General features: G+C 37.3%; 1 long non-coding RNA gene across 1 annotated transcript; it reads right to left on the bottom strand.

Moving 5' to 3' along the window:
- Positions 1-12,684: 12,684 nt before the first annotated feature.
- Positions 12,685-68,257, bottom strand: LOC144616530 (uncharacterized). Its single transcript, XR_013555892.2, has 4 exons — positions 68,106-68,257; positions 54,933-55,050; positions 14,589-14,718; positions 12,685-13,637 (listed from the first exon to the last, which is right to left on the bottom strand). It is a non-coding gene; the product is annotated as an uncharacterized LOC144616530 (long non-coding RNA).
- Between the last annotated feature and the right edge of the window lie 3,832 nt (positions 68,258-72,089).

Raw genomic sequence — 72,089 nt, 5'->3', positions numbered from 1 at the left:
CCTCACTGGTAAAATCAAGATAATAATAGCACCAACTTCATTGGTTTGTGAGTTAGTGGTTAGTGTTGTGTGGTTGTGGTTAGTGTTAACCACAGAGCCTAGAACATAGAAAATACCCAATGTTACCTGTAGCTAATACTATTAATAGTAGCATTAGGGAGTGAATTGGCTAAGGGCACACATAGAAGAGGCTGAGTTCAAACCCAACTTGACTCCAGAGCCTGAGTTGTTAATAACCACACTGTTGTTTCATGCCCAGTGCATGCTTTGTATGCTTCTGCTGGGGAACCAGCTGCCATCTAGAACAGTGGTTTGCAGTTATGTGTTCGTTGGGTATGTGGGAAGCTTAATGTGAGATGGGGAACAAGATACCCTTATTCCTTGAGGAGACTTATTCTAAGTATACATACCTGGGACTCCTTCTGAGGAAGTTTGATAAACATTTCAGGGTGGGCTGTGGCATGGCTGTGTATTTTGAATTAGTTCCTCTGGGTATCGGATGCCCCCTCTGGCTGAGAAAACTGATTTGGAAGAAGTTGCTACATTTTGCCAAAGTGGAATGAATCTACTATCAGAACTCCTAGGAAATCATCTAAGAAGGAAGTCAAATGAAGAGGAAGAAAAATGTTCTTAGGCCCAGCAGGCCCTGTAGAAACATTCATAACAATCAACACTTTCTTTTTTGTGTATTTTCACGGCTATGACTCATATTTCTACATGCAAAACATACTCTAGCAGCCACATTACTCTTTTTTTTTTGTTCAGCCAGGTCCTATTCAGCTAGTTTCTTCCTTTGATAAGAGCTTTAGTTAACTCTTATAATACCAAATCTATACATAATCCCTAAAATGCTCACTGTTATAAATTACCTTCAGATACTTAATCCAGTGGCAACTAACATAAATTAAAAGAAAGATCAGTAAGGATTTACTGGTGCTTCAGCAAGATATTGTCACGTTGCTCTTTTACCTGAAACTAAAATCACTAAGCCAATGTTCTATATTTAATATATAGATTTTAAACAAAATTCTTTTATTATAACGTAAAGAGTTAAGATGCAAATAGCTTAAAGCATAATAGAAGTAAAAAAGGTGAATGAATAGCAAATATGTAATACTAACATAGGACTTACTGTGTATTGGGGACTAGGTATTTATAAAATGTAATTTTAATTTATTATTTTAATGTTTTTAAATGTTTATTTATTTTTGAGAGACAGAGTGCAAGTGGGGGAGGGGCAGAGAGAGAGGGAGACACAGAATTTGGAGCAGGTTCCAGGTTCTGAGCTGTCAGCACAGAGCCCGACATGGGGCTCAAACCCATGAACTGTGAGATCATGACCAGAGCCGAAGTCTGATTCTTAACCAACTGAGCTACCCAGGTGCTCTGTAACTGTCATTTATATATGAACTTAAGCTACAGCAACCCTGTGAAAGAGGTCCAGTTATTATAGGCCTGCTTTTGTAGACAAGCAAGTGGAAAGGGGCCAACATGCCCAAGGTGCATACCTAACAAAATGAGGGAGCTGGGCTTTGAAGTCTGAAGTGTCTGGTTCCAGAACATGCAAGCTTAACCTTATTGCCTCTCCCTGAACCAAAGGGGAGGAGAATAGAAAAAGAAGCTTGTGACAAACACCTAAAAGATACCATGGGATGAGCATAAAATACTTTTTTCCTATTATTTTTAATAGGCTTTTGTTTTTCAGATGGTGATGGCTGTGTAAATTTCAGGTCTCCAAGTTAATTGTTTTCATATAGGACACCACAGCTCTCTACTCTGACACATCATCATGTCGTCTGGGGCATCTCTTTCTCCCTGCCCTTTCTCTCCCCCAAGAACTATAAGGCTATGCAGTACTGTGCATGTGCTTATGAGACTTGTGTTCTCTTATGCTAACCCAATGGTTCTTAAATTTTAGTTTAATTCAGAATCTCTTGGTGGACTTACCAAAGCTCAAAATGCAGAGTTTCTGTTTTAACAGCCTGGAGTTGGTCTGGAGATTTTGCATTCTCCACCCTTTTTTATTGAGATATGAGATTGACAAAATTGTCATATATTTAAAGTGTGCAATATGATGGTTTGATATGTATATATACTGTGAAAAGATTCTCACAGTCAAGTTAATTAACACATCCATCACCTCCCATAGTAACTTTTTTTGTTGTTGTGAGAGCAAATTTCAAGCAAAATTCAATACAGTATTATTAACTAATGTTATCATGCTGTACATTAGATACTGAGAATTTTTTTGTCTTTTAACTGAAAGTTTGTACTTTTTGACCAGCTTATCCTCATTTTCCCCAGCCTCTAGTATCCATGTAGCCACTATTCTATTCTTTGTTTCTAGGAGTTCAGTTAATTTTTTTTTTAAAGATTACATCAATAATTGGTACCATACAATATTTGTCTTTCTCTATCTGGCTTATTTCACTTAGCGTAATGCCCTCCTATTTTCTCCATGTTGTCACAAATGGCAAGATTTCTTTTTTTGATTATTGGCTGAAAAATATTCTGTCGTATATATATCATGTTTTCTTTATCCATTCATCCATTGATGGACACTTAGATTGTTTCCCTTTTGTGGTAATAGTGAATAATGCTGCAATCAATGTGGGAGTTCAGATATTTTTTTTGAGATAGTGGTTTTGTCTCCTTTGGATATATACCCAGAAGTGGGATTGCTAGATCATATGATGGTTCTATTCTAGTTTTTTGAGGAACCTCAAAAACTGTTTTCCATATGGCTACACCAACTTACATTCTGAGTATACATGGGTTCCCTTTCCTCCACATTCTTGCCACCACTCGTTATCATTTTACTTTTTGATAATAGCCATTGTAACAGATATGAGGTGATAGCTCATTGTGGTTTTGATTTGCATTTCCCTAGTGATTAGTGATGTTGAGCATCTTTTAATATATCTGTTGGCCAGCTATATGTCTTTTTTTTTTTTAAATATAGATGATTTACCTGAAAACATGTATGTGCAATACTTGCTGTTACCAGCATTTGTATTTCTTTTTTTGGGGAAATATCTATTCAGGTCCTTTGCTTATTTTAAAATTGGGATATTGATTTTTTTTGCTATTGAGTTGTAAGAATTCTTTATATTTTTGAACACTGACCTATTAGATATATGGTTTGCAAATACGTTTTCCTATTCTGTAGGTTGCCTTTTCATTTTGTTGATGGTTTTCTTTGCTGTGCAGAAGAAACTTTTTAGTTTGATGCAGTTCAACTTATTTATTTGATTTTGTTGCCTTGTCTTTTGAATTTTGTCTTTTTCTAAGTCTTGCTAAAAGTTTGTGTATTTTATCTTTAAAAAGAACAGCTTAGTTTGGGGGGCACCTGGATGGCTCAGTCGGTTAAGTATCTGACTTCAGCTCAGGTCATGATCTTGTGGGCCATGGGTTTGAGCCCTGCATCATGTTCTGTGCTGACAGCTCAGAGCCTGGAGCCTGTTTTGGTTTCTGCCTCTCCCTCTCTGCACCTCTCTCACTTGTACTCTGTCTCTCTCTCTCTCACAAATAAGTGAACATTAAAAAAAAAAAAAAAAACCAGCTTAGTTTTGTTTATTTTTTCTATTGTCTTTCTAGTCTCTATTTCATTTATTTCTGATCTGATCTTTATTATTTTTTCCTTCTGGTAGCTTTGGGCTTGGTTTATTCTTCTTTTTCTGTTTCCTTAAGTTATGTTTTTTATTTGTGATCTTTCTTTTTTTCTTAATATAGGCATTTATTGTTATGTTGCCCTCTTATAACTGCTTTTGCTGTAACCCATGTATTTTGGTATGCTGTGTTCCCATTTTCATTTGTTTCAAGATATGTTTTTATTTCACTTTTGATATCTTTTCTGACCCATTAATTGTCCAGGAGTGTGTTCTTTAATTTCTACATATTTGTTAATTTTCCAGTTTTCTCCCTGTTATTGATTCTGTGTTTTGTACTATTGTGATTAGAAAAAATACTTGATTTGATTTCAGTCTTAAATTTGCTAAGACCTGTTTTGTGGCTTAACATATGATCTATCCTGGAGAAAGTTATATGTGTACTTGAGAAGAATGTGTATTCTTCTGCTGTTTTATGGAATGTTCTTTATATATCTGTTAAGTCTATTTGGTCTAATGTTTAGTGCAAGTCCAATATTTCTTTACTTTCTGTCTGGATAATCTATCCATTGTTGAAAGTGGGGTGTTAAAGTTCCCTACTATTATTGAATTGTTTCCTATTTCTCCCTTCAGATCTGTTAATATTTGCTTTATATATTTAGAACCTCTAGAAGTTTGCATTTTTAATAAGTTTCTAGGTAATGGTGATACATCCCAGGACCATACTTTGAGAACCAAACCCATGGAAACAAGAAAAACAGTATATTAGTATCTAATTTCTAAGATGAGGGCAGTAAGCATTTGCAAACAGTCAGTATACTTAAAGATCTGCATATTTTGAGCCTATCCATAAAATAATTTATCTGCAATTGATTTGTCAATAATTTTGGCCATAATTGTTCATTTCTCTTTCCTTCCCTATTCATCAAACATCATTCCATTCTTGCTCATCCCTTTGCTTATTTCCTGCCCTGATTTCCCTTCAGTTAACAAGATTTCACTAGGTAAGTTTGGGTAACTGTTCCATGGACATGGGGCTACATGTCTTGGCAACCATCAGAGCTCAGAACCTGGGAATCTGAAAATATAGTATATAGTTGGAGTCTAATTTGTCATTAGTGGCATGAGGTAACATAGGATTTAAGCACACAATCTTACCTCCTTCTTGGGACTGGTGTCCTTATAAGAAGAGGTAATTAGGACACAGTGTGATGTTCATGTGAGAGGGTGACCATCTGCAAGCCAAGAAGAGAGGCTTAAAAAGAAACAAACCTGGGGCGCCTGGGTGGCGCAGTCGGTTAAGCGTCCGACTTCAGCCAGGTCACGATCTCGCGGTCCGTGAGTTCGAGCCCCGCGTCAGGCTCTGGGCTGATGGCTCGGAGCCTGGAGCCTGTTTCCGATTCTGTGTCTCCCTCTCTCTCTGCCCCTCCCCCGTTCATGCTCTGTCTCTCTCTGTCCCAAAAATAAATACAAAACGTTGAAAAAAAAAAAATTAAAAAAAAAAAAAAAAGAAACAAACCTGATGACTCCTTGATCTTGGACTTCTAGCATCCAGTATTGCGAGAAAATAAATTTCTGTTGTTTAAACCACCCACTCTGTGGCATTTTGCAGTCCTAGCAAACTAATATAATCAAGAGTGAAGAGATCATAAATGCTTTCATAACCAAAAACAAAACAGGTCACCCACAAAAAGAATGAAAATCAGACTGGCCTTGGACTTATCATCAGCAATACTGGATACTAGAAGATAGTGGAACAGTATCTTCAAAGTTCTGAAGAAAAATAATCCCTAATCTAGAATTCTGCACTCAGACTAAGTATCAGTCAAATGTGATGGCAGAATAAAGATACTATCAAACATGTAAGAGCTCAGAATGTAAGAACCTCTCACACATCATTACTTATGGAAGTTGTTTGAAGATAAATTTCATCAAAGAAAGATATAATTACAAAGTAGAAGAAGAGGTCAGCTTTAGGCAAAATAGGCCAACATAGTAAAGGCTGAAAGGAAGGCTCCAGTGGAGGTGTGAATGGGGTCAAAGTTCAGCTGGTAGTGTACAGATGCCTGAGTACTGATTCTGCAGTGCAGGATCAAAACCCTCAGTTCCACTGATCTAGAGTGGCCAGTTTTGGAAAAGAAAAATATGTCCCATTAAATAATTGGGACATACTTTCACTAAAAAAATTACTCATTTACCTGAAATTCAAATTTAACTGGGAGTTCTGTATTCTATTTGACAACTCTATACTAGTTGGAAGTCACTAGTTTTTGGGTTTCTTAGCGCCTTGCACAATACCTGGCCCATAAGAGGCACTCATTAAGTGGTTAGTGAAATGCCATCCAGAAAGTTTCTGCAATATAAGAATGATGAAGAATTAGGGGGAAAAAAACCCAAGAAACTATATAGAACTCTTCATGGGCTCAGAATTTCTAGCTATTTCATTGCTTCTGTGTAATTTCAGAGACAGAGAGTGTGACAGACATATCTCATAAAGTTCACCTTTGTTTATTCATGAATCTTTACTTCATCAGCAAATCCTTTAGCACAACCTGAGTCCATAATGTATTGTATTCATTATTTGCTCTAAATCTAACATTTAACTTTGTAGCATATACATTTATTTCTGGAATTTCCGCTTAATATAATTTTTTTTTATTGATTAGTTATCTCAAAATAATTTAAAAGCAGTTTGTGCTCTGATACATGGAAGTTCTGCAAAAAATTCTCTTCAGCTGAAAAAAATCATAGAAACAGAATCTATTGATCAGCAGGGGCTAATTTTGGTGGAATATTTGAAATAATTACATTCCTACATTTTAAAGATATGTATTGCAAAAGAAACCTTATTGTGTTTATCTTTCTGAAATAAATTTCTTGGCTTTTTTTCTTGTTTTGAAGATGTGGTAAAGTGATAAATTAAAATTCACAGCTTATCAGTGTGACAGAAGATTAAAAATAGAGGAATTTCAAAACAAACCTTTATATTTCTAAAAATATGAGAAGTGCTTCTTTATGAATTTTCCACAGTTTGTTTTTTCTTTGGGGAAAAAAACCCCACATTTGATCTTCATTTGATTGATTGCAAGACAAAAGTCAAGTTGTTCTAATTTAAAGTGACTTGCTCTTATCATACAATGTCATATCTTATTTTCGGCAGAGAGAGAAGAAATTGAGTGAGAAAATTGAAAAATCATTTTAATGCTCCCCAAAGAAATTGTAACATGAGCTGGAACATATGGGTAATTTGTGAAGTAAAGTCAGCTATGGAGTCTAATCATTTTCAATGTAATTTCTGTGGCTGAAGTATTCTAAACCAAGAAAAGCTTTCTTTTTTTGGAGATAAAACTCTGATCAGGCCTCTTCAAACTTTCTGTTTCATTTGTAACTGGGGTATTGAGCAAGCATGACTCATGAGATATGATAAAAATTCAACTCTACTTTTGCCCCCTACTGCTCCTTTAAAATTTATTTAGTGGAATAATCTCTTGTTCCCTTTGGATGGAGGGTTTGTTCTATTACTTTTGGCTCACGTTTAGGTAACAGACTGAATACTAAAGTCATTTTAAGTCAACACCAGTCATTTTAGGTCAGTGCCAAACACTAGAATGTCTACTTCCCAACAATGATCAAAACATTAATCATAAACTTTTCTCCTCTTCCCCAGCAGGGACCAATTGTACTGGAATGGGAAAGATCTTTTCCTTCCACCCCATTAATATTTCTCCTCCTTTCTTACCTTCAGCTTGCTAACTGTGTTTTGATCCTCCATTGTTAGGCCCCATGAGAGAGGGAGTTAGTTGAAGGAAAAGGGTAGTTTTAAGTGATTGGTGCAGTCAGAACCAGCTACAATTTTCAGGGCCCAATGCAAAAGAAAATGCAGGGTCTCTTGTTTAAAAAGCAGGGAAAAATGTCTTCAAAAGTCCTAAAATCATAAAGCTTTTTCCTTTCTTGCATAATCTCTCTTGTCATGGTGTTTTTATTTGATAGTTAATGTCATTGCAAGAAGAAAATTAGCATGATTTTATTGTTCATATTTATATTTTGCAATACCAGTTTTCAAACCAAATGTAAGAATATTTAACTCATATGCAAAATCCCTGAAATTATATAGCTTATATTTTGTAGCTGGAACATACATGTACAAAACAGTGGAAATCTTGCACAAAATGAACTCAACTGTTTTTATTATACTTCTTGATGTATGTACATTCTACTAACACTTTCTACCTTGCACTGGCTGATAAGTAAGGGAGAGGTGAAAGGAAAAGGAACTCATTAGTTGCCCTTTTTCTTTCCTTCTATGTCATCATTTTGGTGTAAGTGGTTAGTTAATTCAGAGAAGTAAAATAAATAAGAAAGAATATGATCGGTTTCCTTGGTCATTTGTATTTCTTAGAATGCTATTGTTTGCTTTTTGTGTTTGAAGCAAGTTCTAAATCATAGGTAAGGTGTGGCTTCTGGGCCTGTCAGTCACCTCTGCTTACTCAGTTACCAATGTAACACATTTACCTTGTAGTCACTTTGAGTCTCACTGAATTCCTGTGCATTGTGGGTCCACTAAAATCCTGTGCTCCTGGGGGATCATAAATGCTGTATGGAAATGGAGCAGCAAGGAATGATAGACTCACATTACCCTGCTGGACTTATAAAACACTTGTTCAAAAATACAGTTATTAAGAATTTGAGAACACAGAGCATTAAATCAAGCATGGGTCCTCTCTGAGTGCAGTGTCCTATGTACCTGCACAGCTTACACATCACAAAGCTGATACTGAATACAATTGTCCTTCACACATAGGCTCTTGCTATGAGAGTCCCATGGACCCTTGTGGGTGGTTGCTGGCTCCTGTGAGGTCTACATCTATCTAATCCACATGAATACTCATGTAGGGTTTGACTGCACGCACATGCAGCAAATTGGCATGTGCAGCAAAAACCCACCTTTGTTTTGCCACCAAAACAGCTCCTCAGTTTCCCTAGGAGACAGCCGGGCTTTGTTTCTTTGTAATATTAGAAGACACGTTTCCATCTCTCTAGGTGGTTCCGTTGAAGCATCCTTCTCTCTAGGCTTGAAGTGAAGGAGCAGAAACTTGTCTATCCTTTCTTCTTAGTTGTCTGATAGGTTAGGGCTCATAATACAGCACCCTCATCTTTCTCACAAATTCCTCTCCCCAACTCTACTTTTTAAAGTCTTTAATATATATCTCCTTATGGGTACCAACCAGACTTTGACTTGGTTTTTGGATAATGTCTTGAAAATCTGCATATGTTTTTTTTCTGCAAAAGTATTTTGGTTTCTGGTACATATCCTATCTCAGTGTCTCAGCTGAAACTTCCAAATTAAACATTCTGTTTCATGTAAATTATCATGTTGTGTGCAAAGCATGTCAGGAACACAAGGATTAAGTGTGTTAAATGTTTCATCTTTTTGAGTTTCTTTGAGGCTATACAAAATTTGGATGCCTATGAATCTTTTTCCTAAGGACAATATGCTGCTAAGCTTTCAATCTGTTTTGAAGCTCATAACACAGGAACATTGATCAAAAGTAAGCTCATTATATGTTGGTCTCAGGAATTAAAACATTAAAAAAATATATATGTAGGGGTGCCTGGGAGGCTCAGTCAGTTGAGCTTCTGACTTTGGCTCATGTCATGATCTTGTGGTTCGTGAGTTCCAGCCCCACATCAGTCTTGCTGTCAGTGGAGCTTGTCAGCCTGTCAGTGCAGAGCCTGCTTCAGATCCTGTCCCCCTCTCTCTGCCCCTCCCCTGTTTGTACTTTGCTCTCTCTCTCAAAAACTAAATTTAAAAAACCCTATATATGTGTGCATATATGCATGTATATATGTGTATATGTATAGTTCATTGCTAAGACCAAACTATTTGTATGGAGATAATATGCTGTAGAGAAAAAACAAACAAACAGAGCTCCAGTATCATCTGGATATGATTTCTATTTTTTCTACTCCTTACTTTATTACCATGTGGATGTTACTTAACCTTCCTAAGTTATAATTCCTCATCTGTAAAATGGGAGAAAATAGCAACTTCCTAGGGTTGTTTGATGATATGTTGTATATGAAAATTCCAGAGACTCAACCAAAGTTACTTTGGTGGGGAGTTTCTATTATTAATTTGGGGGGGGGGAGTTTTAAGTTTATTTGACGACTCCATTCTTCTAGGAGTAGTATGTATTGCCTTGAGTTTTGCAGAAATACTTATCATGGAGCTATTTGTAAATGGAAATATATGGACAAGGATTTGAAGAAGGGAGAGGAGGAGACCGAAAATGTCCTGTATAATAAAGTAAGCAATTTGGAGTTTAACCCCAAAATAGCTATAGTGGCACATCTATTCCTATCTCTTACTCAAGCAAATATATACCTAGGTAGTAGTGAGAAATATAAATTTTAGGACAGAGCGGAAGAGTGTTTTACATCTCAGGGGAAAAAAAACAACTTTCTTTTCATCCAAAAAAGTCCATCAGATAGATCTTTTATCTGCAGAGTTGCTCTCCTAGCCTCCACGCAGCATCTAGCTCCTGGTTCCAGACTCTTCCCAACTCTCAATATTCTCCATATCCCTTTTCTTAAGCAAAGCACTTTAGCTTTGCCTAAGTTTTTCTAATTTTGCATCTTTATTCATTTCACCGAACTCTGTCTTCAAGTAGGTGAAAGACTTTTATATTAAAAATGATGTGTTCAACAGCTAAAAATTTTCTTTAACTTCTAGGATCCACTTTCCTTAGAATTTGAAAATTATAAATAATTAATAGGCTTTTCATCATTTTTTCCCCTCATCATAGGAATTTCTAGGAGTAGTTTAGATATGAGAGAAGGGGGTCTGAAAAGCAGAATGAAAAGCACAAAACTTCAGCTAGCCCATATGGCACTTTGTACAACTTCAGGCAGATGCAACAACCCCACCCCAAGTCAGATGTGTGGAGCAAAATATGAGCTGAATTTTGGTTCCCTACTCACCCCTTTAGCCAAATAGCCAAACACCCTTGTGCAGTTAACAACTTGTACAACTCTGTATGGTGGCCCAGAGAGGGAAGAATAAAGTAGGTGGAATCTCTGGGCAAGGTGACCTGTGAGAAGTTATCAATGCCTAGAGGGATAGAATAATTTTAAAGGCAGGATTGGCTAATGGTCAATTTTAAAGGTATTTGCTGAGAGGTAGTAAATAATTTCAGTTACCCTGGAACCATCAGTAAAGTTGCCTTTGAATAAAGTCTTGAATTAATGATACTTTGAAGAGTGAAGGGATTGACTCTGAGTATAACTAGTCAAACAATGACCTAAGGTAGAAATATGACTGGGAGATAGAAGCAGCTTTAACATGGGCATGACTCAGGAGTAGTTATCAGCCTAGCCATCCTTTTACCAAATATCCTGGAGAGAATAGGGGAAGGGTGATGCTTGGATTCTATTTCTTTTTTTAAGTTTATTTATTTATGTTGAAAGAGAGGAGGGGGAGGGGCAGAGAAAGACGGAGAAAGAGAGAATTCCAAGCAGATTCCACACTGTTAGACCTGATATGGGGCTTGAACTCATGAACTGTGAGATCATGACCTGAGCTGAAATCTAGAGTCGAACGCTTAACTGACTGAGCCGAGCACTCCAGAGTCTATTAATTTTTTAAAAAATTTCTTACAAATGTATTTATTTTCTTTCTTTTCTTATTTTAATAGTTGACATACAGTGTAGTATTAGTTTCGGGTGTACTGGATAGTGATTCAACATTCCATATATCACCCAGTGGTCATTGAAACAAATGCACTCCTTAATCCCCATCATCTATTTCACCCACCCCGCCACCCACCTCCCTTCTGTAACCATCAGTTTGTTCTCTATAGTTAAATATGTGTATCTTGGGTTCAATCTCTCTCTTTCCCCCTTGCTCATTTCTTTTGTGTTTTAAATTCTACATATAAGTGAAGTCCTATGGTATTTGTTTTTCTCTGACTTATTTTTCTTAGCATTATACTCTCTAGTCCCATTCATGTCATTGCAAATGGCAAGATTTCATTCTTTTTTATGGCTGAATAATATTCCATTGTGTGTATATATATACATATATATATGTATACCACATCTTTTTTTATCGATTTATCTATTGATAGACATTTGGGCTGCTTCAATAATTTAGCTATTGTGAATAATGCTGCTATAAACATCAGGGTGCATGTATCCCTTTGAATTAGGGTTTTTATGTTTTGGGGGTAAATACCAGGTAGTGTGTAATTACTGGATTATAGGGTGGTTCTATTTTTAGCTTTTTGAGGGACCTACATTCTGTTTTTGGATTCTATTTTTATAAATGGAATCCATGACTGTGTCAAGGGAAGCAAGGAGTATAATGATGAAGAGCCTTGATCCAGGCCAGTGGAGTCATAGCCCAGTGTGCAGAATGGCCCCCAATAATTCTCACTTCCTGGTATTCACACTCTTGCCTAATTTCCTCTCCTTAAGTATGGGCTGGATTTATTTATTCACCTTTAAGAAATAGAATGTAGCAGATTTCATGTGCTGTCACTTCTGAGAGTAGATTAAAAAAAGGCTGTGGCTTCCATCTTGGGTATTCTCTTTTATTCTTTCTTACTTGCTGTAGGGGAACACAGCTAGCTGCCACTTTGTGAACTGCTCTATGGAGAGGCCCATGTGGGAAGAAACTAAGTGGGATCTCTGACCAATAATCAGCAAAAAACCTGAATCCTGCCTACAGCCGCAGATCTTTTCTCAATCTTTAGATTAAACCTCAGTTTTAGCAAATTCCTGACTACAATCCATGAGAGAACTTGAGGCAGCACTCAGCTTCATTGCTATATTAGTTACCTGTTGTTGTGTAACAGAAAACCTCAACACTTAGTGGTTTGAAAAACAGCAACATTTATTACCCTGAAGTTTTCGTGGGTCAGGAATTTGCCTTGACGTCTCTCATTAAGTTACAATCAAGATCCTAGTTGGGACTACTGTCCCCTGAGAGATTGACTGGAGCTGGAGGACTCACTTCCAATGAAGCTCACTAACATTCCTGGCAAGGTGATGGTGTTTAGGAGGACTCAGCTCTTTGCCACATGACTTTCTTATGACTTCTTACGTGTTCTTAAAGTACAGCATCTGATTTCTCCCAGAATGAGGAATCCAATACAGCAAGCTAGAAGCTGAAATGGTTTTTATGACCTAGTGTCAGAAGTCACACACCATTCTTTTTGCCATAATGATTGACCCCACAGACTATCCCTGATAGAGTGTGAGAGGGGACCACCCAGGATTAGTTCTGTCCAGATGTAAGCTATTTGACCTTGGACTAGTTGCTCAAGGTTGCTAAACTTCAGTTTCCCCCACTTTGAAATTGGGATAATACTGGTAGCTCTCATATAGGGTTGTGAAGATTAAATGTAATATTTCAGAGATTAGCATGTAGTAATCAATACAATGCAAGTTGTATTTTCTCAGTGTAAGTTTTCTAAAAAAGAGTGGGCGTGTGTAAGAGTATAAAATGATGGGCATTTCCAGTATAGCTATCTTGAGCTGTAAGAGAATCTTATGTGTGTGTTCAATAAATATTAGCTATCTTCATCATTATTATTACTAGTTATGAGGGTAATATTGCTTATATTGCAGAACTGGCCCATCTTTCTTAACACTGTTTCAGAGGCATTCCATAGATGACTTGTTATGTGATCATCTTACATCTGAAGTTCATTGAGAAGCTATCTAATGGCAGCTCTTGATTAAACCACATTTAACACATTATGACCTAATAAAATATTCTGAATAGTTAGACTGCCTCATTACATGTCACAGAAATTAAAAGTGCAGCCTCTAATGTAAGTGTGCTGTCTTTAATGTGCTGGCAGAGAGCTTTTTTTTTTTTTTTTTTTTTTTTTGACAGGGTCAGCAGAACACGAACATGCCTGATCTACAGAATCTGCAGGTCAGTTCAGACATTCTGAGTCTTGTTTAGATTATAGAGGTGTATATTACTTTTGCTTTCAGTTTCATAATGGTGGAGTACAGAGTCTGCAAGAAAATAGGATACAGTTTAGGAAAAATTTGGTTGTAAGGATCAGAAACTCAACGTTGCTTAAGAGTAGGTATATTTATCTTAGGTGTTCGGAGAAATCGCATATAATGCACCTATTGGAAATAGACATCTCTTATACTGGAAATCCACTGAAAGGGCGGGCCTACGCCGGCCAGCTCCATCTTGTTCTGTGTCCTTCACCTTGACCACGCCTCCTCCCCTTGAGTAACCTCCCGCTCACCTGCCTAACAGGACTCTGACCCTTCCCCAGCCAATCGGCTGAGGCCACAGCCATTACCTCACCAACTGCCCCTAGGCCCCAATAAAACCTTTGTCCTTTTGAAACTCACTCTCTCTCCCTCGTATCTCACAGCTGAGTTGGTGCAGGTAGGGGATTGAGCTCCAGCTAGCTCAAATAAAGGCTCTTTTGCTTTTACATCGGACTCAGCTCCCTGGCGGTATTTGGGGATCATGAATTCAGGGCATAACACCACCAGATGATTTTTCCTTTTCTCTTGCCACATCGTAGTCTCTCATCTTGGGAGTATGTGGTAGGCAACCTCTAAAATGGTCTGCAATGACCCTCCCTTCCTGGTATTTGTCATCTGTACATATCTGGCCCTTCTGTAATCTTCCTTTCTTGAGTGTTGCCTGGACTTACTGACCCACTTCTAAAGGTGGAAGTAAATGGGATGTCATTTTTGAGGTTAGATTTAAGAAGGTGGTGACTTCAATGTTGGGTATGTGCTCTCTTCCTGTTTCTCAGAACACTTGTGTTGGCGAGAACAAAGAGCCACGTTTTGAGTAGCCATATGGAAAGGCCCAGTTGAACTGGTGAAGACGTGAGGTCCTCAGTGCAACCACCTATGAGAAACTGAAGACCTCAGTCTGAAAGCCTAGGAGTACCGAAAGCCTGCTAATAAACACATGAGCTTGTAAGTGGATACCTCATCCCCAGTTGAGTTGTTGAACCTTGAGATGTTTGCAGCCTCAGCTGACTGCTTGACTGTAACATCATGAGATATTCTGAGCCGAAATTTCCCAGCCAAACTGCTTCTGATTCCTGACTTCCAGGAACTGTAAGCGAATAAACATAAACATTTGTTGTTTTAAGCTGCTAATTTTTGGTATAATTTGTTACCTAGCGGCAGATAATAAATACAGATTTGGTGCCTAGAAGTGGGGTGCTGCCATGGTGAAAACCTAAAATGTAGGAGTGGCTGTGGAACTGGAATTTGAGCAAATCTAGTGAAATTCTAGAGTGCCTCGAAGAAGCTGTTAATAGAAAAGTTTTGTCCTCTTATAAGGCTGAAGGTGAATGCTGGCAGTAAACGGAAGGAAAGGGGAATTCTTGTTAGGGGCCAAAAACTTAGCAACATTGTTGCTTGTAGTATGTGAAAAGTAGAAAATGTGCTTTAAGAACTGTGTGACCTAGCTCAGGAGATTTTTAAGCAACATGTGGAAAATGCTGTCTGCTTTATTCTTGTAGCTTATATAGTAAAATGGGAGAGAATTAAATTGAGAGAAGGATGTTAAGTTAAAAGGAGCCAAGACCTGATAGTTTTAAAAATTTTGTTTTTCCAGATGGCTACTGGTGCCAAAATTAAGAGATGGGTTTTGATCAATATTCAAATCCAGGGTACTGCCTGGAGGACAGAGATTTAAAGATGAAGCAAAGGATCTGACTGGCAAAACTGTTAAGATCTCAGAAAGATCAAAGGTCATGCCCTGGGGTACTAGTCAGTAACACAAAGCGCCCTTTAAAGAGATTAATGGTGCTTCTCACAGATCCTCTCAATGAAACTATAGTGCTTCTAGGCAGTTTAAGAGCATTGTGTCTCTTTTGTTTCAGCCAAGGCTCAAGGGAGAGAAAAGCGTATTTCAAGATTTGTGAGTGTGTCTAATGGAGTGAACCCCAAGATGATTCAGAGTGGACCCATAAAGTTTTCAAAAGAGCTACATATGCAGGTATATTTCCAGCTTGGACTTGGGGGGACAGAGATAATTTTAAACAGAGGAGAGGCTTTTGAATCCCAGAATTATACTGGAAGGAAAGAGACTGTGATAGTTGTTTAGCTGTAAACACATGCTATTTTTCACAACAAAAGGAAGACTCAGAGGGCAGAATAAAGAACTGAGAAGGTAGAGGTGAGAGCCAGGGAAAATTATTTCCAGGCCTTGAAATCTAATCAAGGAATATCCAACATTTGCCCAGCTGGATTTCAGAACTGTCGTGGACCATTGACTCCTTTGTGTATCCCATAAGTTCCCTTTTGGACAGGAATGTGTATAGCAGTTTTCAATACTCAGCTTCCATTGTATATTGTGTGTGTGTGTGTGTGTGTGTGTGTAGAGGGGACAGATAACTTTAATTTCAAAGGTTTGTTGATCATGAGGTATTGAATTTGAAGAGCTGTACTTAGGGAACTTCGCCTGAGAAGTCCCATCAATTCCTGGACCTAATTTTGATGACAGGATTCTGGAATTTCGAACTGATACTATAGCAGTATAAAACTCTCAGTAGTTTGGGAGGAAGGAGATGAAGACTTTTGCATGTGACAGAGATGTGAATTATTGGGAGCCATAGGTGTAGAGAGTAGAAGGCTGCTTCTAATATGGCTCTCAGTGATTCTCCCTCATAGTATTCATGCTCTTGTGTAACCTCTTCTCATCTAGTCTGGGCTGGACCTAGTAACTCACTTCCAAGAATTGTAACACAGCCAAAGAGATAGACTTTCACTGCTAAGATTAGGTTTCAGGATGACTGTGGCTTCCATCTTAGATGTGTTCTCTCTTTCACACACTTGTGCACATCACTGGTGCCAGGGGAAGTGAGCTGCCATGTAGTGAGCAGACCTATGGCAAGGTCCATGTGGTGTTGCAAGGAACCAAGCCCCTTAAGGGTCTCATCCCAGGAGGAGCTGAAGCCTGCCAACAATGTTGCTTCATGTTAAGAAGCATAGAAGCAGATCCTTTAGGCCAGTCTGGTTTTGAGATCCCTGCAGACCTAGCCGACAACTTGACTACAATGTTATGAAAGACCCTGGATTAGAACCACCTAGATAAATGACTCCCAGAATGCTGGCCCTCAGAAACTGATATGATAAATGTTTGTTGTTTTAAGGCCTGAGTTTTGGGGTAATTTGTTATGTGGCAACAGATAACCAAGACAGTCTGCTTTCCCTTTTTGCAGACTGGATTTTTTTTGTTGACTCACTACTTTCTCACAAGGTTGCTTTGCTTGCTAACCATAATTGACTGACTCATTCTCTGGGTCCCAATTTTAAATTTTGGGGGAGACAATCTCATTGGTCCAACTTGGGTCAGAATTCCCATCCTGGTTCGAATTCTTTTACCCAGAAACGTGGAGCATGAAGTGTATAGAGCTGCCTTTTCCAGGCTGTTGGTAAATTATGCTCTTATAAAGACAGTAGGGAGGAAATGATGGGCCTTTCTAGAATTGCTACTTTGAGAAAAGGTGCCCTAGAACTGTTTCTGTATCTGGCAAAGTGAGGTGGATTATTCACAACAGCAAATCCAGGGGCTATAACATTCAGAAGATTCAGTAAAAGTGTTATAGGATGCTATGGTATTAACAGTGATACTTTTAAATAGTTACACATACTAATGGAAGTTAATGCTTGTTGCAACTCAGCAACACTTAGCAAAACTATTTTCACAGTATTTTCACTGAGTAGTTGAGATGATCATATTGTTTTCAAAGTATAACAACACAGGTGATAACTAGAGCTGTCTGGTGAATACATTGACTCCTTCAGGGAGATGTTTTCATTCATCAGGAATGACTTAGAAGTCTGTTAGGAAGGCTCACATCACTGTGATGAAGGAGAACTTCTGTGTATATCTAGGGGCACTAGGGGTTATTGTTAGCATTTTGTGTTTCATTGGTGCTTTCTAGTTGCAAACTGCAGTGATCTTTTTTCTTTAGAGTAGGTTGAACTCAAAATTGTATTCTAGTAATAAAGAGCTGTCTTGTTGAAAGCCTTTTAAAAATCTTTTCCAGATGATTAGTGTTACCCTACATAGCACAATGACTGGAATGTTCTAGAAGGGAGTGTATTGCACTCTAAAAAATAAAAAAAAAAAACAACCCACATATGTGTTTTAAAAACTTAAGGTGAAAGAAGACTTGAGTAAAATATTTAGAACATAAAAGACTAAATGTATCCTAGTGTCAAAATAGTTTTGAATGTGACTGTGTAAGATAATATTCACCTGTAACTAACTGACTAGTTGTTTGTATAATCTTGGCACTGAAGCTTATACAGTGAGATCAGGAACAGGTGAATTTGTGTACCTGCCTCATGAACTCTGGGACACTGGGTCAGGCACTAGCAGTCCTAATTCCTTGAGGACTCCTGGGAACCCTATGAGGTGGCCACAGCCACTACCCCCCATCAGGGACCTTGGACCTGAGAATTTGGCTCCCAGACACTAGATTTATGGCAGTTTAATTATGAAGGAGAAAAAAGAGGCTTCTCTAAATGCTGATGGGAGGGTCCTGGGGGACGAGTAAGTCATTACAGTATAGGAGAAAGTTGAAGGAATGAGTCCCAACAAAGCAGATGCTATTAGCAGATCCGGGAAAGGGTTGGCCAGGACAGCAGCAACTTGAGCTTCATATGATCATGTAAAGGGGATGGAGATAGGGGATTAAGCAACCACACACATTCTTCTTACTAATTATGGTCATGTGATCCACTTCTTTTCCAAAAAGCTTTTGTATTAATTTTATCTGGGGGCTCAGCAGAAGGATGAGTTGAGTTATTTAAAAAAAAAAAAAAAAAAAAGAAAAACACCTGAACTACATATTCTAATCACAGTCATCCAGTCTTTTGAATTTGTCCCTTTAGGGCCTGAGAATAGGTCTGAAGAAAGAATAGTTTGGCTTGCCCTATGGAGAGCTGTTCTTTCTCTAATCAGAAATCATGTATTCTCATTCAAACCACTAAGATACCCTGTTTCCAGATGTGCCTACAGGTGAAATTAGGCTGCCATGTTGACCTCTAAATCTGTGATATTGACATGAAGCAATAATAAGGGTAGCTAAAACATGGTCTGTGAAGGTCAGGATGCTTTGGATGTGCTAAGTCAGCCACTTTTATGTGGCCGGGGCAGTTTGGTGCTCATCATCCAATCAGTTGGCTTCTTTTAAGTCTCCTCTCATTGGAGCCCACATGGGCTCCATCAATTTGCATCCAGTAGCAGCAAAATTCTCATTCTTTCTCTTGCCATTATTACCAAAGAATTCCACTTTGGGGGCGGGGGGTGGGGTGTGGAGAAGTGGAGAGAAGAAAGTGCACAGTCCATATTTCTGTTTTATAGATACCAACACACTGAAATGTACTTATAAGTTAAGGTTCTGTACTTCTCATTGCATTATACAATAAAATGCTAGATGTGTGCTAAGGCAAGCCATCTTTGTTGAGATCAGAAAGGAAAAAAAAAACAATCTTGCATAGTTCAGTTATAGTAGTGGTTCTTATGTTAAAATCACCAAGGGAACCTTAAAAAGTCCTAAATATCCATAGCGATTAATCCAGAATCCAAGCACCAGTATTTATTAAAGCTTTCCAGGTGATTTCAATGTGAAGTCAAGGTTAAGATTACTGAATTACAGTCTTAGTGCTCCGTGAAGCTGCAAATATGGAATTCAGAAATATGTGCAAGAAGCCACTTCTACTAAGTTATATTTCTAACCCTGAGGTAAAATCAACGTGTTCTTGTAGCTAATAGTTTAGTTTGAGCCTGCCTGCCTGTCTGTCTGTCTGTCTGTCTATCTACCTACCTACCTACCTACCTACCTATGAATCTGCCTATCTGCCCATCTGTTCACTCACCCATCCATCTATCCATCCTGGAACAGAGATTGTGTGTATTTTGTGGAGAATCTTAAGTAAAAGAGTGATCCAAGTATAAGTAATTAAACAGGCAATTATCATTAAATATTCTTATTTTTTAAATATTTATTTTTATTTTAGAGAGAGAGAGAGTGCAAGTGGGATAGAGGGTCAGAGGGAGAGAGAAAGAGAATCTTTAGCAGGCTACATGCTCAGTGTGGAGCTTGACCTGGTCCTTGATCCCATGACCCTGAGATCACGACCTGAGCCAAAATCAAGAGTTGGAAGCTCAACCTCCTGAGCCACCCAAGCACCCTGAGTCATTAAAGATTTTTAGATAGCAAAGAAACATGATTGAACTTGGTTTAAAAATCATCTGGTGTTGGGGTACCTGGGTGGCTCAGTAGGTTAAACAGGTAACCAAGTCTTGATTTTGGCTCAGGTCATGATCTCATGGTTGGTGAGTTTGAGCCGGCATCAAGCCCCACATGAGGCTGCGCATTGACGGCATGGAGCCAGCAGCCAGCGTGGAGGCTGCTTGGAGTTCTCGTTCTGACTCTGTCTCTGCCCCTCCCCCACTTATGCCCTCATGCAGGCTCTCTCTTTCTCAAAATAAATAAATAAAAGCTTAGAAAAAAATCATCTGGTAATAGATTTCATGATTAGAGAGTGAACCAGATCAGGCCAGAAAAGGGGTTATTTTGTATTAATATGGTGAGAATATGGGAGTCTTTAAGATTTTGGTGATGAAAACGGATAGGAAAGTGATATGAGAGAAAGAACACTTTAAAAATAATGGTATTTGCCCTACTGAAAAATTAGAATGATCCATACAAAAACAAAAACAAAAAAAGAAAAGAAAAAAGAAAAAAGAATGATCCATGCAAAATCTGTGAGAATAAATATTGGGGAATCACTTGTGGCTTTCTTGTGTTGATCCCAAAGGTCCTTTTCAGGGCTTTATTTTCCCCATTGTCTTTTTCCCGCTGCTGCACACCCAGGACTTGTGCCTGTTTTCCTTTCTGCTTTCAAGCTGCTGCCACTCAATTTTCCTCCTGGATTTTGCAAGATTGATCTTGCAGTGGGACACAGTACTTTGTCCCTTACTGCACTGGAAGGGAAGCACCCAGGCCCTTGATACTTTTAACATTTTACTGCATATCATCTTTTCCATCAAAAAGGACCTGGGTCATCATTCTTTTCACTGTTTCCACTCTGGCTAACATCAGCTCCTGTATTAGTTATTCATTGCCGCAGTAACCCTGCACCCAAAACTCTGTGACTAACACAATACATATTTAACTTCCAAGCTTTCAGATGAACTGGATGGTTTTTTGGTCTTGGCTGGGATAATTTATATATTGATCAGGATTGAAATCTCTTACATACTCAGGTATTAGATGGCTTGTTGTCCATTCTAGAAAGGCCTTAGCTGGAACAATTGAGGCTCTGTTCTATGTTTTATATCCCAGCAGGCTAAAATCCCAATGGCTAAAGCAAGTGACATGGTCACGTCCAAAAACTAGAAGTGGGACGGAGCCCCTGGCCCAGAGTGGGAGAATGGTGCAGGGCAGAGGCAGGCATGCAAGAAAGGGTGAAGAATTAATGCAGACAATTGTTCACAGTCTTTTCTCTTGTTCCGTCCACTGCTTAAGTGAGGGGTCAGCTTTCACTCCCTGTTCACACTCAGAGTCCTCATGAAAGCAGCCCAAGGGGGCATTCTGTTAAATCCTTTGTCTTTATTATTCCTAGATTGATGCTCTAGCCCAAATGTCTAATTTCCTAGTAACAACAACAGCAATAAATCTAATAATAATGATCAAATTTTTTTCTATGTAACAGACACCACTCAAATTTCTTTACTGGCATTATGGCATTATTTAGTCCTTATAACTAGTCTTTTAGAAAACACTATCCCTATGCAACAAGTGAGGAACTAAAGTTGCACAAAGTCGACATTTAAAAAACTTGCACAAAGTCAACATCTCAATATTTCTTTTATCACCAAAGAAGTAAGATATTTTATTGCCCAGAATATGTACAAGCAAAGATAAGAAATAACAGACAACCGCTCAGCATTTTGATGAATGAATTTTTTTATTATGTATATTTTGAGAGCAGATACCAAGGAATAAACATTTTAATAACTATGATGTGGGAAATTAGGTTTACTGGGAATACTGACTTCATATGAACAATACAAGCCTGCATTAATAAGCTACATTTAAATGGAGCTGAAATTCTTACTTCTGCCCCAAACTACAACCCACCTTTCTCTCCCACCCACACATCATTTACCTACTGACTTTACTTTCACTTTATTTTTTTATGTTGATAAAAGATTTTCTAAATTTATGATGATAAGCAGAACTTAACAAGATATATAAACAGCATAGCAGAAAGAATCACAATTAGAATATTATAAAACCCTTTTTCCTCCTTAATTTGCAGGAAGCATACAGGGTGGATAAAGGTAAATTTTATTCACTAGTAGAAGCATATAATATGTAAGCACTAGAAAATGATCAGTACTATTCCAACACATTTTAATTTAGAGCATCTATCAAAATAAGAAGAAAGATTATAATTCATGTAAAAAGGTCTTATAACTCTGCAATTCCTCAGATTTTCTTCTAGGATAAAATCATCTTGGGTTTTAATGAAATTTAGTTGAAATGCACAGTGAATACCATTAGAAGTTCTCTGAGAATTACCCCAATAATGATGACATCATTTAGAGAGTCATAAGTGTGCCACTGAAGTAAATGTTCCAGATTGTTAAATTTTGTCACTTTTAAAAGCCAAATTAATTATATTTATTTTAACCATTTTTTGAAGGAAACCTAATACCAATGTGCTATTTTGCTGCTTTTAGAACTGAGCATACTAAATATTTTATTCATTTTGTGAGGAGTAGGTCTCAGGTTACCGTTACGAATAATTTTTGTTTTATATGTTACTACAGTATTTCCCTCAGGGGCTAGTGAGTTATGTATGTCTGTTTGATTAATTACCTCAAATTTTTTAATAAGTTCTGGTGATTCTCTTGCCACTATTGTCTCTTCCTTACTCTAGGCTGTTTCAATTTGACAATTCCCTTTCCTTGATACTTTTAATCTATTTTTTTTCTGTAACCCTATTTTAGCATAAATCAGATAAGCGTTCCAAACTAGTAGATTAAGTTATATATTACATTATAATTCAGTAGCCTTTTGCCCAAGAGCCTGAGTCCCATATATCTTCTAAAAATATAATAAATTAGATTTATCTGTTCATTCAAAATAGGTTTTGAATGTCACTACCATATTTCATTGACTCTAAGATGTCAATTACAATACAGACTCCTGTTATACAGACTACTAAGAAAGAAATAAAGTTGCATGTTATAAGATGCACCCCCAATTTAGAGATGTTAAAATGTATACAAATATAAGTCGTGGAGGGGCTGAAACATGATATGTGAGTGAGATTATGTTCTGGGTTATGGAGGTGCATCAGTAATCAAAGTTGATAATATCCCTACTCTAATGGTGCTTGCATTCAAATGGGGAGAGCGAATAATTATGCCCGGTGATCATTACGGCAAAGGTAGGCGAGGAAAGGAGAGTGACAAGTGGGAGTGGGGATGCTCTTTTTACATAGTCAGAGTCAGGGAAGGCATCCCCTCCGATGAGGGGATATTTGAGAAGAGATCTAAAGAAAGGGAAAGAGTGAGCCATGATGTGGGATAAGATAACTCCAGGTAGTGGACTCTGAGATGGGAACATGTTTGGGCTGTTAAAGGAACAGCAAGTTATCAAGGCTGCAGTGGAAGAAAAGGGAGAGAGGAGATGACATCAAAGAGATGTGAACTCCAAATTAGATCAGGCCTTGTACACATGAAAATAAGAACTGTGGGTTTTACTCCATGGCAGATAGCAAGCTGTACAAGGATTGTGAGTAGAGAAGTGAAATGATCTGATTACATTTTAACATACATATTGTGCCTGCAACATAGACAACAGGTGGAAACAGGAAGATCGGGTGGGAGACTATTGCAATTACCCAGATGAGAGATGATGGGAGCTTAGACTAGTGTGACAGTGATGGAGGTGGTGAGAAGTGGTCACGTTCTGGGTATGTTGTGAAGGTCAACCTTTTAGAATTTGCTGAAGAATTCCACAGTGGGGTATGAGAAAAAGAGGGGAGTCAAAGATGACTCCAAGATTTTTGGCCCATGAAGGAATAGAGTTGACATTTATTGAGATTGGGGGAAAATGAGGGAGGAGGAATAAGGTGGAGAGAGAAGAAATAAAGACATTGGTTTTATACATGTTAGGTTTGAAATGCCTTAGCTATCAAGTGGAGAGATGAGATAGGCAGTTGGATACATGAATCTGGACTGCAGGGGAGAGCCCCACTCCACAGAAATAAATTTAGGAGTCAAGAAAACGAGTGAACAGAGGTGTCCATCGTTGCCCATAGATTGAGCAAAATGAGGACTAAGAATTGATGTAGGAATTTTCAACTTAGAATTTGTGGGATAGGACAGATTGGAGTGAATGCAGGAAAGAATGAGAAAAAAAGTGGAGGCAGATCTTTCAAAGGGTTTTGTTGTAAAGGGTGACAGAAAAATGGGGTGATTATTACTTCACGTAAGTTTGAAACCTTCTCCAATTACTTTTATTTTTTACTTTTTAAAGCTTATTTATTTTGAGACAGAGAGAGGGAGGGAGGGAGGGAGGGAGAGAGAGAGAGAGAGAGAGAGAGAGAGAGAGAGAGAGAATATCCCAAGCAGGCTCCTTGCTGTCAGAACAGAGCCCAATGTGGGGCTCCATCTCATGAACTGTGAGATCATGACCTGAGCTGAAATCAAGAGTCAGATGCTTAACTGACTGAGCCACTGAGGGGCCCCTCAATTACTTTTAATATCTTCCAGTTGGAAGGCATAGCAGCAAAGTATCTGGGCTGCAGGGAACATTAATTCACTGATGTCATGTCTCAAAAGACTTGGTCAAGAAATGAAGTAAGCTCAAATATATTTTTCATTCAAAGAAAAGCCCTGTGTTTTTTGTCATTTGAATTACTTTTTGAAAATTTAGGGAAGCGTTGAAGGGAAGTGTTGAAGATAACAGAACAAGATTTGCAAATACAGCGTCCAAAAAGGCTCAATCACCTTGTACACTAGAAATCTCTACCCTAAGCAGAGGAATTTGTGTTAGTAGGTGCCTGGGAAGATACTAACTTGGGCCTTAGATACTATTATATGTACTAAAACTTCAGACACTGCCTGTCTGAAAGGGTGGCTGGGGATTCAATAAGAATGGCTCAGAACAGCTAAAAATACAGGGAGGCTCCCATATGAAATCCATGCTGGGAATTCAAGTAGCTGTTGTACTTCCAGAGTGGGTAGCTATAACCTTTTAGAAAGAAGTCTTTGAGGATTGAGTGATTGTATATCAGTAGCTTGTAGCATCCCATTAAATGCAGTTCCTGATTTTCACTGGCTAGATAACTCCCAACTCTGGCCTCAAGGCAGGGTGACAACCCCACTCGCTTGAGTTTTTTCAGACTCTGGTGTCAGTGGATCTCTAGGTGGTGTTTCACAAATGCTCATGGGTCAGCCCCTGCTGTCCCCACTCCACTGGGTACCACCGTCCACTCTGTCGTGGGTGGCTGATTCTATGCTGCACCTTCAGGCTGCTTTTCCTTCCCTTGGCAGGTTCAAATAGCTATTTTGAGGTAGCCAGAGTGGCCACTTTCTGCTAAACTTTAGGCTCTGTTGCTGAATCTTATTCATCATGCTGGATATCTTCTTTACTTGGAATGATTTCTGTCTTTAAGACTCTGAAAGTGCTTGCAGGCAATTTACCTTATCTTTCTCCTCACCTTTGTTTGCCAGAAATACCATCTATGTCTGAACTGTACTCATGGACCATGTTTGGGTTCTTTGCCTTTGAGGCTCCTCATTCCTTATGTAAATCATTGGATGTAAAGAGATACCAAGAGCTGTGAATCAACTCCACATGCCAGATGGATCCAAGTTTCAGCTATTTCCAAGCTAACTGGGAACCCTTCAGAGCACCTGTGGATTCTAGAGAGGCGGGGAAAATGCAGTGGTATGAGGCCTCTGCATTTTTTTTCTCTTTTATCTATGCCACAGTAGTTCAGATCTTTGGAGAAGCAGGAAGAGAAATCGGAGTTTAGATTCTCTATTACCATATTTATTCTTTACCATAAAACCTATTTTAGAGACTTAAATTGATGGTGGATATTGCTGGAATCTGAAAAAAATAATATAGCAGTGTGTGTGTGTGTGTGTGTGTGTGTGTGTGTGTGTCTGCTAGTCTGCCTGCTAGGCTGGAAAAAGCTTCTCAGTTGCTTTTTCCTTTATTGAGTATAGGACATGCCTTAAAAATAAATCCTCTGATTTTGCTCTTGGAACTTTGGGAGTTCAGATAGGCGGAGAATATGTCGGAGTTTCATTTAGAATCGCTATTAAAAAGCCTTCGTATATAGATGATGATGGTACTGACATACACTGTTGGCACACTGAATAGTTAGCAGTGGTTTTTGTTCTCCCCAGCAGCAGGGATGTGTCTGAGCTGAGATGTCCCTGCTACTCTCCAGGTCCCCATTTGTGAAATGGTTGGCTGCTTCCAGGGAGGAAGTTGATGGCTGGGAACCATTTTCTCTGTGCAATGTTAAGTGCTCCTTGTGGACACTGCTGCCACAGGGATGATGAAAACCTGGCAAATTATTGTTCATCTCAAGGCAGCTCCTAATGTGCTTCCCTACTGAGCGGAAGTCAAAAAAGTAAAGGAGGCTGCAGCAGGCAGGTGCTGATGCCTTCCTCTCTTTGGCCAGTCCCCAGCTGCTGGGTCTTCCTTTTGAGGTCCAGGTGTTCATGCGAGCAGCACAATCCATGTGCTCTGGACAGCTGCTCGTAACCCAGCAGAGACAGCAGGCAGGTGAAACACTAAAACGTTATTCTATGAAATATTTAAAGAAAGCTGTGAATTTAGTTTTCTTTTGATTAGTTCTCCAGATCTATACTTCACTAGCTTTGCTGAAGGGCCAGAATCAAACCAGAGATCCCCCAAGAGCCTATTTAAGTACTTTGCAGTGTTTACTTAATATTTTAAAGATAAAAACACTTTGGAACAATGAGCACTCCAAAAAAAAACCAACAAAAACCGCCCCCCCAAACCTATTTATGGACCCTGTGGGCATTTCACCTTTAAGACAGCAAAGCTGCCAGGAAACTGAGACGTCTTTCATTTTTATAGCACTAGATAAATTATGGGATGAGTCCGCTTCAGTGGGGTCTTTTAACTCTTTCTGCTCTGTCTTCTGGTGTGTGAAGCTTAATCTCAGGAGAAAACACTTCCTTTTATTATGATGCCTTCCAGCACTTTTTATTTAAAATATTTTAACAAAAGAAACAAGCAAATCTGTTTTGCCAGGATACGGGCTTGCAAACAAAAGAGCTGTAACAAAAGAGCTGTAGATCTGCCCCTTTTCAGAATTAGAAAACCCAGGCTCTAGTGCTGGCTCTGGCCTTGGTGGTTATGTAACCTCAGGAAAATTTTGGCCATGCCAGTTACTAGCTGTGTGACTGTAGGCAAGTTACTTAATCTTGCTAGAGCATGTATTTTCTTATCTGTAACATAAGGAGAATTAATAATCCCTACCATTCTGGCCTGTTGTGAGAACAGAGTGCAGATACAGCACCTAGCACAAAGCCTTGTACATTGTAAGCACCCAGGAATGTTAAATAATCTGAAAAAAAAAAAAAAAAAAAAAGCATTTGGTTTTAACTCCATTTTAAAAAATTTGTAAAATGGTGGCTGTCATATACGTTGCACAGGGTTATTAGAAGGTTTAAATGAACATGACATGAGTGAGTACTTTATATACTAAATGCCATGTAAGTGTAAAGTATATTCATAATCATAATGGATTTTGAGAAGTGGCAGAAATCACAGGTAAGAGGAAAGAAAAACAATCGAGAAGATAGCAGGAAAGTTGCAAACAATCGGTGGAGTGGCTTGCACATTATTAGAAGTGAAGGAACAGAATTAAAAGTGCCACTCAAACCAAATCAAACCAAATCTAATCCAAACCAAACACATAAACAAAACAAGCTACCCTCCCCAACCAGCCCCCCAGCCCCACCCTCACAAAGCCCAAACAGCACTCAGCCTGCCAGTGTGCTAGCAACACTAAGTTGCTCCTCTCCATCTTAAGAATACATGCATTACAGCTTTCTCTCAGGAGATCTGCTGGTCCGTGCTTCTGGTTCTGAGATAATTAGGGAAAGAATGTTGTGAATAAAGACTGAAGCCTGCTGCTGGACAACACTGCACAGACCTTCCTGCTTCAGTCCCAGGGCTCCTCCTGACCCAGGTGGTGCCTCTGTTCTTTCTCTTCTCAGGAGATATCCTACTCAACCCAGCACTTTGGACACTGTGGTAGGGAGACGGGGCTCGTCCCCAGCTGCATACTTGCTTACTGTGTCAGAACACTGGCGGCAAGGATTTTTATTTTAAGATTTTTTCTGCTGATAAATATGTGGTAATAAACAGGATATTAGAAAAATGGGAAACAGTGAACATGGAAATGTTACCAAGTTTATAACAGTTTCAGATATAGTAGTGTCTGCTATACTGTACAGTAGGAATGGAACTGAAGAGTTAAAATTTGAGTCAGATTTACTAAAGTCTTTCTTTTAAAAAAGAGAAAGTGAATATTCTCTGTTGTATGCTACCTTAAGTTTATGAGCCCTCACATATATGTGTGGGTATATGTATCTCTTTTCCCCCACTATTTCAGGGCTGAGCAGATGTTACTTTGGTCATTTTTCTTCCTTCTGGTCATACACACAAATCTGTAAAGAACCCAAAAGAATGTTCGTGCAAGGAGAAAAGACCATGTGAGCTGGTATGGAGTAAACTATCAGGGAGGTGGGGATAACTTTTCAGAATCAATGAGGACATGAATGATGAATTAATCACTATAAATTAGCCTAGGCTCACAGGCCAGGACTTGAATAAATCAAGCTGATGCAAAGCAGAGATTTAACAACATGTAAAATATGGCTCACAATGGTAGTTATACAGTATTCAGGCTCCTAATATTTGCTGCTATAAGATATAAAGTCTTAGATGGCTAAGTAGAAGGGTTTGGGTCTTGTGTGAATTTTTGGAGAGTGGAAATTTCTCGACTAATTCACATGGTTTTTACTATGACATTCCATCTGGAATACAATGATGCTTGCAGATAGATACTGTTCCTCCTTATAGTGATGGATGCTGGTGGGCCTGACAAGTGAGTCACTTATCTAGGTGCTCATCATAGTATATGAACTGTCATTCCAGAAATCCTGGAAGCTCTGTAAAAGCCTCTGTCCTTCAGTGTGGCAGGAGACTGTAGGGATTTAACTGAACCAAGCATGAGGGCTAAAGACAGATATCTGATGCTGAAAGTAAAAGATAAGTATTAGGGACTACATTCTCCTTTACTAACCCTTACCGTCATGTTCCCAGTGTTCCCAGGGAAGCCAAATATAACTCACAGGATCGGGCTCTCTTCTGTAAGATAAGGGCGGAAGGAAAATATCTGTAGACTGAAGAATGGAGCCATTAAGGTAGAATTGGAATGAGGGGTGGAAACAGTGCCCTTTTATTTTCCTCTGTGTTTTGTTAGCAACAAGTTGTCAAGGGGAGCCTTCAAGACATATTAGTTTGAGAAAGAACAAATTAGATAAAAAGATCTAGTGCTAGATATAAATTAAAGCTGTTTTTTATGAACTGCAAGTATCTCGCTCTCTTATGAGAAGGATTGTAGATTATTTTTTAAAACAAAATTTGAAGTTTGGCATTAGTGTCTCCTAATTCTCAGATCATTTATTATAACTTTTCTTTTTTAAGGTGTTATAATAATGCTCTGAAGGATAGCGATAATGCAGATGTGTTCTATGCCTCTTGGGACCAGGCAGAGTTTGGAATGATTTAGGGGCAACCAGACAATGCTTCATTACCCAGGAAACTGACCCTTCTCCCATCTGCTGTAAATGAGATCTGAAAACTTTCTCCATCCTATTATCTTGTCAATTCCTAGCATCAGTTTCTAACAAGAGAGTTGAAATGCAATATAGCTTTGGCTGGGGGAAAAAAGTACTTAGGATTTAGTGGACTGTAACTTGGCTGCAAATCCAAATGGGTAATATTTAGCTTGTGATATGATTTTCTTCATGCATATTGCAATGTTTATATCTTGTAATGAAGCCCGTGTTTCATTGTATCAGTGGTTCTCAAATGGAGAACATTGGAGAACAACAAGATGGGCCAGAAAGAGTTACCTCCTGCACACCTGTTCAACAGAGTGAAAGTTGAACATGAATATAAGAAAATTCATGGAAATTAACCTTATTAAACTCCCTGAAAATTAACCTTATTTTCTTACTTGTATCCGTTTGATATATTGTGCTATTTTAAAGCCTGTGCTATTAAATTCTTGCTTCTCCCAGTCACAAAATTCATTCTTGCATTCAAAGAAGCATTTTTTTCCTTTTTTTGTTTTTTGTTTGTTTGTTTTAGAAAAGTAAGTGAGTGGTAGCATAGTTCTATTTAGAAAGAAAGAAAAAGAAAAAGATTGTACATATATTTCTCATGAACTGATTTGGTTAGACTTTTGGTTGCAAAGAACTTAGCCCAAATAAAAAGCAGCCTGTCGTAGGGCTATGTTTGGATTAGAACTGGCAGTGAAAGGTTGAGTGGAACTAAAACAGCTCTAGTTTTTAGCTTCTTTCTCCATCTTTCTCAGGGTCTCTCCTATGGCGTCTTTGTGTCATTCTGGTGCCTGAGATATTCTTTCTTTACCGACTGCCTCTTTACTCAGAGCTTTAGTTCTTGTATAATTTTGGCTGGGATGGGGACCATTGTAGTTACCCTTTCAGTCTAAGCTCTCACCCTATATTGCTCAGTCTTCTTTTGTCTCTGCATTCTGGTTCCTGAGAGTAAGGATCTTACTGTTCTAGCTCACCTTTGTATTCCATATGATCATGCTGTAAGTCACTGGCTATTTAATAGATGTTATACTAATTGCAGAAAGAGTCACAGTTCCCTGCAACCACACACTTGAAATGTGCATTTTTTAAGCCTTCCCAGCAAGAGATGGAGTTTATTTTTCTATCCTTGAATCTGGGCTGTCTTTGTGACTTGCTTGGTCAGTAGAATGAAGCAAAAGTATGTACAGTTGTATGCTTGGGCTTTGGGAGGCCTTAAATCTTTTTCCTATTTGTCTTGAAAATCTGACATATGAATATGTCTTGGCTAAGCTGCTGGAGGTTGAGAGACTGGGTGAACAGCAATGAGCCCCCAGCCAGCTGGAAGCTTACTGGAAATGCATGAGTGAACCTAACCAGGATCAACCAAACCTGGTCCAGATCAGCCAGATCAAGCAGTCTATTCCAGCATAACTTGCTGTATTATTTAATCATGAGCTAAATAAATGTCTATTGTTTTAAGTCACTAAGTTTTAGAGTAGTTCACTGCACACCAAAAGGTAGTTAATAAAGATGTACTCCTTTTGGTCTAGTCAGCCATGCTGGGATTATGGTATAAAACATGGTTGTTTGCCTCTTTCTCAGTAGCTATGGACAAGGCAGTTTTATTTAAAATTGTTTTAATGTTCATTTATTTTTGAGAGAGAGAGACAGAATATGAGCAGGGGAGGGGCAGAGAGACGGGGAGACACAGAATCTAAAGCAGGCTTCAGGCTCTAAGCTGTCAGTACAGAGCCCCATGCAGGCCTGCAACTCACTAATCGTGAGATCATGACATGAACCGAAGTCAGACGCTTAACCAACTGAGCCACCCAGGTGCCCCAAGGCAGTTTTATTTAGAAAGAATATAGGCTTTTGCTTATTCATCAAATACTTATCGAGTACCTATTATGTGCCATATACTACACTAGGCAATAGATATCAAAGATGATAAAAAATATACATAGTCTCTATTGTCAAGGACTTCATGGTGTTGAATAAATGGAACTATCACATAGTAGAGGAGACAGACATTAATCACATAATCACCCTGAAAAATATTTATGTACAAACTGATATAGGACTTATAAGCCAAGGCACACATTTTTATGAGAGCAACGGCAAAGACTTGAACTGGGTTTTAAAGGCTTACTGAATAAATGGTGCTTGAGCTCAGATTAAAAAAATGGGTAGGGTTCATTAGGGAAAAGAGTAGGGCGAGAAACTTGTGGATGAAAGGAAGGACTTTCATCATGTTCAAAGGTCTCATGGTGAAAGCTAATATGGTTCATTTAAAGGCCTGAAATAAGGTCATTGTGAGTGTGACTGAAAATATATGGAGATGGGAATGCAAGCTGGTGCAGCCACTCTGGAAAACAGTATGGAGGTTCCTCAAAAAACTAAAAATAGAACTACCCTACGACCCAGCAATTGCACTACTAGGCATTTATCCATGGGATACAGGTGTGCTGTTTCGAAGGGACACAACACCCCCATGTTTATAGCAGCACTATCAACAATAGCTAAAGTATGGAAAGAGCCCAAATGTCCCTCGATGGATGAATGGATAAAGAAGATGTGGTATATATATATATATATATATATATATATATATATATATATATATAGACATACACACAATGGAGTATTACTCAGCAATCAAAAAGAATGAATGCCATTTGCAACTATGTGGATGGAACTGGAGGGTATTATGCTAAGTGAAATTAGTTAGTCAGAGAAAGACAAAAATCATATGACTTCCCTCATATGGGGACTCTAAGAGACAAAACAGATGAACGTAAGGGAAGGGAAACAAAAATAATACAAAAACAGGGAGGGGGACAAAACAGAAGAGACTCATAAATATGGGGAAAAAACTGAGGGTTACTGGAGGGGTTGTGGGAGGGGGGATGTGCTAAACGGGTAAGGGGCACTAAGGAATCTACTCCTGAAATCATTATTGCACTATACGTTAACTAATTTGGATGTAAATTTAAAAAAATAAAAAAATATATATATGGAGAAAGTGGGACCCTGAGGAGATATGGGTGGAGAGAATGTAGGGGCTTGAACACATGAGAACTTGTAGGCTATGTTACAGATTTTGGAAACATGGAAAGATACGGAAGTGATTGGAGGGAGAGGGGAATCATGGGTGAATGATCAATTCTGTCTTTTGGAAAGACCACACTGTATGCAGTTGAAAATGACTGAATTAAATTCAAACTGAGTGCATATGGAGAAATCGGCTAATAGTCTATTGCATTGCGATAGTGACAGATGATGATAGCTGGGGCTAGAATAGTAGCTAGCAGAGGGCAGATCTGAGAGATGCTTAGGAGAAAAGACCAATAAGGTAAAACCAAGATGCTAAGAGATAAGACCACAGGCTTGAATATGAAGATTGAGAAACAGGGAGTTACTGGAAGAGACTTTTAGATTTCTCATTTTCACATGCAGATGGATGAGGTGCTGCTAAATAAGATTAGGAACACTAGAAGAAGAGTAGGTTTGAAGAATGAAATCATGAGATCTGTAGACATGTTGAGTTCTAGGTGCACTGAGGTCTGCAAAGGGAAATGTGGGGTAGGAGGTTGGATGTATGGGTTAGAGGAGAAATCTGGGATAGGGATACAAATTTACCAAACATTGGTACTGAGTTTGCAACTGAAATTGTGGACATGGAAAGAATTTAGGGAAGACATTGTAGATGATGGTTCATAGGCCAAAACTGAATCACAAACACAGTTTGTCAATTTAACATGGTGTTAAAAATAAAAATTGAGAGAGCATATAAAAAATCAGAGTATTTCACATAAATGTTTAGATTTCCAACTTCTCTGAAAATTGAACCATCAACAACACTGGGCTCTTCTTCTAACATGGCAGTAACTAGCTGGAGCTGGGTTGTAGTCACCCTCCTGATGGATCATGAGCTCTCTAATTTGACATATTTTCATTTGACTCATTTTCCTCATTTATGTTCCCTGCTTGGCCACTGTAGGGTTTGCTTACAAAACTGAGACTTGAGAAACTCCACCATGTAATGGCTCAAAAGAGAAAGACATGTTTGTCAAGGAAGCTGAGAAAAAGGAGACACAGAAGAAGGAGGACAACCTGGAAATGATGTCCAGAGAGTGTTTTCAGAAGAGGAGAATGACCAGCTCTTTCAAATGTGGCCAATAGAGCGGATGAAACAGGAACCGAGACAAACCTATTGGGTTTTAGAGGCTTGGAGGTCATTGGTGAGTGTGTGTGTGTGTGTGTGTGTGTGTGTGTGTGTGTGTGTGTGTGTATGTGTATGTGTGTGTGTAAATTTTTTTGAGAGTTGAGCCCAGCATCTAGATAGGGGTGGGTTTAGGAGTTTGGAAAATATACTGGATTGAGTAATGCCTGCCTCCTCCCCCTCCAATTCATGTCCACCTGGAACTTGTGACTATGACCTTGTTTGGAAATAATCTTTGTAGATGCAGTGAAGTTAAGATGAGATCATACTAGATTAGGTAAATCCTAATCCATGGCACTTGTCCTTATGCAGAGGAAAATTTGGATACAGAGAGACATTAGAGAGGAAAGTACCATGTGAAGACAGAGACAGAGATTGGAGTGGTGCACCTATAAGCCAAAAAATACCGAGGATTCCTGGCAACCATCAGAAAGAGACAAGGAAGAATTCTACCCTAGAACATGCAGAAGGAGCTCGGTTATGTTGACAACTTCATTTTGGATACCTATCTTCTAGAACCTTGAGAGAATGAATTTCTGTTGTTTTAAACTACGAAGTATGTGGTATTTTGTTATAACAGCCCTACAAAGCTAATATGTGGACTGAGGAAATAGAAACAGTGAGTATAGAGTTCTTTAAAGAGGTTTAGCTATGTGTGGAAGAAAAATATAAGGTGCTACCTTGAAAAGAGGAATCAAACATTGAGATATACATATGACTTCACTCATGAGAAATTTAAGATACAAAACAGATGAACATAAGGGAAGGGAAGCAAAAATAATGTAAAAACAAGGAGGGGGACAAAACATAAGAGACTTAAATATAGAGAACGAACAGAGGGTTGCTGAAGGAGTTGTGAGATCAGGGATGGGCTAAATGGGTAAGGAGCTTAAGGAATCTACTCCTGAAATCATTGTTGAACCATGTGCCAACTAACTTGGATGTAAATTATAAAAAATAAATAAATTATAGAAAGTAAAAAACAAAAACAAACAAAAAATTGAGATGTAGCATTCAGACATTGTGTGACTTTTTCCAGAACTTCTTGGCTGCTGTAGTACAGGTATGAAGAAATGGAGAATAGTGTCCACCTAATGTTGGAATTTTTTCAGATGGTTATTATGGAGAGACAGATGATGGAATTTATAGATTCATGGGACTGCTACTAACATGAAGAACTTGGACTCCAAGCTGGCTGAGGAAGCAAAAAAAAGGTGGTGGTGGGGGGGGGGGGGTGTTGATGGACTGAGAGAAAGTAAAGGAGTCAAAGAACCAGAAATTCCCATTAAGCCAATATTATGAACTGAACTGTGTCCTTGTAAAATTTGTATGTTGAAGCTCTAACCCCCAATTTGACTATATTTGGAGGCAGAGTCTTTAAGGAAATAATTAAGGTTAAATGAGGTCATAAGGGTAGAGCCTGAACCCAGTAGAACCGGTGTCCTTATAAGAAGTGGAAGAGATACCAGAGCTCCTAATTCTGCTCCTATCTAGCTGCTGGGCCCAGCTCTCAATATGTTATGTTATGTTATGTTATGTTATGTTATGTTATGTTATGTTATGTTATATTTATCATATTAGACTAATATCACCAATGACTTCTAAGCCTTTAAAACCTAATAAGTTTGTCTGAGTTCTGGTCTCATTCACTCACTTGGCTACATTTGAGGCAGTTGGTCACTTTCCATCTAGAGGCTGACTGCAACACCTTTTTTTGGTGTCTATATATAAAAAAATAGATTGTATAGAATCAATAGTAATAGCTTAGAGATCTTAAATTAGTAGAACACAGCTAGGGAAATGTTAAAATTTTTTTTAGTTGACACATCCTTCACATGACCTTTAACATTATGCTTAGAATGTAAATCGTGAAACTGGAAAAGTCCTATATTAGTTGAATGGAAATAATAGCACAGATAAAGTGTCCATTATATTTCTTAGGAAATGAGTTAAAAAGTTAAAGTTTATTGTATATTAAGGAGAAATAGTTCACATCTTTTATTTTGTGCCCAATAGGTCACTAAATTTGTGACCTCTGCATCTTTATCACCTAGCACAGCTGCCATGGAAATCTCTTAAAGTTTTTTTTTTTTTAGCCAACTGCAGTTTCACTTTCAAGGTTGTATTGATTTCATAGCATTTTGTAGTTGGCACATCTTGACATGAACCAGAGGTGCTATTTTGAATTCTCAATGCTTTTTATTAGATCTTTAAATCAATTACTACTAATATTATAAGAAATTCAGAGTTTTCAACCCCAGGCACTATTATCAGAACTTCAACCTGACAGCATATGAGATTGAAAAATAGATGAATTGAACCAAGTTTTCTGACTCCTAAATCAAGTTTCTTTCTAGTGAACTGTTCTGCTTAATAGATGATAATTTACTTTGATCCCTACAAGTTAAGTGAATTAGAGATTATAACATAAGCATTTTACCTTGGATTCAGGGGAATCTGAGATGGGAAAGAGCGCTGAGGTAGTTATTGTGGTGGTGGTGTAGTGGGGAGATAAGAATGGCAGGATTGAGAGGATTTGGAATTTTTTTTAAGTTTATTTGTTTATTTTGAGAGCAGGAGAGGAAGAGAGTGAAAGAACATGCATGCGCAAGCAGGGGAGGGTTAGAGAGAGGGAGGGAGAGAGATTCCCAAACAGGCTCTGCATTGTCAGCACAGATTCTGACTTGGGGCTCGCTTCCATGAACTGTGAGATCATGACCTGAGCTGAAATCAAGAGTCAGGCACTTAACCAACTGAGCCACCTAGGCATCCCAGATTTGGGATATTTACATCTTAACCCAAATTTATGTGTGGGCCCATGCCCATTTTTATTTTTCTTTTTCCTCTTGAAAATTTTTTTCTTATATTTTCTCTCTCTGTCCTTCCCCATTTCCTTCTTTTCTCTTTAGCCTACTATTTATAAAGCTAAAGCGTTTTTTTGTTTGTTGAATTTAGTGAATAAATTGACTCACTTAAATTATAATTAAATAGTAAATGCATCAGTATCTGTATTTCTTTTTTTCAAAAGATAACCATAATCTCTTTTTTTAAAAAAGTATACAGTTTAGTGGGTTTTGTATATTCACAGAGTTTGTAGCCATTACCACTATCTAACTCCAGAACATTTTCATCACCTTAAGAAAAAACCACATCTGATATGATCCAGCAATTCTACTGTTTATATACCCAAAAGAATTGAAATCAGGGTCTAGAAGAGATATTTATGCATTCAGGTTCACAGCAACATTATTCACAATAGCCAAAAGGTAGGAGCAACCCAAGTGTCCATGAATTCATGAATATGTAAATACAATATGGTATGTACATACAATGGAATACTTTTCAGCCTTAAAAAGGAAATAAATTTTGACACCTGCTACAAGATGGATGAACCTTGAGGACATTATGCTAAGGGAAATGAGCCAGTCACAAAAAGACATGCTGGATGATTCCACTCTATGAGGTACCTAGAACAGTGGAATTCATAAAGGCAGAAAGTAGGATGTTGGTTGCCAGGAGCTGGGGGGGAGAGGGGAAATGAGTTAGTTTTTAATGGGTAGCAGAGTTTCAATTTTATAAGATGGAAAGTGTTCTGGAGATGGATGATGGTTGTGGTTGCGCAACAATGTGAGTATACTTAATGCCATTGGCTCTTAAAAATAGATTATTTATGTGTTTTTTACCACAATTAAACAAAAGAAACTCTCTCTTATCCATTATCAGTCACTTCCCGTTCTCCCCTCCCCCAGTACCTGGCAACCACTAATCTACTTTCTGTTTCTATAAGATTGCCTATTCTGGGCATTTAATATAAATAGAGTCATTCATATAATATGTGGCCTTTTGTGTTTTGCTTCTTTCACTGAGAATTATATTTTTAATATTCGCTCATGTTGTAGTGTGAATCAGTATTTCATTCTTTTTTTGTGATCAAATGATATTCTATGATACATATATACCACATTTTCTTCATCCTTTCATCAGTTAATGGACATTTTTGTTGTTCCACTTTTTGGCCTTTGTGACTAATGCTGCTGTGAACATCTGTGTGCAAGACTTTGTGTGGACATGTGTTTTCATTTCTTCTTGGTAGATACCAAGACATGGAATTATTGGGTCATCAAGTAATTCTATATTTAACATTTTAGGGAACCATCAAACTGTTTTCCAAAGTGGCTGCACCATTTAAAATTATTCCCACTGGCAGTGTATGGGCGTTCTAGTTTCTCCACGTCCCCACCAACACTGTTACAGTCTGTCTTTTTGATTATAGCCATCCTAGTATATGTAAAGTGGTATCTCATTGTGAATTTGATATGCGTTTTCTTAATGACTAATGACATTGAGCATCTTTCTGTGTTTATTTATTGGTCATTTGTATATTTTCTTTGGAGAAATGTTATTCAAATCCTTGGCCCTTCTTAGGGTTGTCTTTTTCTTATTGACCTAGAAGAGTTCTTCATATTTTCTATAATAAGACTCTTACCGAATTTATAACTTGCAAACACTTTATCCCATTCTGTGGATTGTCTTTTAACTTTCTTGATGGTATCTTTTGAAGTAAAAAAAGTTTTAAATTTTGGTGTAGTTTATCTATTTTTCTTTTTCACTTGTCATATCTAAGAAACTATTGCCTAATCCAAGGTCACAAAGCTTTATGCCAATGTTTCCTTCTAAGAGCTTTATAGTTTTAGCTCTGATATGTAGGTCTGCAATCCATTTTGACTTAGGGGTTCATTCATTCATCTACATATGCATATCCAATTGTTTCAGCATTATGTATTGTAAAGACTGTCTTTTTCTCATTGAATTTTCTTGGCGCCTTAGTTAAAAATCAGTGGATTATAAAAATAGTTTATTTCTGGGTTCTCAGTTTTACCACATTGACTTATGAGTCTGTCTTTATGCCAGTGGCACACCTTCTTGGCTATGCTAGCTTTGTATAAAGTTTTGAAATCAGGGAGTATCAGTGCTCCAACTTTGTTCTTCTTTAAAGATTGTTTTCTTTGGGTCTTCTGTATTTCCACTTGAGTTGTTGGATTAGTTTGCCAATTTCTGCATATTAGCCAGTATGGACTTTGATAGCAATTGCATGGACTCTGTAGATCAGTTTGGGGAGTATTGCTATTTTAACAACATGCTTCTCCCGAGCCATGAACATGGGCTGTGTTTCAGTCTGTTTCCACTGTACAGGTCTTGCACTTCTTTGGTTAAATTTACTACTAAGCATTTTCTTCCTTTTGATGCTATTAAGAATGACTTTTCCCTCCTTAATTTCATTTTCAGACTATTCCTTGCCAATGTATAAAAATAGAGTTGAATTTTGTATGTTTCTTTTGTATCCTGTGACCCTGCTGAACTCATTTATTAGTTTTAGTATTTTTTTCTTTTAGTGGATTCGTTAGGATTTTCTCTGTATAAGATCATGTTGTCTTCGAAAGAGAGTTTTACTTCTTCCTTTCCAATCTGGATGGCTTTTTTTTTTTCTTCCTCAAGTTTTTATTTAAATTGCAGTTAGTTAACATACAGTGTAGTATTAGTTTCAGGTGTAGAATTTAGTGAGTCATCACTTCCATACAACACCCAGTGCTCATCACAACAAGTGATCCCCTTAATACCTGTCACCCATTTAACCCCCACCTCCCATTTAATCCTCAGTTTATTCTCTGTAGTTAAGAGTCTCTTTCCTGGTTTGCCTGTCTTTTTTCCCCCCTGCTATGTTCATCGGTTCGTTTCTTAAGTTTCACGTATGAGTAAAATCATATGATATTTGTCTTTCTCTGACTGACTTATTTTGCTCAGCATAATACATTCTAGCTCCATCCACACCACTGCAAATAGCAAGATTTCATTGTTTTTGATGACTAATATTCCATTGTGTATATATATACCATATCTTCTTTATCCATTCATCATATGGGCATTTGGGCTCTTTCCACAATTTGGCTGTTGTTGATAATGCTGCTATAAACACTGGGGTGCAAGTATTCCTTAAAATCAGTGTTTTCGTATCCTTTGTATAAATTCCTAGTAGTGCAATTGCTGGGTGGTGGGGTAGTTGTAACCTTTTAAGGAACTTGCATACTGTTTTCCAGAGTGGCTTCACAATCTGGATGGCTTTTATTTCTTTTACTTACCTAATTGTCCTGGCTTGAAGCACAGTGCAATGTTGAATAGAAGTGGTAATAGCAGGCTTAAGTTTTGCTCAGGGAGGAGAAGTGAACCTAATAAGGAGGAGGTATTTGATATGGACACCATTAGGAAGCATAGTATGAGGGTTAAGAAAAGTGCTTTGGAATTAGAAAGTCCTAGATTCAGATCTCAGGTTTTTCATTTACATTTTTTGTAACTTTGAGCAAGGTGATTAATCTCTATAAACTTTAGTTATTGAGTGTATAATAAGGGGATTGTAAATCTAACTCATAGTTTTGTTATGAGGGTTAAGTAAACTAATGCATATAAAGTATTGAGCCGAATGCCCAACATTACTTCTAGTATCATTAGATAAATGTAACCCATTATTATCATTATTTTACAACTATATAACTTCTTAAAATAATAATTATTAATACTATATCTTTCTATATTTCCCTGCATTATCTTCTTTTCAACCCTGTCCTGGGACTTCTGATGACTTATTTAGATCATTAGATCATTATTAACATTCTACTTTTGGTCACCTATTCCTAGCTCCCTGCTGCAGCAATACATGAATTAAATAGTAAGCTGGCTAATGTTGGCAACATTGTATATATTTCTACTTAATTTTTCCCTTGGTTTAGAAAGGTAATGATATTATCTATTGGATACTTTCCTGTTTGCACTTTTCACATTGTAGGGATTGTATGTTAAAAAGAACTAAAGAAGATTATTTAATATTTTATTTATACTTTACATGATCCCCCTAGACAATTTTATTCAGCAACATGATTGCAAGTGCTATTTATTTGCCAAGGGCGCCACAATTTTCATTCCTAAACCGTACTCCCTTTATTCTCCTGGCCCTTCACCTCTCTCTCCTGAACTTACAATTCTCTCATGAATACCCTGTTATTTTCTCAACGAAAGTCATGACATTCCTTTTCTCCTCAAAATGCACTTCTTTTCTAGTCTTGGTTATGGCATGCTCATATCAGAGGTAGTTAAGTCACTTGGCCACTTACGTCAGAAAACTTGGGGTCATTCTCTCCCTCATTATCTGTACCCACTCAGTTGCTAACTCACTGTTACTTTCCTTTGAAGACTATATCTTAACTGTATTTTTAATTTGTCCCTGCTCCTCTCCTCCCCGTTGTCTTAGTGACAGCTGCTGTTTTTATTCAAACCTTTGCTGAGGCTAATTCAATAATCTCCTAATCAGTTTCTCTATCTCTAGTTTCTTCTGACACAATCCGTTCTGTACACCAGTCACAATATCATCTTTCTAAAGTACATCTCATCATGTGGTTTCCCTGCTAGAAACTTCAAGTGGCTTCCTATCACCTGGATAAAGCCTAAATCTTCTCTCTACTCAGCACAGGGTAGAAGGCCACACAAAATCTGTACCAGATCTGCTTTTCTAACTTTGTTTTCTGTCACTCTTCTGGATGTACAACTTTAACCTTTGCCATTGCTTTAGAAGAAAGAGGGATGGGATGTTGGGTAGTTTGTCATGTGTTTCATTTGAATTCATGTTATTCTCAGACCATGCCATAGTTTTCCTTGCCTCTGTGTGTAGCATATTATTTCTTCTACTTGGAGTCCTTCTTCTCTGTGTGGAGATGTTCCTGACTCTATGCTTCCAAGACTTATGACTCTATTTATATATCTTATAGCTCATTGGAATAATTTACTACTTTTTTTTTTTTTATTTTTAAAAAGCCTGTCTTATCCCTAGATTGCAAGTATTTTTCAGAATGAGGACTTGGCCTTCTTTCTGTTTCTTTAGACACTAAGTGTGGTGCCTGGGACATTGACATTTTAATAAATATTTGTTGAAGAATGAATAAATGAATGAACATAAAACACAGGGGGCACCTAGCAGTTTATATTCTGCTGATACATTGTGATAAGACTTTTTATGGTTTGAAGTGAAATGTGACCGAGGGATTTTTAGGCTTCAGAAGACTGTTACATGTATTCTTGTGATATTTGACATGTTAATCTTATGGAAACGGATTAATTACAAATGCTATTTCAAAGGGCTTAATTTCTTATCATAAGGTCATTGCTAAAGGATAAAGTTGATGAGATTGTGCTGAATAATAATGTGCGAGTCTCATTTCTCTGGATGATCAAGCTGTGAATTATAATAAAAAGAAGAAAGATTTGATGTTGTGGGCTTGTGATTCTGCTTATTGGTAGTGCCAGCTCTGGTACCATGTGGGTGCTGCAGTTAAAATTTTCAAGCATTTCATAGTTTAAGGTTACTCATGCAGATCACTTTTTGTTAAAGCACAGGAAATGCCAAAACTTCCAATGCTTGAAATGAACCAGAATGAAGACATACATGTATACATAAACATGTTTCCTCTTGGCATTATTGAATGATGTTGCATAGGTGAAGCATGCTTTACAAATGTGTGCTGCTGTGGGTAGAACACGGAAGACAACTTTATACCCATGTTTGGTTCATGGTACATGCTCACCATCTTGAGGTAGATTATAAAGATACATAATACTGCATGGTGGTGTGTTAGAAATGACCAGTTTTGGAAGAAGAACAGAAATATAACTACTGAAATATCACAAGCTCTAGTATTTTAAATAATATCTGAGCAGAAAGAAAACCATTTGGCACAAATTTAAGTAATACCAGTGAAAGTAGATTAATTGATTTCTCTTGCCTATAGAAATTGCCCTTACACGTCTGATTTTGGAAACTTACAGAAAGTATGTGTCCTCAAATTACCTGAAATACTTCAGATTCTGTATACTTTGATTCATATCAGAGTTTCCCTTTTCTTTATGAAAGACTGAGGATAAGAAATTTAGTAATGGACATTATCTATCTTGAACATTTATAGAGGAGACTCATAGTGATGTGGAAAGAGAACTAAACTAGATAGGGAATCTAGTTTAGTTTCTGACAGCAGTTTCTAATTCTGGGCAAGTTTTTTGATCTCTGAGCTTTCTTTTCCATGTGAAAGGGCCATAATTTTAATGCTCTCTGTTCCTTTTTCCTTCCCCCCCCACCCCCCCTCCCCCCACCCTCCCTCCCTTCCTCAGAGTTCTGTTGTTGGGATCAAATGAGATAATGCAAATTTATTTTCTCCTTTATTATACCTTTTGTCTATAATCTTTATTAAACACAACCAACAGGTAGTAATAACAACTGATGTCATCAGGGCTTTTGGAGAAAAAGTGGAATTGAATAATTAGACAGATGGTACATAATAAAGAAAACAAGAAAGAAAACAGGGTGATGAAAACAGATGAATGGGGTTTCCCTGAAAAGTTCAATACTATGAGATTAAAAATTACTCTTTTACCAGGCTTTATGAACTATTATGTCTTTTATGTACAAGTACCATTTGTGAAATAGTCTGTTTTCATCAGTTATACCCGTAAGAGCAGTTAGTTTTATTTTTAAGTTATAGGAGGATTTCTTACAGAACTACTTCAGAATTACAATTGAAAATCAATTCCATTATAATTTTATTGATTTGGGAACTGTGAGTGAGCAGCTAGAGCGAAATATGAGAAAGGAAGAAGAAGAATTGACAGTCCTGTTAAAGAGTCAATAATGTGAAATCTTCCCTGATGTCAAAATTTTGCTTTTCAAAGCATAATATTGTAGAATGTTGACCAATTTAAGCATTTGCATCTCCTAAGTCATTGGTGAGGGGACAAGTTAGATTTCAATAGGGTAAATACCATTGGGAATTGTCAAAAGGAAAATTATTACTTTAAATAAAATGAATAAGAATCAAAACTCACCCTACTTTTTTTTTTTTCTAAAATGTGTTAGAGACACATAAGTTTCATTCCAGAATGCCTATCCTTAGCTTGTTTAATCTCTTCCCATCTCTTCATTAGATGCACCAAGGCATGCTTTTTGTGGGAAGTATGGGAGTAACACTGTAAGTATATAGTTTTGGGAAACTGTGAAACTGGGTGACTCCAAATTGGATGGACACAAATATCTGTTCATTATCAAAGGATGGGATAATTTATTTTTCACTAAATGCTTCTGTTTGTCAGTGTCTAAGTGAGTGTTACTATTAAAGAAAATAGTTTTATATTAAAAAAGAAAGCCATGGATCTCTGACTGCTTTTGTAAATGTCAAGGATCATAGACACTTAAATTCAGCTCTGCTCCTTGACACTTTAAATAGTTTCCAATTTTCTCCATGATAGCGTTAACATTGATTCCTCTTTTGGGTTTTTAAAATAATACCCTTATGTCATATTCCAGAGAGAATTAGATAAGGATATTATAAGCCTCAGTGATTCATCAAGGGACAAGGAGAAGGGAGGAGGGTGTGAGGACTAAAGGATGGTCTTTATCCCGTGGTCCTTAGATTGTGTGCTCAGAGTGTGAATGGTGGAGACCTATAGCCATCATACAGTTGGCTGCCCTGCTTTGCCCAGCACCACTTCCCAGAGATTGTAGGATGAATGATGCCACCCGTGTACATCTTGGAATATTTTGATGGTACATACTATTTACTCTTTTTTTTAAATACAGTGTATTATTATGAAATGTGACTAAAAAAGTGGAAATAAATTTGATATCTTGGATTTGTGGTAGGGGAGGTATATGTATCTAAAAGCCATGCTTTTTTGTAAGTAAAATCTAAAATAGTGGTTCCATTAACATATTTTTCTTCGAATAAGAGAATTTCATTTTGGATTCAAAGAATATACTTTCTATATAGGAACAGATATATCTTAAAAAGTAGAGTTCATGGCACAAGAACAGACACTCAGATCGGTGGAACAGAATAGAGAACCCAGAAATGCACCCACAAATGTATGGCCAACTAATCTTTGACAAAGCAGGAAAGAATATCCAATGGAATAAAGACAGTCTCTTCAGCAAGTGGTGCTGGGAGAACTGGACAGCGACATGCAGAAAAACTAACGTGGACCACTTTCTTACACCCTTCACAAAAATAAACTCAAAATGGATGAAAGACTTCAATGTAAGACAGAAAGCCATCAAAATCCTCGAGGAGAAAGCAGGCAAAAACCTCTTTGACCTTGGCTGCAGCAGCTTCTTACTCAACATGTCTCTGGAGGCAAGGGAAACAAAAGCAAAAATGAACTAGTGGGACCTCATCAAAATAAAAAGCTTCTGCACAGCGAAGGAAACAATCAACAAAACTAAAAGGCAACCAACAGAATGGGAGAAGGTATTTGCAAATGACATATCAGACAAAGGATTAGTATCCAAAATCTATAGAGAACTTATCAAACTCAACACTCAAAAACAAATAATCCAGTGAAGAAATGGGCAAAAGACATGAATAGACACTTCTTCAAAGAAGACATCCAGATGGCCAACTGACACATGAAAAAATGCTCAACATCACTCATCATCAGGGAAATACAAATCAAAACCACAAGGAGATGCCACCTCACACCTGTCAGGATGGCTAACATTAACAACTCGGGCAACAACAGATGTTGGCGAGGATGCGGAGAGAGAGGATCTCTTTTGCATTGTTGGTGGGAATGCAAACTGGTGCAGCCACTCTGGAAAACAGTATGGAGGTTCCTCAAAAAATTAAAAATAGAACTACCCTATGACCCAGCAATTGCACTACGAGGTATTTATCCAAGTGATACAGGTATGCTGTTTCGAAGGGGCACATGCACCCCAGTTTTTATAGCAGCACTATCAACAATAGCCAAAGTATGGAAAGAGCCCAAATGTCCATTGACAGATGAATGGAAAAAGAAGATGTGGTATATATATACAATGGAGTATTACTCAGCAATCAAAAAGAATGAAATATTGCCATTTGCAACTACGTGGAAGGAACTAAGTGAAATTAGTCAGAGAAAGACAAAAATCATATGACTTTCCTCATATGAGGACTTTAAGCTACAAAACAGATGAACATAAGGGAAGGGAAGCAAAAATAATATAAAAACAGGGAGGGGGACAAAACATAAGAGACTCTTAAATATGGAGAACAAACTGAGGGTTACTGGAAGGGTTGTGGGAGGGGAGATGGGCTAAATGGGTAAGGGGCATTCAGGAATCTACTCCTGAAATCATTGTTCCACTATATACTAACTAATTTGGATGTAAATTTAAAAAATAAAATTAAAAAAAACATTAGTTTTAGCTAGTTGTTACTATTAGCTCCCTAATATTATAAAAAGGGAATGCATATATTTAATCTACAAAATGTCACAGTTTTTATCCTAATATCATGCACTTTTATCAATGTCCAAATTAGTAGTTTTCATTCTCAGGATACAGCTGTGTATGTCATAATTTATGTTTGTACAATAAAGTCTGATGTTTCAAAAAAAAAAATAGAGTTCAACAATAGTTTAGCTATTCTACTCCAAACTTGATCCTAATTTAGAAAAGGCTTTAAATAAATGCTTTTCCCTTTTCTTTTAAAAATATTTAGCACTAAATTACTCCTACTAACTTTTCAGAAAATAAAGAAGAAAATGGATTCTTTAATAATTCACTTTTTTGGGGAGTTCTAACATCTTTATTAAAAAATTTTTTTTGAGTATAGTTGACAGGCAATGTTACATTAGTTTCAGGTGCACAACAGAGAGATTTTATAAGTTTATATATTATGCTATACTCACCACAAGTGTAGCTACCATCTGTCCCCATACAACTTTTTTATATCATTGACTATATTCCTTATGCTATGTCTTTTATTCCCATGACCTATTCACTCTATTACTGGAAGTCTATATCTCCCATTCGCCTCACCCATTTTGCCCATCCCTGTACCCTCCTATCCTCTGGCAACCAGGAGTTTGTTCTCTGTATTTATAGGTCTGACTATTCTTTTCGTTTATTCATTTGTTTTTCTAGATTCCTCATATGAATGAAATCATATGATATGTCTTTCTCAGTCTGATGTATTTCAAATAATACCCTCTAGGTCTGTCTCTGTTGTTGCAAATGGCACAATTTCATCCTTTTTTATGGCTGTGTAGTATTTCATTATATATAATACCACATCTTCCTTATCCATTTGTCAGTCAGTGGACACTTAGGTTGCATCTATATCTTGGCTATTGTAAATAATGCTGCAATAAACATAGGGGTGTATATATCTTTTTGAATTAGTGTCTTCATTTTCTTGGAACCAAAAAAAGATCCTGAATAGCCAAAGCTATTTTGAGAAATGAAAACAAAGCTGAAAGTATAACAATTGCAGATTTCAAAATATACTACAAAGTTGTAGTAATCAAAACACTATGGAACTGGCACAAAAATAAACATAGATTAGTAGAACAGAATAGAGCCCAGAAATATATGATAAATGAAAAAATACACATCACTAATCATCGGGGAAATGCAAATAAAATCACAAGAGATACCACCTTCCACCTGTCAGAATGGCTAAAATAAAAAAGACAAGAAATAACAGGTGTTGGTGAGGATGTGGAGGAAAAGGAAACCTTGTCCACTGTGGGTTGGAAGGTAAATTGGTGCAGCCACTGTGGAAAATAGCATGGGGATTCCTCAAAACATTAAAAACAGAAGTACCATATGATTATACAATAATTTACTTTTAAAATAATTCAAAACAACTGTTACTTATAATAATAAGTTTTATTCACTAAAAAATCCTCTTATCAATGAAGACCCAAGAATTTAGGCTTTCAGGAATCTGATATTTATAAGTCTATTTTATAAAACGTGCATTGGCTCTCTCTTATTTACCAATGCCATGTTTTCCTTTTCTGTTGAACCCAATTTTCTTTTATTGTATTAGCTGACTCAGAGACAATGAGCATGTGCACATAATAAATGCCCTCAGAGTGTCTTTACAGGAGATCTGAAACTATATAGCACAGAGAGGCAGTGTATCCTGCTAGCTTCCTATAAGAATTCAGTGTGCTATGTATCACATGACAAGCAGTGAGGCTTATTTATGACTCCAGAAACCAGGTATAGGACCAACAGGTGGGAGCCTACATTGATTCAGTATATGGAATTAGAATTTAATGAGTAGAATTATCAAAAAGTGGGATGGATTACCTTGGAAAATAATAAATTTCTCAATACTGCAAGTGTCCATTAGAAGTTGATTAATTGCTTATTCAAACATGAAATAATAGAGAGTAGGACTAGAGGTCCTCAATGATACATGGATTCCAATATTATATAATTCTTTATAGAGAAAACATAAGGTGATAAGTGGAAGAGCATATCAGTTTCTTTAGAATCACCATCTCATTTCTTTTTTTTTTTTTTTTTTTTTTTAAATTTTTTTTTTTTTTTTTTTTTTTTTCAACGTTTATTTATTTTTGGGACAGAGAGAGACAGAGCATGAACGGGGGAGGGACAGAGAGAGAGGGAGACACAGAATCGGAAACAGGCTCCAGGCTCTGAGCCATCAGCCCAGAGCCTGACGCGGGGCTCGAACTCACGGACCGTGAGATCGTGACCTGGCTGAAGTCGGACGCTTAACCGACTGCGCCACCCAGGCGCCCCTCACCATCTCATTTCTAATAAGGCAACCTTTATTACTTTCCCAAGCACGTGGTTAACTGCTCCTTTTCATGGTTATTCTATCCCTCTGAGCCTTTCCTCTATGAAAATTATTGTTATATTTATTGTTGAGGCTATTCACTACATTGCTTGTGATAAAAATCTATCATAAATATATTTTCTTAGCTGCTTTATTTCTATCTTGTGAAAGCAGTGATATATGTAACAGACAGTTTTTATTTGCGTTGGTTGCTAGAAAACTTTTTGTTAAATTTGGTTTCTATCTTAAAGAATGCATTTGGTGTTCTAAAGTTATTTCTAGCTTCATCCAGTCTTATTCTATCTGCTCAGCAGTGATCTTCACTTCATCCCAATTTTCCTACCTTTTCCTCTTTTAAATTTTGTTTTATTTTGTATTAAATATACTATAACATCTTTGGGACATAGCAGAATAACAAGAATATAAATAAATAAAAAACTGATACAAATTCTACTTAACATTATGCCCTCTTTAAAATCTTTCCTGGGGTATGGGCGGCTGGGTGGCTCAGTCAACTGAGCGTCTGAGTCTTGGTTTCAGCTTAGGTTATGAGCTCGCAGTTTGTGGGTTCGAGCTCTGCATGGGACTTCTCACTGTCAGTGCTTGGAATTCTCTCTCTGATCCTCCCCTGCTGGCATTCTCTCTCTCTCAAAATACATAAATAAACTTAAGGAAAAATCTTTTCTGAGGTAGGTGTTCACATCCTCAGTTCTTATATTAAAGAAAGAAAGAGAAATAAAAAGCTCCCCAAATCTTATTAAGTCAATACATTTGAATATATAATTCAATATGGTGGATACTGAAGAAAAATTTTTTCTTTCTTTCTTTCTTTCTTTCTTTCTTTCTTTCTTTCTTTCCCTTCCTTAATTACCCAAATGATACTGAATATATATATATTTATAAATTTATATATATATTTATAAATTTACAAATTCATAAATGTATAGATAGATTTAAAAAAGTAAATGCAAACAATGAGGTGTAGTTATGAGAATGGAGTGGGGCTGGAACCAGTGGACTACAGACTTAGATTTCTGGTAAATTGGAACTAGAAATGGTGCATAAAGCATAAAGGGGAAAGTAGCTGCTGAGAACTACTTTTCTATGTCCTCAAAAGGCTATAGCCAATGGAGTAGCCTTTCTCAGGAGTCCTGGACAGGCTCCAAGTCAATAAGTGCAAGAGCAAGATCATGCTGGGGGCACTTCACAAGCAGTGAATTAAAGGACTCTATGCTGAAAGGTGGGACAGATCCTTTATTTACTGCCCACTCTCCTTCCCTCCTGCCACAGAGTACCTCCTGCTGGAGCACGTAATTGTGCACCCCCACCTACCTGAGTGGTAGCCACAACTCAGAGCTTCTCTCCACTACAGCAATTGAGCCGTCTACGGAGGCAGAAGTTTCCTGGTTTGAGTATTTGTACTACAGGATGGAGCCCTCCTTATGTTAGCATGGAGAACATATCCATTTGGTTTGCTGGATCCCCATTTATTCATCTGAATATCCCAGTGGCAATACCCTGGCTACAATCACAGAATTTAGAGTCAGCTTTTTCATGCAGCAGAAAGACTTGTGGGAAAACATTGGACTATATCATGGCAGAGATGTAACTGATAATTAACTTAGTCATTACTCATAAATATTAACAGGCAATCAAAAATCTTTCCAACCTGTTCAAGCCAATGACAGAAAGAGGATCCAACAAATGTAACTATCAGGATAATCTAGGAAATAGGATAATTTAAAAAGTTGTAACTCATTTCTCAGAGGGATTTGGATTGATATATTCTTTTTTTATTAAAATTTTTTTAATGTTTATTTTTGAGAGAGAGAGTGCGAGAGCAAGCGAGCACGAGTGGGGGAGGGACAGAGAGACAGGGAGACACAGAATCTGAGCTGTCAGTACAGAGCCTGATGTGGGGCTTGAACCCATGAACAGTGAGGTCATGACCTGAGCTGAAGTAGGATGCTTAACAGACTGAGCCACCCAGGCACCCTGATATGATATTCTTAAATACTGAAAATACTGCTTTAAAAGAGGGCAATTAGAAAACAAAGAGGAATTGAAAATTTTAAATATGCTTGCTGAAATAAAAACAATTGTTTAATAGAAGGGCTGAAGGAAAAACATCAAGGGAACATCTGAAAATATGAGCTAAAAGTCAAAAAGAAGTAACATAGGAGTTGAAAAATTATGAGGCGTAAAAAATCAGCATGAAAGGTTCATTATATCTATCTAGTGGGGTTTTCAGAGAAAGAGAACAGAAGAAATTAAATAAAAATAAAAGTCTTGAGGCTATGAAAGATGATGTAAGCCTTCAGACTAGAAAGCAGGGTTTACTGAAATCTGATGAGTCACAGTTTGGTTCACTTCTAAGACACCAAAGAAAACAATACGATTGTGAGAGAAAACAGGTTACCTGCAAAGGAGGGACAATGAGAGTGGTGTCAGATGCTTATCCAGCAACCTGGATGCTAGATGACAGCAAAGCGGTGCTGGATGGTCCTGAGAGGAAATGACTGAAGCTTTAATGCCAGACTATTAAGTATGAGGCATCTAGAGATATTTCTTGGGTTAGAATGAGCTTTGCAAGTTTACCTCTTAAATACCTGTTATTTAAAAAATTATGTGAGCATGAGTTTTATCTAAAGAAAAACACAGTTCGAGAAAGATAGAACTATGAAATCTAAAGAAACAGTGAACCTAATCCAGGATGTCAATGGAAAGAAATCTTAGGGAGTCCGTTGTCCATAGGCTTGGAAAGCAATTACTTCAAGTGGAATGGTGGTTTAGGAAGAAGGTTTGTATTTAAAAAGAAAGCAAATATTTTTCAGTAAAGAATATGGTAAAGGTCAAATGATATTCAACAGCTTCACCTCAAAGCAAATCCCTGCTAACATTCAAAGCCTCTTCTCAGCCCCACAGACCATTACCTCTTGGTGATGTTTGCCTCACCTTTATCTCTGGTTTATTCCTTTATTGTATGTTATTTTTTGTTACTCTACTTATGAACTAAATGGTAAATTTAATGACTGCTGTTACATCTTTTATTTAGTGGTATATGCTTATGTTACAGTTACAGAGCAGCTATATTTGTATTCAAAGAAATTTATTCTTCCCTCAAGATTTGAAGATATTTACTTCTGTTGGGATTGTTTGTTGTAAAAAAGCACAATGTCTTTGCATAAACTAGTTTGGCTGTTAGGAGTAGTATCTGTATATCTCCTAAAACAGCAAACGGAAGATGAGCCCTTTCTGTTACTATCAAACTTATTTCTACTCAAATTGGCTTTGTAACTGCTCCATTAAATCCAGGAGATTTCTCATTAATGAGCACGACTAACCCAACCTGATGTGGCCTATAATACAAAAGTGAGACCTTAAAAAGCCCTTTTCAGGTCCAGAAAACATTACCACTAATTTTGAAAACTTAAGAAAGTAACTTTATGAATAATAGTCTCAAAAATCTTATTCTTAAGAGTACTTATAGTCCAAAATATAAAGTACTTTAAGAGAGAGCAATTATATTTTATTCAAATAATGTATTCTGAATGTGGTCAGACATGCATAGAAATAAGTATTCTCCTAGTCCAGTTTATCCATCCCTAAATTTGACCCTTTGTAGGCTTTTATTAGTGATATAGAAAAGTGGACCTGGTGGTTTCAGAGGCTCATGGTTTCCATTGAGATTTATCTTAATTTGTATAGGGAGGGCTTCAGAGAAAAACGAAATATAAATACCATTCTATTGGACCCTTCGGCTCATGAGAAATGACAGGAGAGGATTTTTGTTGGAGAACTATTAATGTTTCACATTAACAAAGGGGAAAGGAACCCTTTCAGATTTTAAACTGGCATGTGGTAGGATTGTAATTAAAAACAATTTTTGTAACAGTTTTATTGAGGTATAATTTACGTACCATAACATTCACTCTGTTGACGTGTATAATTCCATGATTTTTAGTAAATTTACAGAGTTGTGCAACTATCATAATCCAATTTTAGAATATTTCCATTATCCCCAGAAGAAACCTCTTGTCCATTTGCAGTCGCTCTCCCAGCCCAGGGCAACCACTAATCTACCTTCTTTCTTTATAGATTTACTTATCCTGGACGTTTCATAGAAATTAAATTGTCAAATGTATGGTCTTTTGAATCTGGCTTTTTTTTTTTCCTTTAGCACAGTGTTTTTGAGGTTCATTGATCTTGTACCATATACTTCATGTTCAACATCCACATAGTATCAGTTCTTTTGTTCTCAAAGCAGGACAGACAATTGGGCTGATTTCCAGTTTCATTTTTTTTTTTTATATGTATCAGTTACAATTCAGACTTATTGAAAGATAATTGTGTAGATCATGTAAACTTTTACAAATTATATCTTATATACAAATTATGTGAGTGTTCAAAATAGATTTTTTTTTGGCTTTGGGGTTGTCTTTTTCATTGCATCTCATTTTCTAGTTCATTTCTATGTGTACTTAACATGATTAATCTCTGAGGAAAGTGATTGTTACTTTGCTATTAAAAACGCTGAAGCATTTTCCTGTCATACGTTAAGTATGTTTATGAATTTCCCTTTGATTAATTTTAACTCTAAATTTTTAAATTTAGCTCTTTTCTTGTAATGGAAAATCTTTAAGGTTTAAAAATTTTTTTTTTATATTCATTTATCTGACTTCCTTATCATTTGCCAGAGTGATGTACTGAGGTGAGGTGGGAAGAAATGATACCAAACTAAGACACTGTGGAGAATTATAACAGAAGAAGAGAATAAGAACTCTTTTCTGCTCTAGCCTTTCAGTTGCTTTTGAGCACTGCATTGTTGTCCTTAAAAATGTCCAAATTGTTTTTAAGTAAGAAAAGAGTATGATTGAAATCTTAGAAAATGAAAAATGTTTTAAATAGGGACCACTGGCTTCTGTAGTGAAAATATATTTCTCTTTTTTCAATTGTATGTTGGTACTTCTTCATGTTGGCTTAGGGCATTTCAACCCTTATGTTACCTAGTAATTGTTTATAATCTGTTTTATTTTCCCATGTGTCTGGACATCAATGGTTCATGGTGATTCTCTTTCCTTGCTTCACGGAAAGTGTTCAGTAAAGGTACCAACTTACCCCCACTTTAGTCTTTTCTTTATCCCTAAAATAACCATATTATTCATGCTCTCTAAAGTTGTTAGAAAGATCACTCAGCATTTGTTGTAAATACAGCCTAGCATCTGTGGCTTTGGACACCCATTTTGTTTTTTAAAAATGTTTTATTTATTTTTGAGAGAGAGGGAGAGAGAAAGAGAGGGAGAGATAGTATGCACAAGCGGAGGAGGAGCAGAGAGAGAGAGAGGGAGAGGGAGACACAGAATGCAAAGCAGGTTCCAGGCTCTGAGCAGAGCCCAACATGGGGCTCAAAGTCATGAACCATGAGATCATGACCTGAGCCAAAGTCAGACTGGGGACCCATTTCATAATTGTTGAATCTACTGTTCCTTTAAGAAACCTGTTACATTAAGAGTAAGTTATTATACTGAAAGAACTTAGGATTTGGAGTCAGTCCGAATGCTTATTACCTAACTTTGTAGCTATGTAACCATAGAAAAATGTCTCTGAGTCTCAATTTCTTTATCTTCAAGATAGGGCTAATATCCTTTATTTTATAGTGTTAGTAAGAGGAATAAGCAAAATGATACTCAAGTTAAAATGTAGCTTTCAGGGGTGCCTGGGTGGCTCAGTCGGTTGAGTGTCCGACTTCGGCTCAGGTCATGATCTCACGGTCCGTGAGTTCGAGCCCGGCGTCAGGCTCTGTGCTGCCAGCTCAGAGCCTGGAGCCTGCTTCTGATTCTGTGTCTCCCTCTCTCTCTGACCCTCCCCCACTCATGCTCTGTCTCTCTCTGCCTCAGAAATAAATAAACATTAAAAAAAAATTAAAAAAAAATAAAATAAAATGTAGCTTTCACATATAGTAAATGTTCAGCAAGTATTATTTGATTAGGTTTTGACCAAATAAATTATTCTTTTTCCTGGTGTATTTTGCTTTGTCTTTCTTTTTCTCATTGCCTTATTTTAAGTTGCTTTAAAATTTATGCTGTATTATATAAACTTGGAGACATATTTCAGTTTCACTATTATGATTGACTAATGCAGTGGTGATTATCAGGAGGTATGTCCATTATTAGATAGATTAGAATAGTTACTTTGATTTCCACTTGTTCTCCTTTTGAAAATTTAAAAACCATGATCAATGCTCACTTGTAGAACTTGGACCACAGAATAAATTTAGTGACTTTTTTGGCCACTCATGTTCCTAGAGGAAGTGGTATGGATTCAAAAGCTTTTTGGTCTACCTTACACTTTAAAATTCTGTCTTCTCATTTTGCTTCATTTTATCAGCCACTTTCCAGGATAAGTTCCTCAGTGTCTTTGCATATTAATAGTGCTGTTTGTTATCTGTATTTACTAGTCTATTCAACACAGTATGTAACTGTGTTAAATGAATGGTTAACAGTTGCTCTGACCTTGAAGGTTGTTTCCCAAATGCAACTTCTATCAGCTTCCATCTCAACCATTCTTTTTCTATGATTTCTTCCTCTCTGGATTCATTTTCTTCACACAGATCTTTGATGCTTAGAGCTTCTGCAGATTCAGTTAAAGATGGACCAATAGAAGAGACAAAAAAGAAAAAAACAAGCAAAAAACCCAAAATGAATCTCGACAGTGGCAGTGCAGAGAAGCTAGGAAATCAGAAACAGCTACCATTCTTACTTCCAAGTTTTTACACCACCCACAAAGGGAAGAAGAGAAAGCAATGAAAATGGCAGACAAAGCTCTATGGATTTATTCAAGGCAATCTTGGGTCATAAAGACACATCAGAAAAACAAAACAAAACAAAACAAAACAACCAACTCATCAGGAGCTTATATTTTGGCAACCAAACAGGAATTCAGGAACATGTCTTTATTGTTGGTAAAGAGTCTGTTGTGTGTGATATATTTTACCTTTGATAAATGATACTTAATGATTTTCAAAATGCTTTCACATACAGTTTCTTATTTGATGGTCACTAGGATCAAGGTGGGCTGTTGTTGATATATTTCCAACATTATATATATAAGAAAATGTAGCTCAGAGATGTGATGTGACTTGGTCCTCTTTCTACTATGGTTTTCTGTTTTCCATAACGGAAACTTCTTGTGAAAAATATCTGCCATGGCCAGATATTCCCATGATTCCATCTTGTCTCCTGTGCCATTTTTCTTTTTCTGATACCATTGTGATAGAAGGAATGTATTGGTGTGCCAGGATGTCTCTGTGGGCTGCTTGGCTACTAACTAACTGGGAAAGTAGGGAAGTTCTCAGCGCTCTGGCTCTGAATCGCCATTTCTTTGGTCATTACTCCTCCTCCTCCTCCTCTTCCTTCTTAAGTTTATTTATTTATTTATTTATTTATTTTTTTCAACGTTTTTTTTTTATTTATTTTTGGGACAGAGAGAGACAGAGCATGAACGGGGGAGAGGCAGAGAGAGAGGGAGACACAGAATCGGAAACAGGCTCCAGGCTCCGAGCCATCAGCCCAGAGCCTGACGCGGGGCTCGAACTGACGGACCGCGAGATCGTGACCTGGCTGAAGTCGGACGCTTAACCGACTGCGCCACCCAGGCGCCCCCTTAAGTTTATTTATTTAGAGAAAGCAAGAGCATTAGGAGGGGAGGGGGAGAGAGAGAGAGGGAGTGAGAGTATCCTAAGCAGGCTCCACAATGTAGGGGCAGAACCTGGGGCTTGATCCCACAAATCGCGATATCATGACCTGAGCTGAAATCAAGAGTCAGGTGCTTAACTGACTGAGCCACCCTGGCGCCCTTGTCATTCCTTCTTTTATAACTGTCTCTCTCCTTTCAGGTCATGGTGCTTCAATTCCCAACTGAAGAATTCAGTTCTAGTAAATGATTTTTAGTGTAGGATAGTAAAATATGTAAAGTTTGGGAGATATTTTCCATTTAGAAATGGAATCCAGTATAAGTTCCTAGATGTGAAATTTCAGAGATTGAAGTTTTTTAAATTAGGGAGATAGTTTTAGGTACCAAGGATTTCTTGGAGTGCTCAAACATCTCAAGTGAGATAGATGAGTGCCACTCTTTTTAAACAAAAGGCTAACTCGTTACTTAGCAATTATGAGCAGGGTGATTATATATCTATAAGGATCTGAATGATTCAGGTAAATGTTTGAGGTTACTGGTTTTACATTGGGGTATAAGCATACAGATGGGATTGTTGGGACTACATGATACACTTTACAATGATAGAAATGCATCAATGAGAGTATGAATGAATATCATTGAGAGACACTTCATCCTCTGTAGCCATATTTCTTAGGTACTTGGTATATGCCTCAAGTGACTTAATGTAGACTTTATGTCACAGTGAACTATTGATAATCACTGAAATGGAGATGTATTGAGTTATCTGTGTGGAACTGTATTCCTTTACCACCAATGTGCGTGGCAGTATTAGATTGTAATCAAATCATGTTAGAAGTTTTCACAAATTCTTGAAACCTTGATGATGAATTGATTAATTAAAATATTTTATATAACAATACTAACAATTTTATTTTGAAAATTTGAAAATTTTCTTCTTCTGTGGGCTTTCCCACTATACTATAAGGGTGGGTCATAGGGACCATAAAGGTTGGTCATAGGGATATATAATGGAACTCTCGGAGATGCACTTCTAATAAACTTCCAATAAACTTTCTCTCAAGATCAAATGTGCATGAGAATTTTTCTAGCAGCAAAGCGTCCAGGTAAAATGCTATAGCAGTCTGTGGCTGGCAGACTTTCCCATATGATACCAAACAGCAGCTGACTATAATAGCTGGGATAGGTGAATTAACAATGGGAGGCCCCACAGACCTGTGAAAGCACACTTGAAGCAGCCTGCTGTTGGCCAAGTACATCTCCATGGGACTCGAGAGACTTAGGAGTCTGATGTTGCAGAGTGCAGATGTTGTATACGGTCATTTACTGTCCAGATGAACACAACTAAATATGTTTCTCTGTGCTTTTTTTGGTCAAATACAATTCTAACCCTGGCAGTGTCAGCTCAAAGACACTAGTGGGAAGAACCACATTTTTTTTTCTGTAAAAAAAGGAGTTTTACAACTTCAAGAGCTTAGAACATGTTTTTGGTTGCTAACTTTGAATTTTTATATCTTAAAGTATCAAAGATATTACTTCAGTCTGCAAATAGTCAAGGCCAAGTTTTACCTTGCTATAATAGAACTGCAGTATGATCTCTGCAGAATACTGATTTTATAAAAATCTATATAATTGGCTCTACCCGAATGAGTTGGCTGTAAAATATACTCTTACAGGAGTAGGATTATTGAATGGGATTATTTTCGTGTTGTTTATTTAATTAGAGGACAATATCTGATAAATATAATGGATTTAGATTTAACATTATTCTTTATGATAATAATTAGCCAAGATATTACCTCTCCCCTCCGTTCCCCCAACTAGTAACTTCTTATGGAAACTTTTAGTTTTGATAATAAGGGCATATCAGGACTGAGGGGAAGACATAATGTTATATTTCCAAGACATATAATATGTTCAGAAATGGGAGGAGAACTGAAACATCTTGGAGGTGGAACTCACTCATTTCTATCACTAGTGCCTGAAACCTAGTTGGTACTCAATAGTTTTATCTGTAATTTCAGCACCTTCATCTACTGTAGAATGGCTTCTAAGTTAATAATGGGAATCTGTGTACTTCTAAGCTAGTCCTTCCAGTGACTGGATGACTTATTTTTTCCTCTCTCTTTTTGGTTTGGCTTTTCTTTTGATCTGTCTTCTGGCACCAAATCTGTTGGATTTCTCTGTCTTCCAATGATATTCTGAAGTCCTTACAGGGGCAGAATCATATTAGTGCACTCCACCGTCCTCAGAATTCCTGAATCCATTCTGTATTCTGTTAAGAAGCAGGAGTAAAGGGGCGCCTTGGTGGCTCAGTCAGTTAAGCATAGGACTCTCAATTTTGGCTCAGGCCATGATTTCACGGTTTGTGGGATTGAGTCCCACGTCAGGCTCCATGCTGATAGCACAGAGCTTGCTTGGGATTCTTTCTCTTCCTCTCTCTCTCTGCCCCTCCCACCCCATGTGCACACACTCTCTCTCTCTCAAAATAAAATGAAAAAGAAAAAGGAATAAAAAGTGCTTTTGCTTTTAGTTTTGCACTTTTCCACAGGAGTATGAGGGTAGAGTTTCTTATACACTTATACCGCTCTAATGACTGAGTCTTTGTTAACTGAAAGCAGCTTGTCTGCTTGACCATTTCATTCCTTCTGTTTGACCTACCTCCTCACCCAAAGATGTCCCATTCCTTGATCCTATCAGATTTCTGGTGAGGAGTCTTGCCTGGTATAGATATATAGCTGTCACTCATGGTGGTGTCAAGCCACCACTAACCTCTTTCTTGCTTGCTTCTTCCCTAGTCCCCATAAATCAGCACAAATTGCATTTCCAAAAAGAGAAAGTGTGTTGTGTAAAACCAGCTTCTTACTGTCAAGAATGATGCCATCTTAATCAGGTGGGGGCAGCAGTGTCCATTTAATTCCAAGGATGCTTGGGTGCTCACTAGGAGAGCAAGGGAAGGTTACCGCTAAGCAAGAAGGTAGATGAACCAGGGTGAGCCTTGAAGCAAAGTTATGTCTGGGTGATCTAAGGCTAGGGATGGATGGGGACAGGGCTGGTAGAGTTGGGAGTCCAAGAAGTAGGAGGAGTAAAACATTAACTCTGTTTCATTAGTGATGGTGGATAAATCTTTTTTATAAGACACTAAAAGAAACTTGAAATGAATCCTCCCAAGAGGAAGGTAAAAAATAAATTATAAAATTGTAGGAATAAATATTATACCATCTTTTATTTCCTTTTGTATACTATAGATATAAGGTCAAATACGTGAAAATCTTCACATGTATGTTAATTTACCATAAAACATTTTATATGTGGGCTGTCTATATCAGGAGAAAATATTAGTGCCATATTTTCAGCTTCCATAGGTTCAAGGCAAAAATTTCAGACTAAATGGGGCAAGTATGAAATGAAAATAAACTAAAGCTATTCTCCTTATTATCTTTGTAGGACTATTTTCTTTTCCAAAACAGCATTTTCATCTCGTTTGTGCTCAACTGTTCAAGAGAACAAAGCATATGGCAAAGGTCAACATGTTGGAAGTGTTTCCATATAGATTAAGCTTCACTAGTGAACTCAGCTACTACACTCTCTAAACCCAGGGCTCCCGGCCTTCTCAGGGTTTTCCTGGAGGTCCTGTGCATAGTTTGGTGGATTGCTTTTACTTTTCTGAGACTTTTCCCCCAACAAGAAAATGAGGGAATAGGACTAAGCTGGTGATCCTCAACTCTGGTTGTGAATTGGGATCTTCTGTTGCCCAAACCCTCTTCTGGGAGGTTCTGATTGGTAGGTCTGGGGAGGGGTCTTAGAATTTGTATTTTATTTTATTTTTACTTAAAAAGTTTTTAAAATGTTTATTTTTGAGAGAAAGAGAGACAGAACAAAGTGGGACAGGGACAGAGAGAGGGAGACACAGATTCTGAAGCAGACATCAGGCTCTGAGCTGTCAGCACAGAGCCCAGTGCGTGGCTTGAACTCACCAAATGTAAGATCATGACCTGAGGCAAGTCGAATGCTTAACTGACTGATCCACCCGTGCGCCCCTAGAATGTGTATCTTACCTGGTGATACTGTGTGTTGCTAAGATCTTGGACCAGTTGACTAAATGACATCCATTTCTTTAAGGGAGGGCTATGGATCTGGCCCAGAGAGAAGAAATTAGAATCACCTGTAGAGACTTTGCTGCATTTTTAAAAGATAAGAATTCACCAGTGAGAATGCGATTGATTAGAAGTTTGCTTTTCTGACCTGGTGACCCGTTTAGCCCAGCTCACTGACCAGTTCAATGTCGCTATTTCATGACATGATACTCCTGACACAAAGCCTTTGATTTATGCTTGTTGATATGAATAAAACAAGTGCTCTTTGCTTACATATAAGGGAGGAGTTTTATATGAATATAAATTGGTCTAGGAGGGATGAGAGGACTGCCATTGCTCTGATGGTATTACTGATTAGAAATGGATTAGAAATGGAGTCCTGGTTAAGGTTTGGGATCTGGTCCAAGAAAATATTTGATCTTTCCTTCGTCTTTCTTTCCAGACAAATTTGTAAAAAAGTCCACTTGCATTGGGTGAATGTGTTCAGTTGGTGGCAGCAAAGTTCTGTTACAGAAAATTCTTTGAGGCCCAAGTCTTAGATATTTTGAAGAGAGCCAGAGGGAACAAAGCAGCATGTATAATAACATCCATGTTTTCCGTTAACCTGCAGAGCTAAATTTATTGCATGGGCTCAGAAAAAGGAAAAAATATGTAAAAGGAAGATTTCTTGCTGTCTCTGTCTAAATCTAATCCCCTAAATATGTTCTTTGTTTCCAAATCCAGAAGTAGTGTAGGATCAGCTTCAGCTGAAGAATTTAGTCAGGTTGTGATCCAAAAAGGTGGGCATCTGAGGATTTATTGTTGGTTGTCATGTAAATTTATTAAAATGGGAGCTTTGATCTTGAAATACATCCAGACAAGATTAATGATTTAGCATCTGGGGAAATCAAGTTTTTGATGCAATGAATGGATAAAGAAGGTTTTACAATTTCACATTGGCAAGGATAAAAATCCAGTATTCAAAAAGCTATTTTAGAATTTTAGCTTAATGGGAACAGTAATAAGTGCCAAAGAACATTAGGTGGTATCTGACTAATATATTAACTAGAAGGGTTTGTAAGCAATAAACAGATGGAAATAAGTGAACAAAAATGAAATGATAAATGGAAAGTTAGCACTGTGGACAGATAGTAACATTTTATGGCTTGCGCCCCAGTTATCTGCCTAGGTCCTAGGGTACAATTAATCATTGTGTCTATAAAACTGAGTGTTAGTTAACTTGGGGGAAAATAGATAATTGAACCCTAGACTGGGCAACTGATGGCCTTATGGTTGTGCTACTAACATTATTTAGGTGATTGTCATCCAAAATGATTCATGCTCTTCCAGGCACTGTCACCGATATTGACACACCATCACTGTGAGGTGTGGGAATGGAGGGGGAAGTCGTACGTAAATGGAGACAACGGTGACTGAGAGGGTGTCCAGCAAAACTGCTTATATGTTATCAGGAGAATGCTGACCTCCCTAATGAGAGACTAACAACTAGAAAAATGGTTAAAATGTGAAAACATTCAAGATTAGCAATTTAACTAATAAATAGAAATGTTCTGATATGATGCTTTCACTATAATGCCAAGCATTGAAACATCAGATGATTACTAATATTTCTAAGTTAAAGTTCAGATTGGAATCCTTTTAAATCTATTTAAACTATTTTGATTACATAAAGGTTTTTCAGAAATAGTTTTGTGTTTTGTTATTAAAATAATCTTTACTTAGCTTGATAATTACGGTAAAATTGATTGAAAGCTTAAAAATGTTAGTTGGCTACTTCTTAACTTCAAAGAACTTGAGTGTTGAAAAGAGTGACTTATAAAAGTAAGTTATCTGAGTGTAAGTCAAATAGACACCATCAAAGTTGGACATTCTAGGTTAAAATTTCAAAGTAGTTTGGAATGTAACCATGTAAATCCCATTTAAAGTAATGGGATTTTCCAAATCTGAAATATCATTCCCTACACAAAATTTTGAAAATAGGTCCTAAAAAGTATTCTTTCTATCCCTGTCATTATATTCTCAGATCAAAGTTTGTTTCTTCATCTTTCAATTTTGAAAATACAGCAAAGCAATAGAATATTGTAAATATGAATTTTTCACACCTGAGGAATTTATGACTGGATACTAGAAAAAAATGGTAAGAAATTTTGTAAATGGGATTCTTCTTTATTATAGCTTATTCCAAAAAGAATATGTAGCATACAGTTTCCTATTTAAACACAAGAATGGATTTTTTTGTATACTTGTTGAAATTGACATGGTAGTTACCTAGTGTCAAGATGAGTTTATGGACTCTTTAATGTGAATCAATAGACACAATTAAATGTTGAACATTCCAGGTTAAAACTTCAAAGTAGTTTCCAGTGTAGAATCATCTTAGGAAGTTTTGGTTTAGGTGGTCCTGATATGTGTGTGTATGTGTGTGTGTGTGTGTGTGTGTGTGTGTGTGTGTTTATAAATAAAACAAATTGTGGCTGATTTGATGGTCAACAGGGTTGAAAACCACTGGCCCACTGCTTTTAGAGAAGGTGCCCTGTTGAGTGACCATGGCCCACTCTCAGTTAATCGAATTTCATCCTTCTGTTGAAGTCTGCTGGTGAGTTGCCACCTATATAATTAAGAAATGGGAATATCTGAGAGTGAAGGTTGCAGATAAAGTTTTTTCTATATTTTTCTTCATATAGTCTGTCTTTTCCTCCTCTCCTCCACTACATGAGCTGTCTAACCTATGTTGTCTTACCTCTTCTCACCTCTACATTGTAGACATCCATGGAACAGTGGTTCTAACTAGCTTGTGAGAGTCAAATGTTAAATTTACAGGCACTTTGAGAACCAGATGTTAAATATACCATTATTAAAAATCAAATTATAGAAACTTATAATTTATATTAAAACAGAAGTACTCAATATGCAAAATTCATAATTTCCTAATTTTTAAATTACTTTTAACCATTATCTCTGCTCTTAAGGTTATATACATCAATTGTCTGGTGGAAGAGACACTGCCATACATCTCTCCAAACTTAGCCCTCTGCGATATCATGTCAGTAGCTTCAAATTAGCCAGGTGGGAATCTTTACATCATAGCAATCAGAAAATGGTGCAAATTGAGGACTTGATTTAGTGTCTTGATTGTTTAAGTTTTTAAAATGATGGAGAAAATGTTAAATGCTGATTAAATTTAAGTCTTTCATGTCTGTAGTTGTTAAATTGTGAATAGCATAGACAACATGAAGAAATGTGCTTCCAGTATTCATAGACTATTATCAAATTTAGTCAGGCAATCACTTGCATCATTGAAGAGTAAAGTTCTTGCATAGGCCTTTTGTGTTCCACTTTAATATTAATGTTTTAATGTACACAAAATTATCAGCCAGCTTTTGTGTCACAACCACACTCATTTGTTAATGATATGAGTGACATCTTGGCTGAATTGGATAGTAATCAAGTGCATAGTCATAGCCTTATTTTGGAACACCATTATTGGCAATAAAATTAGAAAAACTCATAGATTTTCTAAAAATAACTCACACTGAAATTAGAGGTATGTGGAATTCACAACAAAGAATATTGTGTATTTTATTATTATATGTAGGCTACATATCTTTTATATTAGGAAAATGTGTAATAAACACACACACACACTTTTCCCCAGGATCCAGTTACTAAACGTTTACTAGCTCATCACTGCATATAATTCTTAAAGTGAAGTTGGAAAAGGCATTTTGTTCAAACTTTCTGCATTCAGATGTTGGCTAGATGGAAATTTACAACAGCTCAACCTGGTTAGTGTTCAAGCAAGGTGGATAGACAGCTACTAATGCGTGATTTCTGTTCCAAAATTTTTATACCCATTGCCCATGAGTTAAGTTGTACTATTAGAGATTTATTACCCTGGGTTCTGATGCTTTTTGACCTTTAAGGCCCTAAATGGGAGTATGTTTATTGGAAATACTAGCTAAAATATAGTTTTCTGGCAAGTTCCTCCACTCTCTACCCCCCGCCCCCAGACCTGTTAAACCATAATCATAGATATTATGGTCCAAAGAAACTATATTTTTAATGTTTCCTAGACCAGGATTTGGGAACCATTGCTTGCATCTTGTGTTAAATATAAATAGCCCCAGAGGAGCAATAATGTAACTCAGCTGCTGCCATAGTTAGACAGGATTAACAGATAGCAGAGATCAAGGCAATGTGGGCATGGCCTTCTCTCCCACCTCCCTGAAGCACCTGAAGCTGAGTGGGATAATGAATCCTGGTAGGAGGCATGCCAAGTGCAGCCAAGCTAACTATAAATAGAAATTCTCTAGATACTCACATTTAACTATCCAGAAAAATATTAAAAAGAAATTTTTCCTATTCCATTGGCCTTATTGCTTAGGCTGAAAATTGCTGTGTCTTCAAGTGCAGTGTTATGAAAATCAGGAATTGTTCATCCGTTTTGTGTGGGCCAGCTATATGGCTTCCCAGCATGCATGCCCATCTGTCCAGCAATAAAACCTTTAATTTTCTATGCTGGTAGTTTTTACAAAACTATTGGCAGATAATAAAATGATCATGATTCTTTATATTTGGTTGGTCATTTTGAGTCCATATTGCTCTTTTTTGAGAATTGGTACGAGGTCCTCTAAAGGGCCTACCAGGTGTCCAATCTAAATCGATGAGAACAATCATTCTCTTTCTAACCCGACATATCCAGTTTGTCTGGAACTCTGCAGGCTCTCCTTACAACCATCCAATTAACACCTAATTGCTTTTCTTCCAAGGAGAAGGTGAAGGTGGCTAAAATTACCAGGTAGGAAGTTTACCTAACTTTTACTTTTTAGGCCTAGGCTTGGAGTTGTAAAGAAAAATTTGTACCTGAAAATCTACTAAATAATGAGTAAATGGTGTAAATGTGTATTACACATTTCTTGATTGGATGGGCAAGTATAATTAAATGATTTTAAGGATAGAAACTAAGACAAAATTCCACATCATGCAGATAGCCTCTCTCTTAGTATCCAAAGGGAAACTGGATACATAGATTTTCACATTAAAATTTTTAGTTATGTGTTTCATACAACAGTTATTTTGGTTAAATTGTCTTGTCGCTGTCATTCAGTTGGGACAGCTAATGGCCTTATACATATGTTCTGTAGTCACATCCCCCATGGATTTAAGGCAAATTTAGCAAGAGGTAACAGGGAGAGACAGTGAGAGGAGAGAGAAATTTAAATCACACGGATGATTTCACCATTCTACTTAGGGTGTCTGACCCAAGTAAGAGTGAGAAGGGAGATGTTAGTCTGCTGTTCTCCCTCAGGTGTTCCTCAGTTCTTTCCTGCCTCTCATAGCATGAAATCTTAGCGTGAGACCGTGATTCCAATGTTTAATGATAATTATTTTTTAGTACAATTTGGGCTCCAAACAGAAACCTATTCTTTCATCTGGTGTTAAACCAAAAAGAGTAACGCAGTCACCCTGAAAGGAAAACTGTGATCAATTTATTGAGTGATCGTATATTAGTCTCCACTGTGGGTCTCCTAGGAGACTTAGAAGTACAATTTTGACCATATTTGCTTTTCTGTCTTATGAGTTATAAAACCTAAAACCTAACTAGGAGGTTACAAGTCCACTGTAGTTATGATTTTCCTTTTTACTACATACCTAGCAAGAGTGAGGACACTTAAAAATAAAGACAATTCTAGTGTCAAGAATCGTAGATACATAAGATTTCTTAGGGGAATTATCTTTTTGGTGCTACTGTCAGAAAAACAGTAGGATTTCTGAGAGAAATAAATTGTTTTTTCCATGTTGAGCAAAAGTAGGGAAAAAGGAATCAGAGAGAGAATAGAGAGCCCCAGGATTTAGTGGAGTATTAGGAATGCATAACGTGTAAGATTGAGAAATAAGCTTAAAAAAAATCTAAAGAGAAGCAGAAAAAAAGAAGAGACAAAAGAGAGCACGGATTCTTGGTAAGACATAAGAGGTAGTTGCCAGGAGAGGCAGAACCAATGGTTATTACAATTGCAGTGTCTGAACACGGACCTTGGTCCAATGTGAGCGCATGGTCCCTTTAAGTATGCAAGTGTGTGTGGGGCGCCTGGGTGGCTCAGTCGGTTAAGCGTCCGACTTCAGCCCGGGTCACGATCTCGCGGTCCGTGAGTTCGAGCCCCGCGTCGGGCTCTGGGCTGATGGCTCAGAGCCTGGAGCCTGCTTCCGATTCTGTGTCTCCCTCTCTCTCTGCCCCTCCCCCGTTCATGCTCTGTCTCTCTCTGTCTCAAAAATAAATAAACGTTAAAAAAAAAAAATTAAAAAAAAAAAAAAAAGTATGCAACTGTGTGTACTTAAGGTTGGTACCCACTCAGTAGGAGAGAGAATTTGAGACATTGTGTGACAGAGAGCAAAGGCAGAACAGACAGGTGAATTAACCTATTGACCTAGATATCTGTGGTTAATGGAATTTGGCCAGAGAAATTAGGGGTACAAGTAAATTCCAACTTATTTAGTTTCCTTATAGAAATAGATGTTTCTATTTTTATAACTAGTGTGTGGAATGTTTTATTAAAGCATTCAATAAACTTTATTTCTATTCTTGTCTATGTTCTGAAGTTTTCAGTGTCCTGTCTTTACTTCCTAGTGCTTGTACTCGTTAGCTACCCCGTAACCTTTTAAACTGATGAGCTCATCTTTAATTTCCTTAAGATCATATTCTTTCTTGGCTTGTAAGTTGAAAAGACTCTGAGACCAGATTGAGGATGGGTTCATGGATTCATGGGACAGAAACAGACCTGTGTGGGGAAGTGAAAAGAAATGAAGGCAATTGTACAGAGTGTATTGACTGTATTTGCAATGGGTTGCCACCAACTGCTTTACCATCTGATTAGGATTAGTCCTCGTATGTAGCTATTTTAAGTGTAACCAATAAGAAGTCACAAAGTCATGGAATGGATTTTAAGTAAAAGAGGAACATGGTTTGATTTACATTTTAAAATTTCAATCCCCCTGATGTGTGTAATACAGGTTAGGGAGGAAAACTGTGGAAGCAAGGAACCAGATATGTCACTGAATTTGTCCAGATTGAAGTGATCTTTAGAGGTAGAGCTTTATAATGTCAAAGCCTTATCTTTTATTTGATGTAAACAATTTTAATTACAAAAACATACTTTTGTATATTTTTTATTATAAAACCAACCTCTCAATGTTATTAAGATGAACTGAAGTAATATATGTAAAGTCTCACAATAAATGAATGAGTTTTTAAATATTGGAGAGGCTATGTAGGTAGTGTGGGTAGTAGAAAGAGCTCATACTTCAGCAATCAGTAAAACCTGGTTTCTTATCCCTGTTTTATTGCTTACTGACTGATACCTACATATATTAGTTATCCATTTCTGTTACAAGTTACTCCAACATTTAGTGGCTTAAACAACAAATATTTGTGTTTTCATATAGTTCCTGAGAGTAAGGAATTTAGGGCAGGCTTAGCTGGGTGGCTGTAGCTTAGGGTCTTTGTTGAGGTACATTTAAGATATTGACCCAGGCTACAGTTATCTGAAGGCTTGACCATACCTGGAAGAACTGTTTCCAAGCTGGCTAATTCACATGGCTGTTAGCTGGGGGCTTTAGTTCCTAGCCATGTGAATTTTTCCACTGGGTTGTGCTATGGACTAAATATTTGTGTCTTCCCAAAATTCATACATTGAAGCTTTAACCTCCAGTGTGACTGTTTTTGGAGACAGAGCCTGTGCTGAAGTAATAAACGTTAAATAAAAGGTCATAAGGATGGGGCTCTAATCTGATAAAAGCTGGTGCCCTTATAAGAAGAAGAAACACCAGAGCTCTCTGCCTCCAGTATGTGAGGACACAGTAAGAAGGCAGCTGTCCACAAGCCAGAAAGAGAGTTCTCACCAGGAACTGGATCAGATGGCACCTTGGCCTTGTAGTTCTCATCCTGCAGAACTCTGGAAAATAAATTTCTGTTGTTTAAACAACCTGGTCTGTGGTATTTTGTTATGAAAACCTGACCTGACTAGTACAGGCTGCTTGGAATCTTCATGACATGGCCGCTAGTGTGCCTCAGAATGAACCATCCAAGAGGAAGTCTCAATGTCTTTTATGATCTCATCAGAAATCACAAAGCAATACTTATGCCATATTCTAAGTCACTAAATTCAGCCCATACTCAAGGGGAAGAGAATTAGACTCCAATTTTGGAAAGAATTTTTGAATATATTTGAAAATCACCACAAGGCCTTTGTATAAGCTTCTTTTTCTCTTTTATGAAGTGAGGCTAATAATAGAGTAAATTGAAATGATTAAATTAGGTAAAGTACATATAATCCAATGACTGGCTAGGTGGCTCTTCAATAAATGTTAGTTTCTTTCCTTAATAATTTAGAAATAATCTATAAGTTAATCAATTAAAAGTAGGATGGCACATCTCTTGGGTGGCCTCTAAGTGTGTCTGTTATCCTTTCCATGTTCATGGTAACAATTTTTGCATCAGGTAAACACATTTTAAACTCTACTTATCTAATGTAATTAGGCACATGAATTTAATTGTGACTATAGTCCTCTTTTTCCCATTAAGATGAAAATTTAAACTTCTTAGGAATTTTCTGAATGAAGAAACTATCACACATGTCAGTAATGTATTTTCTTAATTTTCTGTCTGTATAGGGATTATATGTACATATATATGAATTTTAAAGAATGACAATTTAAATTAAAATAACGTATCTCTACTATAAGTGAAGATCAGTACTATCTAAAAATAGAAAAGATATTCATAATTAAAACAGCATTTGCAACTGTAGGCTTATTATTTTAGTGTGTTTCCAGCTGTGGATGACTTTGTATATCTTCAGGCATAATCACATATCAGTATGCGTGGAGTGACTTTCTTAATAATGTCCATTAATTCTTGCATAAACTCTGCATAAATCTGTACCAATCAGGATGTGATTAGAACCTTATTGTCTTGTGAAATCTAACTATATTGAAGTAAGATTCAAGACGAAACTTTGAGTTTTACTAAATTATTTTTTTGTTTTTACTTTTTCAAGAAATCCAGTCTCTGAACTGTAGGATTTGGATGAGGTGATGATGAATACCTTATAAAGTAGAGCACTCACTATATCAAGAGGCTATTGTACTGATTTTTTTGGAGGTCAACATTTATTGTTTAAAGGGCATATTTAAAATATTTTAAAAGTTGGGATGACTATAATATTTGAATATTACTTCTTTCAATCCATGACATAATTATTTCATTTTAAAATAAACAATTAAACATTTGGAGTAGAACAATGCACTTTAGATTCAAAAGAAGTGCCCCAGATCTGGGCAGGGTCTCTCTTGCCCAGGATCTCAGGAGTAAGGTCAGGGCTAAACAGATAAGGCTATTGATATTTGGGCTACATTAATTAGCAAACACACGTTTAATGCATAAATGAATAGAACCTAAGAGAAGAGAGTGAGTTTGGTTTTGATCAACAGCAAAGTTAAGGAAGATAACATGGTTTCACTTGGAGAGATTATATTGATTTGTTTTATCAGAAGACAGAGCCAACTGCCTGAGTAACTGAATGGTTCTTAATGTTAGTCTCCATTTGGCAAGGTTTCTCTGCACACCTAATTTCTGAGTGTGATACTTTTGTGTGTGGTTTCCATTTCAAGTGGTGATTAGGCGGTGGGGGAGGTTTTACTTAAATTACTATCTATATGCCTTATCTGTCTAGCTCTGACCTTTCTCCTGAGATCCTGGTGTCTATATAGCAGCCTGGTGGGATGTCCCACAGGCCATTTAAATTTACCATTTCCAAAAACAGACTCTTCTTCTTGACCTCCAAACCTTTTTCCCACCTCTCAGTCTTTTACCCTGGTAAAGCAACTGCCATCACCCACTTGTCATGCTGGAAACCTGCATATTAGGCTTGACTCTTCCTTCTCTATTCTTTTCCCCTCCCCCTTTCCTCTTTATCCTCCACATACAGATTAATCATCTGACTCCATTTATTTTAGCCCCTAAATGTCTCTATAATCTCTCTCCTCTTCTCCCACCCTGCTGGTCACTGCTAGAGTTAGGCTCTTATTATTTCTATCGGCTGGTCATCTGTTCACCTTTCACCTTTCTCCCATTTTTCCTTTAGCATGGTCAGAGTGATTTTGTAAAGTGCAAATCTGATCATGCTACTCCCATGCATAAAGTCCTTCAATGGCTTTCCATTTAATATCTCAGGTTATAGGCCAGTTTTAGCAAGATACACATAGGGCATTCTGGATTGTACTCTTGTATTCCTTCTAAGCCTTAGTTCCTTCACTTAATTCTAAGTACCTAATTCTCAAGATATATTGTTATGTTGATCTTCCATGCCTTGGCACTTTGCAGTTTCTTTAGTATCCAATTCGTAGGCCTTTGGCATGGCAAACTTCTACTCACCCTTTAGGATGTAGCTCAGATGTCACACTTCATGTGAGGACTTTCCATATCCCACCAGGCAGAGTTAAATCTTCCCCACTCTGAGTTCCCACTGTGCCTTGTGTTTGTTTTTGCTATAGTATTTATCAAATCATATACAAAATATTTATGTGCTTGCTTATTTCCTCCTTAGGCTCTGGGTTCCTTGAGAAGAGGGACTATATCTTACTTATCTTTATATTGTTAGTACCTACCAAGAAGCTTCAAAGATAACAGAAACTTGGTAAATACTCATTAAATAAATACCTAAATCAAAATGTCTTGTCAGCAACCTAACTAGCAACCGTGTGTAAAAAACTGATTCTGTAGAAGTGAGACATGTTCATCAGAAGACCATTCTTGTATCTACTTTTAAAAGCATAGCCTTGCAAATTCATCACTGTTGGAACTATGGTAAGCAAGCTTAGAATCATTATGTTTATTTACAATAAATTTTAGTTATCTGGTACCCTCAAATAGCTGAGTGGCACTGAGCCCAGAAGTAAGGAAAATAAAAAATGAAAGTGTCTTCATTTGGAAAAAGAGTCCAAATGAAGTCCTTTCAGAGCAAGGACAACTGAAACCATGGTACAGTAATGAGCTAGTCCATTGTCTGCCTAAATAGAAGGTGAGGAGGCTCTACAGGACAGTGATGTTAGTAAAAGACAGACTTTCCTGTGTGAAATCTGAGAGTCACAGGAAAAGTGATAGGTGATGGAAGAAAAAGAGAGAAGAGAGGGAGAGATCAGAAACAAAGATGATGATAACAGCGATGACAGTGTCAGGGATTTTATATCATGTACTCTAGCAGTCTTAGAAGAGATCCAGAAATGACAAGTCAGAGGTTAGAATAGGCTTTCTGCGTGTGGATGTGTGTGTGCATGTGTTTACACTCACACCTTCGAGTTCTGAAAGTTCCAGTTCCTAAAATAGAATGCAAAAAGTGGTGTTTCCAGAATGCATTCATAGATAATGCTGAATAATGGAAGATGATGGGAATTTTAATGCAGGAGTTCTTCATCGGCAGGGATTGTTATAAAATTTAGTTTTGTGCTCTTTGCTATGTGTAGGTAAGTCCGAGAAAAGTCTTTTCCTGACTGAGTGATGGAATGCTATGGCCCATAAAGAATGTTTGTATTCAGTTCCAATTTTGTCAAATTCAACTTTTAGATCAGTGGCTCTCAACTGAGATAGTTAGGCCTAGCTGTAGGAGAAATTATAAATAGGCTGTTTTAGTATATTTGGGCTGTTCTAACAAAAATACCATAGATTGGGTGGCTTAAATAATAACCATTTATTTCTCACATATCTGGAGGCTAAGTCAGAGATCAATATGCTGGCAGATTCCGTGGCTGGTAAGAGCCCACTTCCTGGTTTCATAGTTCTCCATGTATCCTTACATGGTAGAAAGGGTGAAGGAACTCACTTGGGTC

Source organism: Panthera onca, chromosome B3 (assembly GCF_046562875.1).
Source record: "Panthera onca isolate mPanOnc1 chromosome B3, mPanOnc1 haplotype 2, whole genome shotgun sequence".
Taxonomy (NCBI): domain Eukaryota; kingdom Metazoa; phylum Chordata; class Mammalia; order Carnivora; family Felidae; genus Panthera; species Panthera onca.
The sequence above is the reverse complement of the archived record's forward strand: the minus strand, read 5'-3'. Positions and strand labels throughout refer to the sequence as shown.